The sequence below is a fragment of the Rana temporaria genome, chromosome 5 (assembly GCF_905171775.1).
Source record: "Rana temporaria chromosome 5, aRanTem1.1, whole genome shotgun sequence".
NCBI lineage: Eukaryota > Metazoa > Chordata > Amphibia > Anura > Ranidae > Rana > Rana temporaria.
This window is the reverse complement of record NC_053493.1, coordinates 262,504,247-262,576,335: the sequence shown is the minus strand read 5'-3', so window position 1 is coordinate 262,576,335 and position 72,089 is coordinate 262,504,247. Positions and strand designations below refer to the sequence as shown.

At 43.6% G+C, this 72,089-nt stretch overlaps 1 protein-coding gene across 1 annotated transcript; it reads right to left on the bottom strand.

The window, feature by feature from the left end:
• Nucleotides 1-39,374: 39,374 nt before the first annotated feature.
• SOX4 (SRY-box transcription factor 4) lies at nt 39,375-43,538 on the bottom strand. Its single transcript, XM_040353787.1, has one exon. The coding sequence runs from the start codon at nt 43,303-43,305 to the stop codon at nt 42,172-42,174; it is 1,134 nt and encodes a 377-aa protein (XP_040209721.1). The 5' UTR covers nt 43,306-43,538; the 3' UTR covers nt 39,375-42,171.
• Between the last annotated feature and the right edge of the window lie 28,551 nt (nt 43,539-72,089).

Below are 72,089 nucleotides of genomic sequence, written 5' to 3'. Positions count from 1 at the left end.
TTTTTTACAACCCCAAAAACTCTTTATGTGATGATGCCACCCACCATGCAGTGCACATTTACATGAACTTTAACAGAAACTGATCATGAGTTCTGTTCAGTTTCTTGAACTGTTAAAGTTCATGTAAATGTGCACTGCATGGTGGGTGGCATCATCACGCAAAGAGTTTTTGGGGTTTTTAGATCACAGCAAAACATTACAGCAGCTACAAGCACACAGCACACTGTCATAATAAACCAATAGTCGAAGGTAATGGTTATTTCTACAATAAGAATCGGTCTACTGTCAGTTTATTATTTCAACAGTTCTAATTCTCAGATATATTTAAAGAAATACTACACAGTCTACAATAATGCCATTTGTGTGTGGATTATAGCAGTCACCACTTTTTATCAACTCCCCTCTCTCTCTCAGCATTCGCAATGACAATAGAGGTAAATATCTCACTAAAAAGACTACATGGGGCAGGACCCCAACGTAAGGCTGCCCTTTTTGACAGTTACTGATCAATTTTTATTTTTCATTAGTGTGATATTTACCTCTATTGTCAAATGTGTCAATGCTAAGAGAGAGAGGAGCTGATAAAAAGTGGTGGTTGTTATAGTTCCACATACTAATGGCATTTGTTGTTGTAGTCTGCACATTTTTCCTAAGAATTTAAATTGACAATAAATACTGTTGTTGAAAATATTGATTCTTCCTATTGCAATAAACACAACCCCCAAGTATTAGGTATGCTTTTTATGTTAGAAATAGAAATACCTGGAGAATAAAACACTTCTATTTTTTTTTACTCATTTTAACCACTTAAGAACCGCCGCATGTACATATACGTCGGCAGAATGGCACGTACAGGCACATTGGCGTACCTGTACGTCCCTTCCTAGACGTGGGTCGGGGGTCCGATCGGGACCCCCCCCCGGTACCTGCGGCGGTCCCCGTGGCTGTCCGAGCGATCCGGATGAGGGGGCGGACAAAAACGAACAGCCGCCCCCTCATCCCGGATCGCTCGGACAGCCACGGGGACCGCCGCAGGTACCGGGGGGGGTCCCGATCGGACCCCCGACCCACGTCTAGGCAGGGACGTACAGGTACGCCAATGTGCCTGTACGTGCCATTCTGCCGACGTATATGTACATGTGGTTAAAATGAATCAAAACAAATAGAAGTGTTTTATCGCTCCCAGCCAATCCTCGCACTCGGGGAAGGGGGAAGTGATGTATTATCTCCTCTCGGCGGTATTTTCAACCGCCGCTGAGGAGAGAAGACATCACACAGTGAGTCTGCACAACACTACACTGACACCAGTACACGCAGGCACATTTAACCCCCCCCCCCCATCACCCCCCCTACCCCCCTGTCACAGTGTCACTGAATGCAGTGATCATATATGTACTGATCACTGCATTTAGTGTCAGTGTGACAGGCAGTGTGATAGGCAGTTAGTGTTAGGTTCAGGGTAGCCCCTGTACCCCCCCTAATAAAGTTTTAACCCCTTGATCACCGCTCTAGTTAACCCTTTCACTCCCTATTGCCAGTGTCACTAAGCGATCATTTTTCTGATCGCTGTATTAGTGTCACTGTTGCCGCTAGGTAGCTATTTTTTTTTATTGCGATTTTTTTTTACTAAAGACATGTGGCTGAATAAATTTTGGCCTAAATGTTTGATTAAATTTAGTTTATTCGATTTTTCTTATAACAAAAAGTAAAAAATATTGATTTTTTTTCAAAAATGTTGCTCTATTTTTGTATATAGCTCAAAAAATAAAAATCGCAGAGGCGATCAAATACCATCAAAAGAAAGCTCTATTTGTGGGAAGAAAAGGACGCAAATTTTGTTTGGGAGCCACGTCGCACGACCGCGCAATTGTCTGTTAAAGCGACGCAGTGCCGAATTGTAAAAACGCCTCTGGGCTTTTAGCAGCATATTGGTCCGGTCCTTAAGTGGTTAAGGAAAGCACTTTGTGCCAACATGACCAATGCTCTATTCCGCGGCCTCTAGAGAGATCACCTGTGACACTGAATACCATCTGTGTGTGTGGGGTAATGTGGATTTATTATATTTTTTACGGCATACTCCTCTGCCTTTTTTTTAAGCAGTTCCTGAATATTCTCATTCGCCACATCAACAAGGGTTTTACAAACAGTAGGGTTGACAAAACAAGCAGCTGCTGCAAGTGGGAGAACACATCAGTTGGATCTAAGAATGAAGCAAAATCTTGGTTTACATTCCCTTTCATTTTCTGGGAAATTGTGACAAGGTCTTGGTAGCTAGTGTTCTGTTTGAAGTCCTCAAGGCAGCTCAAAGAGGGCAGGGGCAGCCAGGGATATGGACATGGTGTCACTCTGGAGGGTTTTAGTATGTTCCGCAAATGGCAGCTGTAGGTCATGCAACGATATGAGCTTTTGCCATTCACTTTAATGCTGCACAGTGCTCTGGACAGTGGTATGATGATGCCAGTAATGTTGCACAGTGCTCTGGATGGTGTCTGTAATGCTACACAGTGCTCTGGACAGTGGTTTGAGGAAGTCTGTAATGATGCACAGTGCTCTGGACAGTGGTCTGAAAAGGCCTGTAATGTTGCACAGTGCTCTGGACGATGACTGTAATGCTACACTATGCTTTGGATGGTGGTCTGAGGAGGCCTGTAATGCTGCACAGTGCTCTGAATGGTAGTATACGGAGGCCTGTAATGTTGCACAATTCTCTGGATGGTGGTCTGTAATGCTGCACATTGGTCTGGGATGGTGGTCTGCTTCTGAGAGGTCTTTAATGCTGCACAGTGGTCTGAGGAGGCCTGTAATGCTCCATAGTGCTCTGGACAGTGCTCTGAGGAGGCCTGTATGTAATGCTGCCCAGTGCTCTGGACGGTGGCTGTAATGCTACACAGTGCTCTGGATGGTGGTCTGAGGAGGTCTGTAATGCTGCACAGTGCTCTGGACTGAGGCTGTAATGCTACACAGTGCTCGGGATGGTGGTCTGAGGATGCCTGTAATGCTGCACAGTGCTCTTGATGGTAGTATGCAGAGGCCTGTAATGTTGCACAGTTCTCTGGATGGTGGTCTGAGAGGAGGCCTGTAATGCTGCACAGTGCTCTGGGATGGTGGTCTGATTTTAAGAGGCCTGTAATGCTGCACAGTGCTTGATGGTGGTCTCAGGTCTGAGGGATGGCCTGTAATGCACAGTGCTCTGGATGTCGGTGGACTGGTCACTGGTCAGAGAAGGCCTGTAATACTGCACAGTGCTGAATGGTGGTCTCAGGTCTGACTTGGATGGCCTTTAATGTACAGTGCTCTGGATGTCGGTGGTCAGAGGAGGCCTGTAATGTTGCACAGTGCCGGACAGTGGTCTCAGGTCTGAGGGGTGGCCTGTAATGCACAGTGCCCTGGATGCTGGTGGTCAGAGGAGACCTGTAATGCTACACAGTGCTGGATGGTGCTCTCGGGACTGAAGTATGGCCTGTAATGCACAGTGCTCTGGATGGCGGTGCTCTGAGGAGGCCTGTAATGCTTTACAGTGCTCTGGACGGTGGTTTAAGGAGGTCTGTAATGCTTTGTAAATGCTTAAGGGTCATAATATATGTTGTCTGCATATGTGGGCAATCTCCTTGTAATGGCCTTTTTTCAAAAGTAGCACAATCTGCAGTTTGCTACTATTTTCAAATAAGCTACAGGCAGTCCCTGAGTTACATACATCCAACTTACATATGACTTATACTTACAAACAGAGGGAGACAACAAGAAGTGAGAGGAAACCTAACCCTAGGAAGGGAAATTCACTCTTGTAAGAGTTATCATTGGAAAAAGGCGTCTCCACTGATGCTTTATCACCAATCCTTGTTTCCACAACAACACAAAATTTTCAAAATCTGATTGTCACAGGGACAGAAAGTGAGGGGAAATCTTCTGAGCGGGAGCACAGACAGCAAAATTAGCATTACAGGGGTGTTCCCTTCCCTATGCTATACAAAAATGTAAAAATGATTACACTTAAAAAAATGTACCTGTTCCAACTCACATACTAATTCAATTTAAGAACAAACCTATCTTGTTTGTAACCCGGGGACTGTCTGTATCACAATGAGATTAAAAGAGTGGGGATTCACCATTAATCCGGTGCTGCATCTGTCCCCCCGTCGGCTCTACAGTAAGAACTGAGAGATCAAAGATTGCTGATCGCTCAGACCCCCCCCCCCTTCTGTTCTGAGCAGAGTCACCGGCTCCCTTCCCTGTCCTTCCACCACTCAATGGAATGCTGGGCTGTGGAGGGGGCAGGAGGGGCTGGCTTAAGCTCTCAGCAGCATGCTGAGAGGCTGAGCCAGCTGCCAGTCCAGGCATCTGGCTGGATCCTGACCCTATGGTCTGGATCTTTTCAGAGCCTGGATCGGCTGAGTCATGTCAGCAAACAGCGGACTTTAGCCTGCTGCCGGCTTAAAATGGGTCACATTTGTGTAGAATGAACTGCACTCCTGTGACCTACATGAAGAAATATAGTCAAAATAGCTTTGGCTATACTTTTCCTTTAAGTGGTTCATTTTCTGGCAGGGTGAAAAGTCCATGCTTTTCATGATTTCTGTATCAATTTATATTTTCTCTATCAAGTGCACTTTAGTACTCTCAAATCCAAGGAAACTGGACCCCTTAGACATTGGTATGTTATTTACTAATAAATACAATTTTTGTAACCTATATTAGTTCAGAAGAATACTACACTGACTAGTTGATCCTCTCACTGTTACATACCCTTGCCCTTAATGCCTTGTCCATCTAATACTATGTTTTGTAAAACAAGAAGCAGGAAGAGTGATAATCTCATGAAAGTGTTACTAAACCCACAACAGTAAAAATCAGTCTGTATATGCAGTAAAGCATGCTTGTTATACTCACTGTAGAGGGGGTATTTCACTGCATTGTGTAAAAAGACTGTTGATCCTGTCTTCTCTAAACCTCCTCTTCTTTTACTGTCCCCAATCCATCTCATGATAAGACAGAGTCTTTGGACTCATTCTGCACATGCTCAGTTTAATGTGTTTTACTAGAGAGTTTTTTTTTTCTCTTGGAAGGGTGCATGTGATCAGGACAAAGCCAATCAGCACTGTCCAGACAGAGGATCAGGGGTACTGCAGCCTCATAGGACAGTCAGAGTGAAATTAAAACTCCTCCAACAAGTTTTAATCAGACACTGATAGAAGTCACAAGACTGCTATATGCTGCTGATGAGAAAAGGGAATTAGCAGTTTATATTTACTAAAATAATTGCATTTCCACATTCTGTGTACTGTGAATGACCAGATATAGTGAATACAGAGTCCTGGGTTTAGTAACACTTAGGCCTTGTACACACGGCCGAACATGTCCGATGAAAACGGTCCGCGGACCGTTTTTTTAATCGGACATGTCTGCTGGGAGGTTTTGGTCTGATGTGTGTACCATCAGACCAAAATCCCCGCGGACAGAGAACACGGTGACGTAGAAGACACCGACGTTCTCTGGCACGGAAGTTCAATGCTAACCATTGGACATGTCCGACGGACAGCTTTCCAGCGGACAAGTTTCTTAGCATGCTAAGAAACTTTTGTCCGCTGGAAACCTGTCCGCTCGGCCGGAAAACTGTCCGCTAGGCCCTACACACGGTCGGACATGTCTGCGGAAACTGGTCCGCGGACCAGTTTCAGCGGACATGTTCGGTCGTGTGTACGAGGCCTTAAAGCGGAGGTTCCGCCAATTTTTTTATTTTTTGAGTCAGCAGCTACAAATACTGCAGCTGCTGACTTTTAAAATATGGACACTTACCTGTCTAGCGCGCCCGTGATGTCGGCAGCCGAGGGACGAGCAATCATTCGTCCCTCTGCTGCACCCGCCGCCATCCTCGGTGAGGGAATCGGGAAGTGAAGCGTTTTGGCTTCACTGCCCGGTTCTCTACTGCACATACGCAAGTAGCGCGGCGCGCGGCCACTGGTCCCCGCTCTCTCCTGGAAACAGTGTGTTTCCCAGAAGACAGCGAGGGTGCGGGTAGGGGCGGGGCCTGCCGCACAAGAGTATTCCCAGGAGTGGGTGAAAATACCTGTCTTAGACAGGTATCTGCACCCCCTCCCCCCTGAAAGGTGCCAAATGTGACACCGGAGGGGGGGAGGGTTCCAAAAAGCGGAAGTTCCATTTTTGGGTGGAACTCCGCTTTAAGGGTACTGCTGCTTCTTCAATGTCCAGTCACAGAGGTTGTAGAAGCTGTACTCCTCATCCATACCTCCCAACTTTCTGAGATGGGAATGAGGGATACCTATTAGAAAAAGTATGTAGGCATAGGACACACCCCCTGTCCCGATTAGTTAAACCCATAAGTGCTTTTTTACTACTACTTTTACTTTATAATGGCTTTCTAGAATTTACAAATGCAGCCATTTAGAAATTGGATGAAAGGTTTATCATTGTACAACACTTTGGGGGTTGTTTATTAAAGGCAAATCTACTTTGCACTACAATTTCACTGCAAGTGCACTTAAAAGTGCAGTTGGAAATGCAGTCGCTGTAGATCTGAGGGGAAGATCTGAAATCAGGGGAAGCTCTGCTAATTATATCATCCAATCATGTGCAAGCTAAAAGGCTGTTTCTTATTTTCCTTGCATGCCCCCCTCTGATCTACAGTGACTGAACTTCCAAGTGCACTTTCAGTGCACTTGCAGTGCAAAGTGTATTTGCCTTTGGTAAATAACCCCCTTTGTGATAGAAAAGTAGTGCATTTTATATACAACTATATAGATGAGACCAAAATAAGGGACAAATGAGGAGGAAAGAGGGACAGAGGGTCTTTGTTTCAAATCAGGGACAGTCCTTTGAAATCAGGGACAGTTGGGAGCTATGCTCATCTGCACTGTGATCTGTTAAGAGGTCAGAGGATAAAACAGGAACTAAATTTGCTTTCTGAATGCACAGGCTGCACCAAATATATTTTTTTATTTTTTATTTTTTGACCTCTGTATCGCCATTTAGCTTGCCTGGAGTCCAGCATTAATTAAGAAAAAAAAAAAGCTTTTAAATATCCTATTTATTATATGTTTCTTATTTGTTCTGTACAATGTCCCACATTGGATTGAACATATAAACTAAAATGCTGCCAAATAAAAGGCTTACTTTTTCCAAACAGAAATAAAATGAATGCTATTAATTATCTAAAAAAAAAAAAAAACACTACCGTTCCTTTCAACAAAGTGCTTAAAATTCTTTCCGGTAAACTGGTAACCGAAAACATAATATTTACAGACTTACAAGTCTAAAAATAATAAAACAGAGTACACTTGTACCAAAAATCTGTATTAATTTAGACAGAAAACGGTTATTTTCAAGAAAAAAAGAAAAAAAGCTTTGTAGGTTTAAAAATAGCATGAAGGGGCCAGTTTCCATGTGTGTGGTCTATACCATAAAAACAGAAGCTGAGTGAATTAAACTGCCACTAACAAAGTTCTTTCACCTCGTCTTTTGTCTGTTTGTGATGTACTTGTTATTTTACCTTCCATTTCTGAAATAGTAAGCATTCTTACTTATGAGCAGCACTGGGCTCCCATGGATTCCTTCCATATCCTTCTTTAACCACTAATGTGTACTTTTGGATTCTATATTATCAGGTTGAATGTGTTGGTAACCAATTTTTTATATTTATTCCTGTTCACAAAGTTCTGTATTTATAATCTGAATATTTATAATGATCAACTATTAAAGTATATGTCAAGCCAAAAACATTTTATTAGGTTTGGATGTAGTGGGGAAGGATTAGAACACTGTCAGTCCCCCCATACAGACGTTCACTGGGAAGGCCAGTGTGCTGCTGTCTTTCCTCCCTTAGCTTTTCAAGCTCCTTAACCCCTTTCCTACCACCCACCATCGTTATATAGTGATCCCGTGATCAAGTCTCTCTCGGACGAAACGTCGGGAGGTGACGTTCTGACGTCACCGCACGCTGAGGACGAATCCTTGTTCTGACACGCCGGCCGGCTGTTTGTTATTTCCATGCTGTTTTTATCTTCTAAAATTGTAAGTGCATCCGCTTATGCTTTCATTAAATTTATTGCGGTAACACACTATGTGAGTCTCTTCTTGTTTATGGATACTCTGCCATTCCCTTGGTGACCTCGAGGACCATAACATTAGGACGCTCTGGCTTTCCATGCTGAATGTACCTTCCCTGCTCTGTCTGATCCTTGAGGATCTTATGTTCTGGTAAGGGTCAGTGTGCTCTAGTGGTGGTGGTCATCTTCTCTACTTCACACTGTCTGTCCATCAATCACTGGGTGTTGTCCAGGGCTCAAGTCCTGCGGGAACGCGTGGGAACAGAGTTCCTGCACTTTTTTCACAGCAGGAACGCAGTTCCCTTTGCAGGACTAGAGCAGCCGAGCCACCCAAGCCAATCCTTCACTAAGCGGCGATGCTCAGCTCGAGTCACTGTCAGGGACAGGCGAACCTTAGTAATACTTTATGTTACTGGTCGATTCCTGTATACGGATTCATCGGGTAGTGTGCGGATATTTTGTCACTTTCTCGATGCCGCAATGTCTCCTGGGAGCTTTTGTCATTGTTCCCAGAAGACATTGCGGAGGTCTACCGCGAGTTATCGCGGGATTTAGAAAGAACTTAAATAAAATGGATCGAAAAAACAAACAAAAAACATGCGGTTTAGTAATTATGCATATGAGCTTATCATTTTTTTTTTTTAGTGGGGGAGTGAATCTTGTGTGGGAGTTCCCACACTTTTTTCCCCAGGACTTGACCCCTGGTGTTGTCCTATGTGTTTGATGATTATTTACGGATTTACACTATGTTAATATCTTTCCTTTGGACGCTCCGTTGGGTTTATCGGTAATCATTGAGGAGCCTGCCAGGAGATACGTTACGGTCTATCCAACTGATTGGGACATTTTCTGCACTATCGGATCCGTCAGGATCTTAGACTCTGGTAAGGGTCAGTTTTTTCGTTTGGTGGTGGTCTCTACAGTACGATTATTATCTACAGTATTCATTTACTACAGATGTTTTGATTATTCAGTATCACACAGATTGAACACATCAATTCTCTGGGGACTTGTTTTCCACAACAAAGACTTTATTTGAAAGTTTTTATTTGGTCAAACAGTTTTTTTTGGTTTATTGAATTTATATTCTTTGCACGGTACTTTTTCACTAAGGCACTTTGGGCCAAATTCTCAAAAAGTCTGCCTAACTTAAATTTCAGCAGTTAAGTTACACTGAAATTTCTACCTAAGTGCCCGATCGTCAAAGCACTTAGGTAGAAATTTCAGGCCGTGTAACTTAAGTGCCGCCGTCGTAAGGCGGTCCTCCTCTCCTGGGGGCGTTTAAAATTTAAATGAGGCGCGCTCCCGCGCCGGCCGTACTGCGCATGCGTGTGACGTAATTTTCCCGACGTGCAGCGCGCGAACGTAATTAACGCCGGGCGGCTTTGAGAATTTCGACGGGACACTAAAGTTGCGACGGGTGAAAAAAAAAGACGCGCCGGGAAAACAAATAATTATAAAAAAAAATGACAGCGTCGCTCAGCATGCATTCCTGAGAGGGAGAACTCCATGCCAATTTTCAAAGAAAAAAACGGCATGGGTTCCCCCCCAGGAGCATACCAGGCCCTTAGGTCTGGTATGGGTTGTAAGGAGACCCCCCCACGCCGAAAAATTGACGTCGGGGGTCCCCCTACAATCCATACCAGACCCGTATCCAAAGCACGCTACCCGGCCGGTCAGGAATGGGAGTGGGGACGAGTGAGCGTCCCCCCCCCTCCTGAGCCGTGCCAGGCCGCATGCCCTCAACATGGGGGGGTTGGGTGCTCTGGGGCAGGGGGGCGCACTGCGGGCCCCCCCACCCCAGAGCACCCTGTCCCCATGTTGATGAGGACAGGACCTCTTCCCGACAACCCTTGCCATTGGTTGTCGGGGTCTGCGGGCGGGGGCTTATCGGAATCTGGGAGTCCCCTTTAATAAGGGGGCCCCCAGATACCGGCCCCCCACCCTAAGTGAATGGATATGGGGTACATCGTACCCCTATCCATTCACCTGGAGGCAAAAAGTAAAAGTTAGTAAACACACAACACAAGGCTTTTTAAAATAATTTATTATTCTGCTCCGGATGCCCCCCCTGTCTTCGTTATTAGCTCAATTACCAGGGGGGGCTTCTTCTTCCACTCTCCGGGGGTCTTCTCCGCTCTCCGGGGGGGGGTTTCTTCTTCCGCTCTCCGGGGGGGGCTTCTCCGGACTCCGGGGGGCTTCTTCCATCTTCTCCCCTCTTCCGCTGTTGACTCGGCGAACCCCGGTTCTTCTGCAGCTCTCCGGTGCCTTCTTCTTCAGCGCTGGCTGCCTGCTATGTTTGTGTGTTAGCTCAATTAGTAACAGGCAGCCGGCGCGGTCTTCTGTGACGTCAGGGTCTTCTGTTCTTCTCCCCTCTTCCGATGTTGACTCGTCGCCTGTTGTCGCTGTAATGATGGAAGCGCGCCTTGCATCACATTTATATAGGCATCACCGTCCCATCATGCTCCGGTAGGTACCCACGTACCCCAGAGCACCCAACCCCCCCCATGTTGAGGGCATGCGGCCTGGCACGGCTCAGGAGGGGGGGGCGCTCGCTCGTCCCCACTCCCATTCCTGACCGGCCGGGTAGCGTGCTTTGGATACGGGTCTGGTATGGATTGTAGGGGGACCCCCTACGTCAATTTTTCGGCGTGGGGGGGTCTCCTTACAACCCATACCAGACCTAAGGGCCTGGTATGCTCCTGGGGGGGAACCCATGGCGGTTTTGAATTTAAAAATTGCCGTGGAGTTCTCCCTCAGGAATGCATACCAAATGCCGTCGCTGGAATGGGCCTTTACAATGTGTGACTAACTTTCCACATTATAAAACCAGCCCTAGTTTTGCGCAGGCAAATTCGGAACTTACGCAGAAATCACAGTGCTGAAATGCTTTGAAAATCTGCTTAAGTCCTCATTTGCATACGTAAAGCTGCATTTCAATGAGAAATGCCCCCAGTGGCGGATGCGGTACTGCATCCTAAAATCTGACCGTGTAAGTGTCTTACACATGTCAGATTTTCTGCCTAACTTTGGAAAAAGCCTTTTGAGAATCGTTTCCAAAGTTAGGCACAGGGATACGCAGGCTGAACAGCAGTTAAGTCTGCGTATCTCTTTTGAGAATCAGGCCCTTTATTCTTGTTTAGCGCGATTCCATTTTTTTTATTTGTAGTATTTATGTTGTATAACATTTTTGAGTCGCTGCTTCAGTTTTTTTATAATTTTATGTGGTATGCGCACCATTTCTCCTTTTTTCCATCGTTATATATTTGTAGTATTTATGTTGTATAACATTTTTGAGTCGCTGCTTCAGTTTTTTTATAATTTTATGTGGTATGCGCACCATTTCTCCTTTTTTCCATCGTTATATAGTGACAGTATGACACTCCTGTGTGAATTGCTGTAGCTGTACGGTGGTTCGCGAAGGCGCTGTTGCGGGCGTGCGCCGCCGGTGGCAATCACTCACCCGTTAGGCGCTGCGGTAGCATGCCCATGCGCCGGGCGAATTCGATCTCCGCCGGCCAACCATGATTGCCTTGAAAACAGGCGAAACAGGGAACTGCCTATGTAAACAAGGCAATTCCCTGTTCTGCCTAGTGACATGTCAGAGATCTATTGTTCCCAGTGATCGGGAACAGTGATTTTGGTCATGTCACTGGTAGCCCATCCCCCTACAATTAGAACACACTCAGGGAACACACTTAACCCCTTGATCGCCCCCTAGTGTTAACCCCTTCCCTGCCGGTGTCATTTTTACATTGACAGGGCAGCGCACGCCCATTAGCGCTCTGGGAAGCCTGCTGTTGCCCGTGTTGCTCTACTAGTTCTCTTACAGTGTGGGACAATTCCCGCACATCTCTAAGCCCTAGTGCGGGAAATGCAAATCATAGAACTGTATTGACCTTATACAGTAAATACACTTATGAGTAAAGCTTTATCTTTTATAAACTTTCACTGAAAGTAAAATCTTCTGTCACAGATACATGCACCAGCACTATTTTATGAGTGGTATGCTTGCTACACCACTCCTAAAATAGACTACCAGTAGACCAACACACCATCACTTTGAGAAAACCAAAACAAGTCTGGACTCTGATTCTCCAACTGGGTACAACCCCTGTCAATACTATAGTAAGGTGGGTTGCCAAAGATGGACCAGAAACACACCCTTAGTGCACTTTTTTGTATGCCCACATGCACTTTTTTGGTTCACTTAAGCCTCGTACACACGATCAGATTTTCAGACAACCCTTTGTCCATTTTTTGTTGTATGCTAGTCTCATGTCGAAAGTGAAGAGGTTACTCGCCATACGAAAATTCTCATATGACAGAATAGAATGTCAGAAGTGATATAATGTGTTGACTAGTTTTGTATGTTTTCCTTCGTTTCTGAACATGCGTAGTCTTGCTCTTACGATTTTTATTCGTATGAAAACCGTACTAATTAACCTCCCGGTGGTATTCCCAAGTGTGGCTTGGGGTTAAATCAGTTTTATTAGCGGTAACCCCCGAGCCACACTCGGGATTGCATTGCAGGATCCTGGTGCAGGTTGCTTACCTTGTCCCAAGGATCCTACGATGTCCCCCTGCTGTGTCCGGGGGGTGTGTCCTCCGCCCAATGCCTCTGTGTGCCAGGCACCATTCCCTGCGAGCGTCGCGATGCTCCGGGGCAGAGCCTGGCGACAAATTCAAAAAGTACTATATTCATTACACATACAGTACACTGTAATCTTACAGATTACATTACTGCATGAAATCATTTCACCTCCCTTTTGTCCCTAGTGGTTTGTCCAGTGCCCTGCATACAGTTTTATATTATTTATACTATTCTTTCTGCTTGGAAACTTGAGATTGTCCATAGCAACCAAAAAGTGTCCGTTTACATCAAAAGTGGTTTTAGAACAGCTAGAAAACAGTGATAGTAAATTGGAACACTTGCAGAATTGAGCAATAGTAAATACATGAGTAAATACATTTTATTATTATTATATTATTATTTTTTTATAATTATTTATAGTTATTTATTATATTATAATTTATGATTTAGTGTTTCAAACGTTATCATACCCGAGATATTTACTAGACTGTTGTTGGACAGATTTAAGTGCGTTATGAATAAAAATTACAGGCCTACAATTTAAAACGCCAAATTTCTATGAAAAACAATTGTAACACTTTGAGTCGCAAAAATCTGACATAATCATACCGTCAGGTTGACTACACAAAAATCGGACGTTAAGTTCACGTACGTAAAACAAAAACTATAGTCTGCACATCCTGCTTTTATCGGACGAAAAACTGGAATCGGCCGTCAAAAGCACCATACTAACGATCCAAAAATCGTCAGAACGTTCGTCTGGCGAATTTTTTTTTCTTATTTTCGTATAGTGTGTATAGGGCTTTACTGGTGTTTAGTTTTTGCATAGCTACCACGGGTTAAAGAAAATATCTGAGCCTGTTCCTTCAATGATGACAGAGTAAACCCAGACTAAACTACTTAATGCTAAAATTGTAGCACCAGAAAAACCTAATAGAAGAATACCACACTAATACCCTTTTAACTAATTATCTAAAATCTCTTGAACAGTGGTTCATAATTTAGTTTTCACTTATTTAGATGCCAGAAGCCATTATTGACAACAGAGGCCATAAAAGTATTTGGTTAAGTGAACCCGTTCTTGGAGACAAGCATTACATTTCATGTATAACTGCACGGAGAAGGCAATTGCTTTCTCACTTTATTGCATTTGTTTCCTGATGTGCACTGTTGATATGGCATATTATCATATTATTGTAGATGTTGCTTCTGTTCCTAAGAAGAATTTGATAGTCTACCTATGTCAAACAATTAGTTAATTAGAATTCTTGCCAGGTTAAAAAAATAAATCAATTTTCTCTCTCCGGTCACTGAGTTATCTAAAACAAGCAAGACATCAGGCACTGATAGGTTCAAAGTTTGTTTGCTACATTGGCACTGTGTGACACATTCCCTTGTGTGAATGAAAATTGATTCAGAGGAGACAGGCAGCGTAAACATGTTTTCTACAGCGTCTGCAAGCACATATTTCAAGTTTTACCTGTGGACATTATAGTCAATTATCATAGGTGCGTAGTAAATGCTTATCAGACGTAATGTTAATATTATTATACTTATTATTATTAGCCTTAAAATATATAATGACAAAATCCCAGAGAAAATAAAAAAAAAGTCTTTTTTTTTACAAGAAAATCATATTTACACTAAAACATATATTGTACATTCCCATCAGGCCCTGCCCTCAACGAGCTTACAATCTAAGATTTTCATCTCACATGCTTACATACACATACTGGGGCCAATTAACCTACCAGCATGTCTTTAACCACTTCCTGACGGGCCTACGACTTTATACGGCCGCAGTGTGGATCTAAATTTCCGGGAGGCCGTCTATATACGGCCTCCAGCCACTGGAATCGGAATTTCCGACAACAAATGTTTGAGAGCTGGTTCTCCAATTTTCCGACAACAAAATAACTTTTGTTGTTTGAAATTCTTATCGTCTGTAGCCACAAAAATCCTACACCTGCTCAGAATCAATTCAACGCATTCTCGGAATCATTGAACTTAATTTTTCTCGGCTCGTCATAGTGTTGTACATGACCGCGTTCTTGATGTTTGGAATTTCCGACAACATTTGTGTGACCGTGTGTATGCAAGAAAAGTTTGAACGAACAATCCGTCGGAAAAAAATCCACAGTTTTGATGTCTGAATGTCCGATCGTGTGTACGCGGCAATAGACTAAGGCCGGGTACTCACAAGCAAACATGTACGGTGAAACCGGTCCGTCGGACCGTTTTCACCGTACATGCCTGCCAGAGGGCTTCTGTACGATGGTTGTACTAACCATCGTACAGAAGTCCGCGCGTAAACACTACGCGGGGCGTGTCCGCGTCGTCGCCGCGACGATGACGAGGCAATGACGCGGCGATGTGGGCGGGCCTGCCATTTAAAGGCTTCGACGCATGCGAGGGACGGCGGGCGCTCGGACATGTACGGTAGGTCTGTACTGACGACCGTACATGTCCGAGCGGGCAGGATTCCAGCGGACGGTTTTAAAACACGTCCAGGAATATTTGCCCGCTGGGAAAAGGCCCGGCGGGCAAATGTTTACTGGAATTCGGCCCGCTCGCGCCTACACACGACCGAACATGTATGCTGAAACTGGCCCGCGGACCAGTTTCAGCATACATGTTTGGTCGTGTGTACGGGGCCTAAGACTAATGCTGCGTACACACGCTCGGAATTTCCTACAACAAATGTTCGATGGGAGCTTGTTGTCGGAAATTTCGACCGTGTGTAGGCTCCATCGGACATTTTCTGTCGGAATTTCCGACAACAAAAATTTGAGAGCTGGTTCTCAAATTTTCCGACAACAAAATCTGGAGATAGCACATTCGTCACGCTGTAACGGATTGAAAAGCACGAGGCTGAAAAGCGCGATTCGTCTCTCAACAAACTTCTACTAACATGAATGGTATTGAACTTCCTTTTAAAGGGGAGTTCCAGACGTTTTTTATGTTTATTAAAAGTCAGCAGCTACAAAAAGTGTAGCTGCTAGCTTTTAATAAACATGCACTTACCTGTTCCACGGTCCAGCGACACGCCGCCTGGAGCTTCGCTCCTCTCCCCCCCTTCTCTGCAGGAAGTCCCACTCCTACTGAAGCCCCCATTCCCCCCCCCCCAAAAAAAAATGACATGCCAAATGTGGCATGTAAGGGGGTGAGGAGTGGATTAAGCGGAAGTTCCACTTTTGGGTGGAATTCCGCTTTAATAGTGCAGTCGTACATGTTGTACGTGACCGCATTCTTGGTGTTCGGAATTTCCGACAACATTTGTGTGACCGTGTGTATGCAAGACAAGTTTGAGCCAACATCCGTCAGAAAAAAAATCCACGGTTTTGTTGTTGGAATGTCCGATCATCTGTACGCAGCATAAAACTAAATCGAAATTTGCTGCCAAAAGTACGAAATTAACACTGGAACGAATCCACATAAGCACAGGGAGAACATGCAAACTCCATGATTTCTGGGGAATTGCGTGTTTCCCTCTCTACCCCTGAAAGTGCAGGGGATAATTTTTCCATCCTGGGGCATCCTAAAGCTAATAATATGAATGTTACATTGGGACAAATATTAGTTCATGGTTCTGATGAACAGCCTAATAGGAATTCATTTACATACCAATCAATTCCAGTTTATATATTTACAATATACACTGTATGTGATTGCATCAGACAGTCAGACCGTTAGCCTTAAGATGGGAATCAGGGTCTTCCTTGGCCCCTAATCTCCCCCCTTCTCCCCTATCACTGGGGAGAACGGGAGAAGAGCCGGGAATGCAAGGACGTCATATGACGTCCACTCTGATGGACGAAAGGTTCCCGCCGACGTCATTTTACTATGACTCGGTAGGGAAGTGGTTAATACAACATAGGGGCATTTTTGTATCACATTAAAGATAATAGTTGATCCTACAGACATAATCCTATGGTTTTAAGATCTTTAATGCATAAAACATAGTTCCAGAAGCATTCATTTTTTAATAAGGCAAACTAAACTAACATAGTTAGACTTAGGGAGGAGGGAGAAAGTCAAAGCTGTCAAATTCTTCCTCCCCAAAAAGGCTCCGCCAGAGGATGTCTGGCAAGGTAAAGACCTAAAACCATTAGCTGAATCAACTGCAGCTGGTTGGATCAAGCAAAGTTGACCTTTTTGTCTTGTTTCTTATCAGTCATTTCAGACTGGGGAGAGGTTGATAACAGTGTTTTCAGCTGATTTAATCCACAGGAAGCTACCTGTAAACATTCCAATAGCCCCTATAACAACCATTTTGCATCTTCACGTCTGATAACTCCTAAATGTTAACAACACTTTTCAGGCGGTAGTTTCCATTAGAAGTACCTGCACCTAATTCAGGCAATCATTTGCTCCATTTTCGTTAACATTAACGCCACTTTAAGAACTTTAAGAATATGTCACTATGAAAGTGACTTACGGAATTACTGCCATTGCTCAGGAAACTGGCCGTATTTAAGACCAGATAAAGCAAGATAAAAATCTGCATTGAAGCAGCAGCATATGCTAGGATAAAGCAGCCACTATACAATTGTGATACAGAAAATGAACAGAAAATGTCAAAAAACAGTGCTAAATCCCAAGATAATACTGTGAAACAATATATAAATAAGTAAATGCCATACACAAAAAACAATTGAGTGTAGTGCAACCATGCAATTCATAAAAATGTAAATGTAAAACAAAAAATATTAAATGTTCAATCGATCAAAAAATAGTCCATGATTAATAATAGTGTTGAATCGCTAGCTATATAAGTGCAAAACTATATAAAGTGAAAAGAAAAAAAGTCCAATATACAATCCCTGATAGATAATAACTTATGTGACAGCCGATATGCTGTTGGAACTACTACTACTTCCTGTTGAAAAACATTTAACGGTACATCCACCACCAGGTAACCCAGTTTAAAGGAGCCTCTTACCAGACAGTGTGGACCATAGGGTTGCCACCTCATCCCTTTAAAATCGAACACATTACCGTAATTACACAGGTTTTGAGGCTAATTTAATGCATGAAAGGCACTACGTGAGTTAAATTACCACCTTAATCAGCAACAGAACCTGTGTAATTAATATTTGTTTGGGTTTAAAGGAGTGATATAAATTATAAATGGTCAGATAGCGCTCAAACATCTCATAATGCACTGTCCTCCAGGCATAAGATGCATTTTCTTGTACAAAGAGTTTTATTGAAAAGGTACATCAATAAACAAAAAAGAATACAAAGAGAAAAAAAAACAGTGGTGGACACACCATAAGCTATCAGACATCAGAACAGATAGTCCGTAAACCTGAGATTAATCCGGCTTCTAGGGATCCAAAGTGAATCCAGAAGACCGGCAATAGAATGTTCTTCAGACAGGTGGCCTGCTAAATTAACCTAATGTTGGCTTAGGTAACATACCGGCTAACACGCCGGAGTAAATATAGAACTTAAAAGCAAAGTTGCTATACAATACGCAACATTACAAAAAGAAAATTAAAAATAAAAAAATTCAGATAATATATAAAATAAAAATAAATAAAAAAAAAAAAAAAACTTAAAATTCAAGCAGGCAGATAGCAGAGGACATCTGTTTTTCCAAATATAAAACGAATAATGCATCCCGTGTCCAGGAACGACAGGACCAAGCCTGAGGGCCCAAGCCACAAAGAAAGGGAGGATGAAAAGAAAGAGAGACAACTAGATAAGGAGTATGAGCAAATGGCAATAAAGAGAAAGAGGAAAAGAAATAGAGAAAAGAAAATAGAAAAAAGAAAGAAAGAAAAATAGAAAGAAAGAGAGAAGGGGGTCCACGGGGCGGGGGGAACAGAGACCTATCAAAGAGAAAGTAGTGTTGGGTTAAATCGTGAAGGGTGGTTGTTGGCCACCCAGGGTTGCCATACCCTGAGAAATTTATCGTGGGTATCTGCTAACACAGCAGTGAGTTTCTCGTTAACCATAATATCATTAATGCAGTTTTTAACTGCTTCGAAACTGAGAACCGGGGTCTTCCAGGCCCTTGCAATGATCAATTTAGTTGCAGTAAAAACATGCGCCGCCAGTTGGCGTTCAGGGCGGAGAAGCTCCGTGATCGGTTTCCATAAAAGGGCCTCAAAAGGGTCCTTCTTTAGGTTGGAATCAAAGAGGTTGCGGAGCAACGCATAGACTCTAACCCACAATCTGCATACCCTGGGACAGGTCCACCAGATGTGTACCCTCCTGAGAGCATCCACGGAAACACAAGGGAGAATAAGAAGGTATAAAACTCGCCAGTCTGGACGGGGTATAGTACCACCTATAGAACACTTTATAAGCGTTCTCCTGAAAGAGAACATTGGTAGAGCATTTAGACAATGCCACGGTCATAGCCTGCCAATCTTCCGGATCGAGTTGCCTCCCAAGTTCAGCCTCCCACTGAAGGTGGTAAGGTCTCAAGGGCAAAGATGCATTTTCTATTCGGATCTCCCTGCCAACATTAGATGTTTGCCAAAAAACAGTGCTCATAGTGAAGTTTATAAAAACAAAATGTATTTAAAAACTCGACTTGAACAAACTAATTCATAAAGAATATATATAAATGGGCCCGACTGCTATGAAATATTGCCTATAGCAAGCTGGAAAACAAGCTCAAAAGCCTCGCAAATACCCATCTAGTGTAGCAGGCTGCATTAGCCCCGCCAGGCTCCAGGCTTCGGTTGGTGAGTATGCATGGTGACAACACATTGCAGCCACGCCCAACATGTTTCCTCTGCATTTAAGACCTGCTCTGAGTACTCAGAGTGAGACATGACAGCTTTCCACACAGTAATGTATCCTTGGCCACGTTCAGCTGTCAGACAAGAGATCACCTGGCCAAAAGCTAAATGTAAACAAAGGGATCATGGATAGTGGTGATGTCATTACCCAGATATGGCAATATACATGTTTGCGAAATTACTTGTGGCAGCACATGAAAGTGGGCAGAAATGAAAGGCACTGTTGGACTGAATAGTGACTATGAATTAGCCCATTGTTGTGTGCTATGAATCGTCACCCAAGAAGACCTGATGGGGGACTAGTTCTCAGTTCCCCACCAGGCTTCAACCACCCTACTACTAAACTCATAGGCCATGCACCTGTCAGTGTGATGGGCGCAGTGGCCTGGGAGGGATGGGGCACACTGAAGAAGGAGTTTCCATTCTACACACTCTGACCCCAGTGTCTAGCATTGACAGTTACAGGTACATGAATCAGCTGCAAGTACAGACTGTTTCGGTGTGGCAGCCTAAATTCGAAAGGGTCTACACCAACTTTTATAAATTCTCCAACTATGTATTTTCTGCAATAAAAACTTCTTGCCTTCATGTTTGCAAATGTCTTTAGAATGTGCACTGTGCCGCTGTCCATGTCTTGGTGGCAGCATAGAATAACTCCCATGTGCATACACAGGAGTTATGTCATCAGGGGCCGGCCAATCAAGTAAGGTGAATCCAGATAGCTGTGTAGAGAGACAAGCTCAGCATTGATGTTGCAGGAATCTGGACTGAAGAAAAAAAAAATACAAAGACAAAATACATCCATTGTTCTGTGTAACTGACCCTGTCATGAGAGAAGTATGGGGCTGCCAATTTGTATCTTATAAAGATAATGCTAGTTTCCTGGCTGTGACTGATATGAACACTTTTAAATTGCAGACTCAGAAAAAGCATGCTGTAAATGAGTCAAAAGTCCTTTTCTCTACTCATTCCAGGGCAGGGTCACTCATAACAAAGCACCATACCCATTCATGGTCGCTAGATTTCTGGCGTTTTTTATTTACTTTCCACTTGCTACTATGATGCCATGTTCACCCACCAGAGCCCAGAAAATCTCAGTACAATTCCTGGGTTGCAGAACCACCATTTATGGCAGCATTCAGCCTAGTGATCTGACACTTAGCATTGCATTGTTGGAGGCAGGGGAGAGATTCATTGTTCTGCCAGTCTTCCAAGCCTCTTTTCCAAGCCCTTTTTCCAAGCCCTACCAAACTTTTAATACAATTGAACATGCTTACTGGAGTTGTTTAATGTCACAGACAAAAAAGCCAAAGCCGGGTAACAAATCAAAGCTATGAACAAAAACCACCATGTTCTTCTAAGTATCCCCCTGAAAATAAAATGTGAAATATCCTATTAACTTGAATAAAATGCATAAAAGAAATGGCTTAGGAAAATACATTTCTGAAACATGTAAGTGGAACTGCATCTACAACACAGAGAGCTTTGAGAGCCCTTTATCATGAAGCTGGCCTAGGTTTTAATACACATTCTGCTCCTCTTGAAATGTAACTATCTAGACTAAGTAGTGTTATGAGCAGCCAGGAAAGTTTTTTCCTCTGTTTCACCTAAGCATATTCTACCAGCAATTACACTGCTTACTTTAAAGTAGCCCATCTAAAAAAGATTATTCTGTGTTAAACCAATGTCAATTTATATGCAATCCTGCACAATCTATATTTAGCGGGTACTATCTAATATCATGAGGATAAAAATGGCATCGAAAATTAAGCTGAGTTTGAATAAGTACAAGTCTTTTATTGCTACCAGAGTAGAACTATTCAAAAGTTTCTTGTTTTATCTGTAGAATGGAGTTAAGTTCAATAACAAAAAAAAGTTAAAAGTCAATTTTAGAAATCTAAAAATAGGTCCATGGTTACAATATAGAAACCTTCTAACCACCCTCACAACTAAATGGAAACAAGGAACAAATTATTCCGCGCTATCAATGGTGAGCAGCTCACACTACCAATAGACAATGGTGGAAAACAGAACAAACATAGAAAGTGTAGCGCATGTATAAATGAGAATCACCCAGATGAATAAATGAATAAAAAATACATCAATGAAAGTAATCATAATAAGCGACAATGAAGTTCAATCACAAGAAATTAGAACACTATATAGCATGGGAGCTCAACCTGTGGCTCTCCAGCTGTTGCAGAACTTCAAGTCCCATCATGCCTCTGCCTTTGGGAGTCATGCTTGTAACAGTCAGTAGCTTGCAATGCCTTATGGGAATTGTAGTTCTGAAACAGCTGGAGAGCCACAGGTTGAGCACCCATGCTATATAGTGTATATAAAGTCCTCAGTGCAAAGCGATCATACAGAGAGGAAGGAAGGCTAACTATGAGTTAGGTGATAAATGTAGCAAACTACTTGCAGGGAAACTCAAGGAAAAAAGCAGGTCGGTATATGTTCCGCAAATTAAAGGGAAAGAGGGACAGCTTATAAAAAAAAACAGAGAGATTGCCCAAACATTTGGGGAATATTACTCGGTATTATATAATTTACCATCAGAAGTAGATACAAAGTCGGAGATGGAAGAATATTTATCCGCTGCAGGAATATCTAGATTGCCATCCCCAGCCCGAAAGAAGTTAGAGAGCCCTATAACTATTGAAGAGGTAGGGGAAACCCTAAAGAAAGTGAAGTTAGGGAAATCTCCAGGTCCAGATGGATTCTCGGTAAGTTACTATAGGGAATTTTCCATGATATTAAATGAGCAGATGTCAAAGTTTTTTAATGCAGTGGGAGGTACTGCGGCTTTTCCCCCGGAGGCACTTTTGGCCCATATTACTGTCATTCCTAAAGAGGGGAAGGACCCGGCTGAATGTGGTAGTTATAGGCCTATATCATTGTTAAACGCAGACCTCAAACTATTCTCCAAAATAATAGCGTCTAGGCTTCAACCATGGATAGCACAGTTAGTGGATATGGACCAGGTGGGATTTGTTCCAGGGAGGGAGGCTAAAGATAATACGATTAAAATCCTTAACCTGGTGCATTATGTTGGAGAGAAAAAAATCCCCTGTGTATTTGTGAACACAGACGCAGAAAAAGTGTTTGACAGGGTGAGCTGGCGTTTTTTGGAGGAAGTGCTGAGACAAGTGGGCCTGGGTGAACGAATGGTCAGAATGGTCAGATGGATCATGAGTATGTACACATGCCCACGTGACTCAGTAAGGGTCAATGGAGTAATATCACCCCCTTTCAAAATTACGAATGGAACAAGACAGGGATGTCCTCCATCGCCCCTGTTGTTTGCTCTTACACTAGAGCCCCTGTTAAATAGAATCCGACAAAATGTGGATATCCAGGGAATTCAGATGGGAGATCAGGCACACAAAGTAGCTGCATATGCGGACGACCTGCTCTTTTCAGTGACGGGGAGAATTTTCACCCCAATTCAGCATAAACAAATAATATACCTGGCATTCAACTCTTCGGTATGTTCAAAAATGCAAGAAGCTAATTACAAGCTCCTTATACAATGGTATTACACCCCAGAAAGATTACATCAATTTGATAAAGAAGCAGACGAAAGGTGTTGGAGGTGTGGCAGAGAGCAAGGAACCCTGTTCCATATCTTTTGGTCCTGCCAAAAGATGAGACATTATTGGGAGGAGGTGAGAAGAATTTCACAAAAATTTGCGGAAGACTTGATCCCGGATGACCCTGCCCTTTTTCTGTTACACAGCTCACAGATACCGGTGCAGAAGTATAGGAGGTCGGTAGTGTGCCACATGATTAATGCGGCAAGGGTAGGAGTAACGTTGAGGTGGAGGGACTCGTGCCCCCCCTCTATTGCAGGCTGGCTTAAAAGGATTCAAGAGGTAGGTGCAATGGAAGATTTGGTGCATTCAGCGCAGAATAGGAGGACACAGTATGAAGAAATATGGTCAGGATGGAATGTATTTATTAGATCAGAGGAAGGGAAGAAGTTATTAGAGGAGAACTAAGAACCCTAGTGAGATGGAATTATGGCACAGGTGGAGGGGAAAAAATTTAAGAGCATTAGTCCTACATCTCGGGGGAGGAGAGAGGGGGGGGTTTCGATAGAATTTTTTTTTTTTTTTGGGGGGAGGGGAGGAGGGTGGGGTTTGGGGGTATAAGATAATATGGCAAGAGTGATGATTGTTAAGGGAAAAAGTACTGATGGAGAAGGTATGGAACATGTATTTACATTTTGTCAGTTGTAGCATTTTGTGTTATTTGTTGGAGAAAACATAAATAAAAGATATGTAAAAAAATAATGATATTCCAAAAAGTCCAATGTGAATTTTTTTTATATTTTTTTTATATAAGTGATGATATTCCCAGTGCTCCAAATTAGAGTGCAATGATGATAATCCCAGTGCTCCAAATTAAAGTGCAATAAAGGAATCCACCACCGATCATTGAAGGGGAAGCTTACCAGAAATACTGTACCCTAATGGACATACGCCTAGAGGGTCAGTAGGGCAGAAAAGTAAGCCACTGGCAGGCCTGGATCGTCAGCTGCAATCTCTACTGAGATGACTCGTACGGGAAACCAGGAGAGCGATTCAGAAAAATAGGTGCTTCCAGGGGGTACCCGGTCAAGGCCAGAAATTTAGACCAATAAATAGAAATGTTGGAAAAAAAGGAGAAGAGCACATAGCGTATTACTGAATCGGTAACAGTGTTTAAAGTGATACTAAACCCAGTAATATGAAAATAATTCACCCCCACAGTGCCCACAGCTTATACAGTGGGGATCGAAAGTTTGGGCACCCCAGGTAAAAATGTGTATTAATGTGCATAACGAAGCCAAGGAAAGATGGAAAAATCTCCAAAAGGCATCAAATTACAGATTAGACATTCTTATAATATGTAAAAAAAAGTTAGATTTTATTTCCATCATTTACACTTTCAAAATTACAGTAAACAAAAAAATGGCGTCTGCAAAAGTTTGGGCACCCTGCAGAATTTAAAGCATGCACTGCCCCTTTGCAAAGCTGAGACCTGCCAGTGTAATGGATTGTTCTCAATCATCGTCTGGGAAGACCAGGTGATATCAATCTCAAAGGTTTTAAATGCCCTGACTCATCTGACCTTGCCCCAACAATCAGCACCATGGGTTCTTCTAAGCAGTTGTCTAGAAAACTGAAACTGAAAATAGTTGACACTCACAAAGCTGGAGAAGGCTATAAGAAGATAGCAAAGCGTTTGGAGAAGAAAGGGCACAGAATTTAATGAAAATAACCTCTGTCCAACTGTTAAGCATGGGGGTGGATCAATCATGCTTTGGGGTTGTATTGCAGCCAGTGGCACAGGGAAAATTTCACGAGTAGAAGGAAAAATGGATTCAATAAAATTTCAGCAAAATTTGGATGGTAACTTGATGCCATCTGTGAAAAAGCTGAAGTTAAAGAGAGGATGGCTTCTACAAATGGATAATGATCCTAAACACACCTCAAAATCCACGGGGGATTACATCAAGGGGCGTAAACTGAAGGTTTTGCCATGGCCTTCACAATCTCCTGACCTCAAATCTATGGATAGACCTTAAAAGAGCAGTGCGTGACAGACAGCCCAGAAATCTCAAAGAACTGGAAGACTTTTGTAAGGAAGAATGGGCAAAGATACCTCAAACAAGAATTGAAAGACTCTTGGCTGGCTACAAAAAGTGTTTACAAGCCGTGATACTTGCCAAAGGGGGCAGTACAAGATATTAACTCTGCAGGGTGCCCAAACGTTTGCAGACATAATTTTTTTTGTTTTCTGTAATTTTGAAAGTGTAAATGATGGAAATAAAATCTAACTTTTTTGACATATTATAAGAATGTCTAATCTGTAATTTGATGCCTTTTGGAGATTTTTCCATCTTTCCTTGGCTTTGTTATGCACATTAATACAAATTTTTACCTGTTTCTGCCCAAACTTTCGATCCCCACTGTAAATATTCTTTTAAATTAAAATACTGCCACTATATTCCTTTTTGGATGATCTGTATACCACAGTTACTCGTTAAACTGCACAGTTTCTCCAGTGTTGAGATTTCAGGAAGGAGGAGATTTCCACTTCAGCCTGTATACACGGCCACGTGTGTGATGTCAATATCATGTAACCTGGCTATCTCTGAAAACAAGTAACTGTTCTCTCCAGTATAAAAGACACAACTGGGCATGTGCAGGTCAGCTACTCTGCCTGTGTTAGCTTGCCTTCCCCAGATAGGCCATGCAGGAGGGGGAGGATCTGTGCATACAGGGTAAAACAGCCTTTTTACACAATGCAGAGGATTAACCCCTTAAGTTCCACAGTGAGTATAACAAGCATGCTATGCTGCATATACAGACTGATTTTATTGTTGTGGGTTTAGTAACACTTTAAATCAGGGGTCTCAAACTGGCGGCCCTCCAGCTGTTGCGAAACTACAAGTCCCATCATGCCTCTGCCTGTGGGAGTCATGCTGGTAACTGTCAGCATTGCAACGCCTCATGGGACTTGTAGTTTCCCAACAGTTTGAGACCCCTGCTTTAAATAGTTCAAATTTTAAAATAGTAAAAAGTTATTTTACATTTACATTAATATGTTAAAGCTTATATGGGAGTTTAGTGAATTGGATTACATCTACTATAAAAACAAATACAGTATTTCAGGTTTAAAAAGAAACCTGTCATGAAAAATACACGAGCTGCCATTCTGTGCTGACATATCCTTCTGAAAATGCTAATCGTTTGTCATGCTGTGTAGTGACTATAGTATTTTCTGAGGCATTGGGGTGATTTACTACAGGTAAATAGGTTGTTCACTTTGCAGGGAGATTTTCACTATTTAAGGTCATTTACCTTAGCTTATTGAAAGTGGTGAACATTTACTTTGCAAAGAATATCGGATCATGTGCAAGAAAAAAAATGCATTTTTGTTTCCACATGATTGGATGATGGAAGTCAGCAGAGCTTCACCTCATTCACAAAGCTAATTTACCTTTAGTAAATCAACCCTAATGGAGCAGAATAAATATTATAACTTCATGCTTGTTTCAGGACTGTGACTGAGAATGCACTAATGCTAGATATAGTCGGGCATCCATCATTTTCAGAATGAGGTCAACAATGGCAACTCACATATTTAATTAATGGATATTTAAAGTGGATGTTTAGGAAATCTATTAGCGTATATCCCTTGGAAATTTTCTTGGTAAGATTTCTGCATCTGAACTGATAGGTCCAATCACATGCAATGGACCTTCAAACATGGATTAACCTTTCCAATTATATTTCTAATGTATGTAGCAATACAAAAATAAAAGGCAGAGCCTGGACTCTAATGGAGAATGACTAGTACGATAACTTGTGTCATAGATCTACAGCAGTTAATCTAAACCAGGGTTTTATGGTAGCCTAGGGTCTTTCCGGAAGTTGCTACGGTAGTGATTCTTGAGCTGTGGCTGATTGACCTCCCAACTGATGGTTCCTGCATCTTTTTGGTCAAACACCGCTTGGAAAAGCAATGACACCAATGATCTTTTTAGCTTTCTGTAAGTGGGGCATTCTTCCCACTGACCACCAATGTAAGGGGGACCATTCTTCCCACTGACCACCAATGTAAGGCTGACCATTCTTCCCACTGACCACAATGTAAGGAGGGCATTCTTCCCACTGACCACAATGTAAGGAGGGCATTCTTCCCAGTGACCACAATGTAATGAGGGAATTCTTCCCACTAACCGCCAATGTAAGGGGCATTCTTCCAATTGACCGACAATGTAAGGGGCAATCATCCCAATGATCCCCAATTAATTCATTTTATTAGGAGTTACCAGAGATTTGAAAATTATTCTAATGCCTTGTACACGCAATCAGAATTTCGGATGAAAAAATTCAGACAGAATTTTTTCATTGGATATTCCGAACATGTGTGGGCCCCATCAGACTTTTTCCCATCGGAGTTTAGAAATAGAACATGTCGACGCATGCTCGGAAGCATTGAACTTAATTTTTCTCGGCTTGTCGTAGTGTTTTACGTCACCACGTTTTTGGACAGTCGGAATTTGGTCAGACAGTGTGTATGCAAGACAGCTTGAACAGAATGCTGGCAGAAAATTCCATCGGATTTTATCCCATCGGAAATTTTGATCGTGTGTACAGGACATGAGAGTTCCTTTGGGGTAAAAAAAAGTTGAAAAAAGCTGGCCTACAGCATCAGTTTTATTTGAAACATCTTCACAATAACTATTACACAGATGTATTGCCAGCTGTGTCAAATTCCATTTGCTCTGTATTATATGCTATCCAAATTCTGTATGTTTTCTTCTGCATAACTATACAACTGGAAAAAAATCTATAATTTACCATTGTTCATCCAGCAGTAGTTCCCAACCTTTCTTTCGCTTTATTACTGCGGAAATTTCAAGTGCTACATGCTTTCTTCCAACACTTACTACACCAGCAAAACATTTTGTTTGTGCTCTGTGCAGTAATTAAATATTTACCACTTATTTTTCTAGACTGCCAGTAAATTTTCTGTGTCACTATGTTAAGATAATTTTAGCGAATTATCTTACAGTTTAGGACTTTTCTACAAAGCAAGCTATTATTTAGAAAAGTGTAAGGACTTCTAGTTTTGTGATGTTTATATAATGCCTTGTACACACGATCGGAATTAAAGATGGGTTAAAATCCGATGGAACTTTCCGTCGGAATACCGTTCAAGCTGTCTTGCATACACACTGTCAGACGAAATTCCGACCGTTCAAAACGCGGTGACGTAAAACACTACGACGAGCCGAAAAAAATGAAGTTTGATGCTTCCGAGCATGCATCGACTTGATTCTGAGCATGCATGTTTTTTTCTCCGTCAAAGTTCCACACAGACGATCGGAACTTCGAATGTTCTATTTCTAAACTCCGACAGAAAAAAAGTCCGATGGTGCCCACACAGTCGGAATATCCAATGAAAAAATTCCATCTGACTTTTTTTATTGGAAATTCCGATCGTGTGTTCAAGGCATTAGCAAAGTGAATTCCTTTCTTGTCATAGGCTAGGATGCTGCACTTTTTATTTTGTTTTACATTGTAATGTATGCAGAAGTTTTTATTTAATTTTACTCCAAATTCCAGTATAGTGTTCTTTATGAGCCATGTTCTATTCGCTGCAATTTTAAAGGAACTCATAGCACACTACACAAACTCAGTCTATCCAAAATGAGGCTCATAATATTTCCACCCCCAGGTGCCCCTTCCCCTGATCTCTTTGTCAAGATCAATGGCACAACTATCAGTCCGTCCCCATATGTCAGGGTGCTAGGGGTAACCTTGGACTCTGAACTGTCCTTCCAGGGTCACATCTAATCCCTGTCTAAATCATACCACCTCAACCTACGCAACATCTCTAGAATATGCCCTTTTTCTATTTACACCACAAAGCTTATAATTCACTCCCTGGTTATCTCTAGCCTCAACTACTGAGGCTATCCCCTATTCAGTCCATCATAAAATTTGCACCTGCCAGACTCATCCACCTTACCAACCACTCAGTGTCTAGTACCACTCTCTGCCATAGGCTTCAGATCACCCAACAAATAAAAAGTACTAACAACAACTTCCAAAGCCTGTCCGCAGCTACATCACTAATCTGGTCTCAAAATATCAACAAAATCACTATTTTCAGGCTTCCCAAGACCTCCTGCTCTATAGCTCCCTTCTCACCTCCTCCCATGCTCACCTCCAGGACTTCACCCGAGCTTCTCTCATCCTTCCCCAATCTGTCCGACTATTTCCTAGTCTATCCATCTTTAGAAGATCCCTGAAAACCCTACTCTTTAAAGAAGCCTATCCTGCTTCTAACTAATATACTGTGTGTTCACTTTCCCTATCAGCTCATCCCCCCACAGTTATTACTTTTTGTATCACTTGACCCTCCCTCGTATGTCTTGTACACACGATTGGAATTTCCGATGAAAAAAGTCAGACAGAATTTTTTTGTAGCACTGGGGTGGAAGTTCACCTTCCAGCAGGACAACAACCCTAAACCTACAGCCAGAGCTACAATGGAATGGTTTAGATCAAAGCATATTCATGTGTTAGAATGGCCCAGTCAAAGTCCAGACCTAAATAAAATTGGGAATCTGTGGCAAGATTTGAAAATTGTTGTTCACAGATTCTCTCCATCCAATCTGATGGAGCATGAGCTATTTTGCAGAGGAGAATGGGCAAAAATTTCACTCTCTAGATGTGCAGAGCTGGTAGAGACATCACCCAAAAGACTTACAGCTGTAATTGCAGCAAAATATGGTTCTACAAAGTATTGACTCAGATATTTTTTTGTAAAAGATTTTGAAAACCATTTAGCATTTTCCTTCCACTTCACAATTATGTGCCACTTTGTGTTGGTCTATCATATAAAATCCCAATAAAATACATTTATGTTTTTGGTTGTAACATGACAAAATGTGGAAAATTTCAAGGAGTATGGATACTTTTTCAAGGCACCTTTGGGATGAATTAGAGCAGAGACTGTGAGCTAGGCCTTCTTGTGCACATCAGTGCCTGACCTCACAAATTTGCTTTTGGAAGAAGGGTCAAACATTCCCATAGACACACTCCTAAACATTGTGGACAGCCTTCCCAGAAGAGTTGAAGCTGTTATAGCTGCAAAGGGTGGGCCAACTCAATATTGAACCCTACAGACTAAGACTGGGGTGCCATGAAGGTTCATGTGCGTGTAATACTTTTGGAAATATAGTATATGTGGGTGCTTTTATTATTTTGTGTAAAAGGTTGACTGAGCCCTTAGGCATAGATAGAGGAATATATTAGATATCACTTGTTTAGCCCACAAAGAAACCTATATGTGTATGGCTAGCCTGTCAGTACAAAGAATGCGAGCAGTAGCAGCAACAAAATAAATGCTGGGAAGTAGATCTAGCATACATGGTCACCCTAACCCATTTCCAGGGTGTCAAGAACCCGGCCTTATGCTGCATACACACGACCGTTTTTCGGGTTCTAAAAAATTTAGTTTCTTTTTTTTATGTCATAAAAACTATTGTGTGTGGGCTTCAGAGCATTTTTCGGGTTCTAAAAAATGGGCAAATTTTTTTTCGAACATGCTGTATTTTTTCATGACGTTTTTAACGTTGTCGTTTTTAAGGTTGTAAAAAATGGTCGTGTGTGGGCTTTAACGACGTGAAAAAAACGTGCATGCTCGGAAGCAAGTTATGAGATGGGAGCGCTCGTTCTGGTAAAACTACAGTTCATAATGGAGTAAGCACATTTATCACGCAGTAACAGACAGAAAAGCGTGAATCGTCTTTTACTAACACAAAATCAGCTAAATCAACCCAAAGGGTGGCACCAATCAAATTCAACTTCTCCTTTATAGTGCCGTCGTACGTGTTGTACGTCACCGCGCTTTGCTAGAGCATTTTTTTTCGCGATCGTGTGTAGGCAAGGCCGTATTAATGATCAGGTTGAAAAAAACGTTGTTTTTTCTAGACCCTTAAAAACTTTGTTTTTTTAGAACCTGAAAAACGGTTGTGTGTACTTGGCATATGGGGGAGGATCATCAGGCAGCCCTGGATTTAGGAGAAACTATACCAAATATGCAGCATTCGGGATCTGCCCACCTCCAGAGGATGAAGATGTGGAAGAGGACCTGTGACATCATGCAAACAAACTGATGACACCTGGAAGAAAGGTATGTATGAAGATTAATAAAGGGTGTGGTAATGCTTCAAAGGGGGACAGGAGACAGCTGGAATAGCTCTTTACATAATATTTAGGGATCCGTAACATAGAAAGTTAAAATAATGCACTGCATCCACTGCAATATGTTGTGTATTTAATATAGTACTATATAGTATATTTAAAATGAATAAAACATACGCATACTGTAAATTTGACAATAACGATGTAAATGAATCTCAAGCAGGAGTGTTCTTATCTCTGTAGTTACTAATTCCTGAGTAATATGTGAAAATTCCCTGTGATAATATTACAAGCATTTGCTGAATATAAACAGCTTGTTATATGACTTGACATAAACAATGTTTTTGCTTATAATGCCACAAGTGTAATGAGTCTGAACACTAAGGCCTCGTACACACGGTCGGTCCAAACCGATGAAAACGGACTGAAGTTCAGTTTCATCGGTCCAAACCGACCGTGTGTACGCCCCATCGGTCTGTAGTCCTTCAGTCCAGAAACAGAGAACTTGCTTTAAAATTGGACCGATGGACGCCTGACCGATAGGTCAAAACCGATGGTTAGTACGCAAAAGCATCGGTTCCAAACCCGAGCATGCTCAGAATCAAGTCGACGCATCCTTGGAAGCATTGAACTTCATTTTTTTCAGCACGTCGTTGTGTTTTACGTCACCGCGTTGGACTCGATTGGTTTTTGAACTGATGGTGTGTAGGCACATCAGACTATCAGTCTGCTTCATCGGTGAACCAATGAAACTGAACTTCAGTCCGTTTTCATCGGTTTGGACTGATCGTGTGTACAGGGCCTAAGACGACAACAAATCATGTATACTCTGTATGATACTGTGTGCTTTACACAAAAATAAATTCATTTCTATATAACGGGGACTATGGGATTTGTGTTGTCGATTATCAGTGACTACAGGTGATTGTTATTTTTATGAGCCAGAAATAGGTGTGTGTATACCTACTGAGTATCCCTAAAGTATGTTCAAAGGTCATTTTTTCAATTTTGGATAGAGTGGGGAAGGTTTAGACACTTTATAAAGTTTGTATTGTTTTTTGTCCCTGCTGGGCAGATTTGTCCTTTCATCCCCTTCCTGTTCAGGCAGAAATTTTCATCTTTCAGCGTTGTTGTGCTCTGATTGACATTGTTTTTTTTTTTTTTCACACAACTAGAGTTGTCTTTTGGTGGTATTTAATCACCACTGTGGTTTTTAGTTTTTGCTAAACAAACGGAAAAAAAAATTGTAGTTATTGTTATAAAATTTTGCAAATAAGTAATTTTCCTTCTTTACTGATGTGTGCTGATGAGACTGCACTGATGGGCACTGATGAGGTGGTTACTGATGGGCACTGATAGGCAGCACTTACTGTATAAGCTGCACTAATGGCCACTGATGAGGTGGTGACTGATGGTCACTGATAAGCTGCATTGATGGGGCTGCTCTGGTAATCAGGGCACTGATGATTAATGTAAACAATGTACTCACTGGGCCCTGTCAGACTTGCCGGTTATTGGCTTTCCTCACACAGACACAACATGTGAGGAAAGGAATACGATAACCGGCAAGTCTTTTTACATGTGATCAGCCGTAATTGGACACATCTGATTACATGGCAAATGGCTCCTGTGATTGGGCCATTACCACGATCTGTGATCAGCTGAGTCCAAAGGACACAGCAGTGACAAAGCATGCCCAATGGTGGCATCCATGGACATCCTCCCAGAACCATGCTATAAAGTTACATAGTTGGTGAGGTTGGAAAAATACACCAGTCCATGCAGTCTAACCTGTGTGTGTGCTTATATGTTAAAAGTACACTGTATACCCCTCTATGTTGTGGTCGTTAAGGGGCCCATCTAATAGTTTTTTGAAATTATTGATGCTTCCCGCTGAAACCACTGCTTGTAGAAGAGAATTCCACATCCTTACCACTCTTATGCCGCGTACACACAACTGTTTTTCATGACGAGAAAACTGCCATTTTTTAGATTGGTCGTGAAAACCGGTCGTGTGTATGCTCCATAGCAGTTTTCTCTACAAGAAAACTGCACGCAGAAAAATTTGAACCAGCTCTATTTTTTCTCGTCTTTTTTTTTCTTGTCGCGAAAACCGCTCGTGTGTATGATTTTCTGAGGGGAAAAAAATGTGCATGCTCAGAAATGAGCAAAAGCGTCCCAAAGGGTGGCGCTATTCAAATGGAACTTCCCCCTTATAGTGCAGTTGTACATGTTGTACATCACTGCGCTTTGCTCGAGCATTTTTTTTTCATGAACGTGTGTATGCAAGGCAGGCTTGAGAGGAATCACGTTGAGAAAAACGTTGTTTTTTTGCATGACAGGAAAAACGGTCGTGTGTACGCGGCATTACAGTAAAGAACCCTCTGCACAGTTTAAGGTTAAATCGCTTTTCTTCTAATTTAGGTAAATGGCCACGTGTCTTTTTAAATTCCCTTCCTCCGAAAAGTTTTTTCCCTATTGTGAGGTCACCAGTATGGTATTTGTACATTGAAATCATATCTCCTCTCAAGTGTCTCTTCTACAGAGAGAATATGTTCAATGCTTGCAGTATGTCCCCATAGCTAAGATCCTCCAGTCCCTTTATTAGCTTTGTTGCACTTCTCTTGACGATCTCCAGTTCCAGCACATCCCTCCTAAGGACCGGTGCCGAGAACTGGATGGCATACTCCAGGTGCGACCGGACCAGAGTCTTGTAGAGTGGAAGAATTCTTGTTTTATCCCTGGAGTCAATACCCTTTTTAATGTATGACAATATTATGTTGGCTTTGCTTGGAGCAGCTTGGCATTGCATGCCATTGCTGAGCCTGTCATCTACTAGGACCCCCAGGTCCTTTTCCATCCTAGATTCCCCCAGAGGTTCTCCCCCTAGCGAGTAAATTGTATTCATATTCTTGGCACCCATTATTTAATTTTTTTTTGCCATGTAGTTGCCCACCCCATTAATTTGTTTAGATCTTTTTGCAAGGTTTCCACGTCCTGCGTGTATCGTCCGCAAACACTGAGGCCCCGTACACATGACCGACTTTCTCGGCAGAATTCAGCCAGAAACTCGATCGGAGCTGGATTCTGCCGAGAAACTCGGCCGTGTGTACACTTTTCAGCGAGGAAGCCGACGAGGAACTCGTCGGGCCAAATAGAGAACATGTTCTCTATTTCCTCGTTGTTCAATGAGGAAAGTCGGCCCGCCGAGATCCTCGGCGGCTTCAACACTGAACTCGACGAGGAACTCGATGTGTTTGGCACGTCAAGTTCCTCGGACGTGTGTGCGGGGCCTCAGATTGAGCTGTTTATCCCATACTCCAGATTGTTTAAGTTGTGGCTAACTTTCGGCTAAAGTGCTGTAGGGAAGCAATTAAAGTTTCGCACTGAGACAGAAAGCGAAGAGAAATCCTTCATTTTGGAGCTGTCATTAGTTGAAGGTAAATCTTCCAATGTGCACCCTTTTTCCAGTAACAACTGTCTAGGAAGGAGAATACTCCTCCTTTTAGAAAGAGTTCCTCTGACTTCTTGTTGGGTGTCTAGGACAGGACATTAAGGGAGGTCTCCCTAAATGGAGACAGAGAACATGAACTACAGGGGTTTTAACCTTCCTTATTCTATCCAAAACTGAAAAAGTTTCAGTGTTACCTACACTTTAACACAAACCGGTCATAAGAAAGTAATTCAGGGAGCAACATTGCAGAGCTCTTTCTGATAATGCTAGCTTATTGGCTGTGTTGCTGGGACTATGACGTAATTGCTTTTCCAAGTCACTGTCCTGTATCAAGTATACATATTCTGTGAATGAGACAAATTTTGAGCTGTTGGTGACCCTACGATGAAAAAAAGTAAGCCGAACAGTGACTGCAACCAATCAACTGCAGTCACTGTTCAGTTATACAGACAGCCGTGGGAAATTTGTCCATCTACACAGTTTAGAGTAGATGGGGAAATTTATGAATTTCCCCAGCAGGCAGAACAAGAGAAATCTTTACATGTTTTTCCAGCTTAAGAGATTCTTTGATGCATACTTGTTCCGGTTGATAGTTAACAGGGATAAAGCATGAGGGTCAGCTTGCCAACCTGCTAGCAAGCACTTGTGAAGTCCACAATGGAGCATCCCACATCTCTATAAACTGGTACTAAACCCACAACAGTAAAATCAGTCTTCATATGCAGAATAGCATGCTTGTTATACTCACTGCGGAACTTAAGGGGTTAATTTGTGTAAAAAGGCTCTTTGACACTATATGGACATAACTTCCCTCCTGCACTGTCTATTTTGGCAAGGCCATATAATACAATGAGGGTAGCCGTCTTGCACATGCTCAGTTTAGTCTCTATAGCTGGAGAGAACATTTCCTGTTTCAGTTGAACTGTTCAGGTCACATGATATTGAAATCACACATGTGGGTGTGTATACAGGCTGTAGTGGAAATCTCCTCCTACCTGGAAACTCAGCACTGGACAAACTTGTCAGTTTATCATGTGACTATGGTATACAGATCAGCAAAAAAGGTATAGAATGGCAGTATTTTAATGTAAAAAGAAGATTTATAAGCTGTGGGCACTGTGGGGGGCAGAGGTACTATTTTCATATTATTTGGTTTAGTAACACTTAAGTATAACTAAATGCACTTTTTTGGTTCATTTTTATTTCATTGTGCAGCGCACCATGGGCTCCAAAAAAAAAGGCAACGCAGGGGTTGATTTGCTAAAACTGGTACAAAATCTGGTGCAGCTGTGCATAGAAATAAATCACCTTCCAGGTTTTCTGATCAAAGCTTAAGCCAACCATACATAGGTCAAATTCCAAAATAATTTTCTTTTAAAAATGGTTACTAAGAATTTTCTTTAGAATTTCGCACCATTAGTGGGCTGCAACAATGGCCGATTTTCATGCGGCCATTATATTTGAGTGATCAGGATCGTTGGAAATTTTTTTAAAACAAATGAATTTCTAATTAATGATGGGAGAATCGTGCAATAAATATAATCAAAAAATAAATGCACATGAACTGTGAGCTGGAAAGAAAAGAAGATTCCCAGCCACAACATTTTTTTCTGTGGCAAAATGAGGTGAAATTGAAGGCTGGGTTTCAAAATCAATGGTGCATCAGCCCACAAACAACACTAAATTTCAAATTTTTGAAAGAAAATTTGTTTGGAATTCGACTCATGTATGGCCTGCATTAATTGAACAAGCTGAAGTTAGAAGCCGATTGGCTACCATGCACAGCTGCACCAAATGTTGCACTCTTCAGTTTTAGTAAATCAGCCCCAGTGTATTTTAGTTTTGTATAGAGTGAAGAGAGACTAGAACACCAGTTACTACTGAGAGTAAAAGTGAAAAAAAAAAAATCCAAAATTTTGGGTTGTCACCAGAACAGGAATAAAGGGACTATCTTCCAGTTGATGACACTAATTCGGGTAACAACCAGGAGTTCCCTCACTTTGGTAGAGATTTCCTCTCACTTGCTGTTTTGGGAAATCTCCCCCAATGGGACACAGATGGTAAGAACAGACAGAAGTTACAAATCTCCCTCAGTCTTTCAAAAATGAAGAAAAAAAAAGTTTTGGCTTTAGTACAATATATCCATATATAAATCTCGGAGAAAAAAAGGAAAGTGATCCATACAAATTCTTTGTTTACCTCCTACCACCTTCTTTCACTTTATGGAAATGCTGCCATCCACATAAACTCACTAATAATCATCCTTTTGTCCTGTAAATTACTTTCAAATTGCTGAAATCAAAACAACCCACAGTCATTCTTTCCTGAAATAGCATTTTCTTTTTTTTTTTTGTAAATTTATAAAAATTTAAATAAATTTAGAAATACACATACAGTAATCTTGTAATGTAGTTTTGATATTTGATACCCCGAAGGATGTTAGGCTGAAGCCTAGATCAAGCAGTCTTTGAAACAAACTGCTACAATTCTATTTCAAGCTGCTGCAAAGGGACTATACAAATGAGATCTTGCAGCAGGGACTTTCCAGGAAACCGGAGCCTGATGGCGCTGAACTGTATCTGCAGCCGCCAAGGTCAGCCTGGGATGACAAATGGCTTATGTAGCTTCTCTTGAGGCGAAGAGGTGGAGCTTTCTGCAGTTATCTGAATGGTGTGTCCTGTACCATACATGTTATGAAACTCTCCTGCCAGACCTCTTCATAGAAACTGAACAGAAGCTGAGATTTCCAGATAGTGCCTGCAGTCGTAGCAGAGGGTGCTTTCCATTCCAAGACTTTAGAATCTGCAACATCATTCACCTAAACACCTTTACTTACCTCTTTAGATTCTTTCACTTTGAACTGGTCCCCTCTTAAGATGTGACATTTTATATGTTTGCCCCCCCCCCCCCCAAAAAAAAAAACACATCTGGTTTGCTATTTAAGATTACAAAACCACATTGCTTTTGATAACGTGGGGTTGATTTACTAAAACTGGAGAGTGCAAAATTTGGTGCAGCTCTACATAGAAACCAATCAGCTTTCAGGTTTTATTGTCAAAGCTTAATTGAACAATCTGAAGTTAGAAGCTGATTGGCTACCATGCACAGCTGCACCAGATTTTGCACTCTCCAGTTTTAGTAAATCATCCCCAGTGTTCTATAGAAAGCCATGTAAGATTGCAGGCAGGGTTTAAAGTGTCATTCCACCTTTGCAGTCGAATTTGAGAAACCCCCACTATGTCTGTTTTGGGTTCCTATTCACAAATCATATTTGTTTTTTAACAAGAAATCACACATCATATTTAAAAAAAAAAGAGAGAGAGAAGTGTGTGTTCCCTTTTTAGAGTTTTATGTATAAATTTCTCCCAAAGAAACAACTATGTGACAATAACAGACAATGAGGGAGGTTTTATTTTAACGTGTATTAACCTATAGAGGGGGATTTACTAAAACTGGTGCACACAGAATCTGATGCAGCTGTGCATGGTAGCCAATCAGCTTCAAACTTTAGCTTGTTCAGTTAAGCTTTGACAACAAAACCTAGAAACCGATTGGTTACCATACACAGCTGTACCAGATTTTGCACTTGCCAGTTTTAGTAAACCTCCCCCATAATGTACCACTCAAGACTAGGGGGCATTATTTACTAAAGCTGGTGAGTTCAAAGTCTGGTGTGACTCTGCATAGAAACCAATCAGCTTATGTTTTTTTTTGCCAAGGCTTAATTGAAAAAGCCGATTGGCTACCATGCACCAGATTTTGCACTCTCCAGTTTTAGTAAATCTCCCTCATCATGTACCAGTCAAAAATAGGGGGCGTTTTTACTAAAGCTGGAGAGTGCAAAATCTGGTGCAGCTCTGCATAGAAACCAATCAGCTTCCAGTTTTTTTTTTTTTTTTTGTCAAAGCCTTATTGAACAAGCTGATGTTAGAAGCTGCACCATATTTTGTACTCTCCAGTTTTAGTAAAATCAATGCCAATGGGTACACATCTAGTTTTTTAACTAATAATGGAGATCTGCCAGCATGGTAAAGGCATTATTATTATTATTATTATGGCATATATATTAGGCCTTACACCCACACCTTAACTTTACATAGGAATGCCAAACAAGATTCTTCAGCAAGTTAAAATCTATGCAGCAATTTGCATTTTTTTTATTATTATTATTATTATGCTATGTGCATGAAATTTTAGGAAGAATAAAAAAAAAAAAGTCAGCAATTAAAAGAAATGTATAAATAAAATATATATATATATATTATATAATGCTAATAACTATAAAGTTGGTGCTATCCCAATTTATCAAACATGGAAATACACTTTAGAATTTGCATATACCTCTGTATTTTACTATTATCATGGCTAATACACATTGAAAAAAAGTATGTTAAATTATTAATAAACAGCGCCATCTATTCCTAAATGTATGGGCAAGCCAAAGTAAGCTATTTCCTATGCAACCATTCTGATACTGTGAGACTATCATTCTGTATACTGAATTCTTAGAAATTTCCTAGACAGCAGAACAAGCTCTGACAGTCGCTCATTACTTGGAGGAATGGCCTGCCAAGATTTTATTTTCCTACTTTCACTGTACGTGTTCAGAATAGGAGCTATGCTGTTAACATTTTGGATACTTTTTTTTTTTTTTTTTTATCTCTCTCTGACTACAAGGACCAATACTGTTCGTTTCACTCCATAGCTCCTCCTCTGCAACAGTCACAGCACTAGGAAGACTCAGCAGCTCAAAAAAAACACATGCATGCACAATAATAAAGACAAAAACCAATCAAAATTTAAGGGTTCAGTTCCAGCTGATTTTATTTCCTTTAAAAAAAAGTTTATTTACAGAAGTATATCAACAATCTGACAGGCAGTGAAATAAAACATGGTTAGCTGGCATGAAGATATTGCCTCAAATCTTTTTGTTTTGTGGCTTTTGATGGTTAAGACAAAAATTATTTCATACGGCATATTGCACAGGATGGATTACAAAAAAGTTGTTTTAAAAAAATTATGTTAAAAACAGAAGCTACCTCATTCGGCAGAAGTTCTAGTGCCTGTCGTTTAATACATACATAAACACACAATCTTTTTTTTTTTTTTGTCTTTTTTTTTTTTCTTATTATAATAGACTTAAATGTACAAAGATGTTTCACTTTCTTTTTTTTTCTTAAAACACAATAGCTAGAAACCTGAATACATATGCTATCATCATGCCAAAAGAGACTAAAACAATCATAGTTTAGCGACAAGTATAAAGGATTAAATAGTCAAATACGAGAATGAAAAACGCAGTACATAGTGTCGCGAACTCAAATCGGCATTTAGATAGGTCCAGTGGTTTAAACGGCACGGTTTTTTTTTTTTGTAATATAAAAAAGTGCAAAAAACGTGGTCTAGAAGTTAAAGCTACAGGATCCCTTTTTTTTTTTTTTTTTTTTGCTTACAATGTGCACTGGTTGCTTTTAAAGCATCTGAATACAGACTAGCTTAGTTAACCCATTGGAGCTAAAAAGGGACATCTACAATATGTACTCCCCAGCAGTAAAAGGGCTACAAAAAGCAAGCATCTGATAATAATACAGGAGATTGGCGTAGCATTAGAATAAAAAAAAAATAAAGTGGGTGGCCCAATGTTCTACCCCTGCGTTTACCTACTGGAAACAGGCAAATAACATTGCTCCTTTCTTCTCCTCCAAGTTTTAACAGTGCCCAACGAAACGTGCTGCCAATATTCCACTATGGAGGTGGCTGCACAATACCATAAAGTAAAAAATAAAAAGTACAGATATAAAGAGCTATATAAATACTACACATGATCATTAATACCGAGGATTTTTTTTTTTAGTTTTCAACCGACATACAGTGTATTAGCAATACTCTGGAGGTGCAAGTGCACTAGGCTGGAAGGGATGCTGTGACTTTAAGAAGCCTGCAGATTGAAGTGTGTAAACATGGAGTAAATAGGCTGGTTTCACTGTTTTTATTTTTATTATTATTATTTTTTTTTTTGAGATATCAACCAGCCTCCCTGTTTGTAGTTGTGTCAGGAAAAAGTCAGAACTGCAATTGACACCGGTTAAAACACCCCCTTTATATATTTTTTACAAAAATACACTGAGAAAATAATCAAACGTTTTCATCTCTCTTCTTTCTTTTTTGTTTTTTTTAAAAGTGTCAAAAGTCTACATTTAAATATAAAAAATTAAAAGTTAAAACTCTAGCCCTTCAGTGAAGGAGACATAAAAAACGGTGTGGATTTAGGGAAATGGGAGGGGGAGATCTACTAAAAAAAAAATATATATATATATATATATCTAAAATAAAAAGGTAAAAAAAAAAAAGGTTTGGCCAGTATAAATATGTCCACATATAAAATGATATCTGATTACATTTACAAAAGGGGGTGAAGGGGTAGAGGGGGGGGGCTTTATGGATCACCAATGAGAAAGGGAACCCAAAAAAAAACAAAAACAGTCTTTCCATTTACATCTATTGAGTAAATAAAACATACATACTCTGAGAAAAAATTTGGTCCTGAATTATTTTGTTTAGTCCAGCACAGATTTGAGTTGCGTTTGAATCCTTGAAGAGTTAAAAAAAAAAAAAGGAAAGGAAAAAAAAAAAAAAAAAGCTGGTGATTTTCTTAGGAATCAAACATAGCGCCATCTATCTGCTTTATATTATCCTAACACTAAAAACTGTTCAACAGTCTTACAGAAACCTTAAAAAAGATAAGACAGAATAACATGCTATATTAACCCACCAGTGAAAGAATCCAACACCACCGCCATTCTGAGCGAAAGAAAATCGCCCTATTTTTACCACCCCCCCGCCCCCAGGTACCACATAAATATGTAACTTGGTGAAGTTAAAAAAAAAAAAAAAAGAGCTGTCTTACTTCCCAAAGTAGTGTCCTTAAGAAAAAAAAGTCAATTTTCTTCTTGGATGATCAAAAAAAAAAAAACACAGAAAAAAAAACCCCCAAAGGGGTGGCATATCCTTCTCCGAACGTGCAAATCCATTACAGTCTCGTAACGACTACAAAAAAAAAGAATAAAAAGGTACAACGCTTCCCGCATCCAAGGAAAGTGATCTGTGGGGGTCTGGTGGCCCCCCCTTTATAATAAAAAGGTATCAGTTTTTTTTTTCTCTTTGTGCTCCTTCCTTCTCCTCTCCTTTTTGGAAGGTAAAAAAAGCTGCACTGGCTTTTGGAAATAAAAGGGGGGGTGAGCTCTCTCTCTCACACCCCCCACCATCTCTGAGAACTTGTCGCTGTGTGCAGCCCCCCATAAGTGCCTTCTTCACTGTTTTTAAAAAAGGAGCATCTTTTTGAATTTTCATTTTTCAGTTGCCCCAGCGGGGATTTGAACCCATGAGCCCCCTCAAAGCTTTTCTAAGTCTTTCTCTACCGACTGAGCTATCCGGGCTGCAGGAATGGAGAGTGAGGCAGAGCGGGGCACACGTCCCTCCAGAGGAGCCCGTGACCTGTGTGCTGTGCGGGCTGACAGGCTGGCGGGCGGACAGGCGGGAAAACCACCCCCTCCTCCTATTAGATTCTATATATAAGAAACAGAGTGTCGGCTCAGTAGGTGAACACCAGGTTGGAGATGCTGGACTCCAGCCAATCCCCGGAGATCATCTCGCTCACCTCCGGGGTACAGTAGTCCGGGAAGTCGAAGTGAGAGCCCGAGCCGGCCTCCAGGTTAAAGTCCAGGTCCCTGTCCAGGGCCGAGGTGCTGAAGCCGCCCAGGGCCATGCTGTCGAAGCCGGGGCTAGGGTTGAGCTCCAGGAACTCGTCTTCCAGCTCTTCGTCTGAGGAGGAAGCCGGGGAAGATGAAGATGAGGAGGAGGCTGAGGAGGAGGAAGAGGCGGGAGAGGAGGAGGCTGAGGAGGAGTGAGGGGATCCCGGGGAAGTATTGAGGGAGCCGGCTCCGTCCTCATACAGGCTCAGGGGGTCAGTGGCCTCAGTGCTTAGTGTAGGACTGGCGGGGACGGCCATAGGTGAGGAGAAGATATACAAGCGAGGTTTGGGCTTCTTATTAGTGGCGGGAGTCCGAGACTTGTATAGGGAATGATGGTCCAGGACACACGGTTGCTCGGGCACAGCTTTCCCCCCTAAGAGAAGCTTGGGCTTGCTGCACAGCTTGGTGCCCCCAGCACCACCTCCTGCTCCGCTCTTCTTCACCGCAGGCTTCGGGCTCCCGCAGCCCTTGTCCCCCCCACCTCCGCCGGCCTTGGAGCCGCTGCTGCCCCCTCCGCTGCCGCTCCCCCCGCCGCCGCCGCTGGCCTTCACCTTTTTCCGGGGTCGGTACTTGTAGTCCGGGTAGTCGGCCATGTGCTTGAGGCGCAGCCGCTCGGCCTCCCTGATGAAAGGGATCTTATCAGTGTCTTTTAGCTGCTTCCATCTCTTCCCCAGCCGCTTAGAGATCTCAGCATTGTGCATGTCCGGGGATTGCTCCATGATCTTCCTCCGCTCGATCTGTGACCACACCATGAAGGCGTTCATCGGCCGCTTGATGTGCCCGCTCGGGGTCTTACACCAGCTCGGGTCGTCAGCTTTCCCCCCGGTAGAAGCGGTGGAGCCCGGGGTAGGGGACGAAGCCATGTCCAGCTCCAGGCCGGCGCCGGACTCCGAGCTCTCTCCGGCCAATAATGCCTCGGTGTTCTCGGCGGTACCGCTCTGCTGAACCATGCTGGCTGAGGGTGCTGGGGGCATCCAAGAACGGGACTCTTACTGGCCCCTCCGGCCACGGCCAGCCATGGTGTGTCTCTGGGACTTTATTAGAGAGGAGGACTGGGAGGAGAAGAGAAGAGAGAAGGCTCCGCTCATATAGATCCGGCCAGGAGCAGTCCTGAGTGTACACTGCTATGTATAGACGGCATGTATGTGCACAACACTGAGCCTCCTCACACTGCTAACAGCTCGCCTCTATACCGCCTCGCGTCCCTTTATCCCTTCCCCGAGCACCTTTCCGCCAATCCCCGACTGTTTCCAACGCTCCCTCGTGCCAAGCTCCGCCCGCCCGACCCTTATTGGCTGGGAACGCGATGCAATAATAATCACCGCGTGCAATGAGAAGCTCCAGAGCTGACCTCATTCCGATTCACACAGCAAACTTTCCTGCGAGGCCGGGGGAGAGAGAGGGAGATGTGTGTGTAATATATATATATATAGATCTATAGGTGTGTGTGTGTACATCTGTATAGATACTACACCGTGCTCACCTACCCATCTCACTCTATCGCCTGTCTATAGACACACACACACCTACCTACCATCTCACTCGATAGGCACATACCTCATCCTATGTATATATACACGGTGCTCACCTACCGATCTCACTCTATACAACATCATAGACACACACCTACCTACCTATCTCACTCTATAGGTACATACCTCATCCTATGTATATATACACGGTGCTCACCTACCGATCTCACTCTATACACTATCATCGCCTGCCTATAGGCACACACACCTACCTATACACATCTATGGTTGCTTACCTCATGCTCACCTACCGATCTCACTGTATCTATGGATATAGATGTGTATGTGTACACTACAGATCGTGGTCTATCTACACATACATACATACATGCACCTATGTATGTATCTCTGTGTATAGACCTCATCATCTCTTTATGTACACGGTGCTTACCTACTGATCTGAGTGGACGTGTGTGTGTATGTCTCATTTGTCTGTATATAGATACATCCCTGTATATGACTTATGATTGTACATGTGTGTATATATATATGAGAGATCTCTATGTGTGCATACACCTCATGTTCTGTATATATACACATTACTTACCTCCCATATATGTACCTGTGTTAATAGATCTGTAATTACCCGCTTATCTGAGTGTACCTATGTGTGTGTATACACCTCTCTATCTGAGTGTACCTTTGTATAGCTATCCACGTGTGTCTAAGCCTATCCGAATGTACCTATGTGTGTGTGTATACACCTCTCTATCTGAGTGTACCTTTGTATAGCCTATCTGAATGTACCTATGTATGTATAGATGTCTATGTCTGTGTCTAGTCTTCCTATGATGTCAGTATAGCCCAGCCTGCAGTGGTCCCCAGTACAGGTCATACACGGTGCTCTCTCTCTCTCCCACCCAGGCAGGATCTTGTCTACACGTCTCTGCCATGAGATGAGAGCAGGCTGCTGTACATGGAGCGGATGTCAGTAATGAGCCCTCCTGGCAGTCCAGACACATTTGCAGTATATATGTGTAGCGTGAGAGATGCAGACAGTACTCTGTGTACACACCTCATGTCTCCCATTCCTCATGTGTAGTGAAGGGGTGTGTGATCAGTCACATAGTGCTGTTTTCTGTATCGGGCTCCTCGGTCTATATGACATATGTTCTCTCTCTCTCTCCTGTGTACAAACCTCATGTGGGATAGGGGTGTGTGTTCTGTATTGGGGTCCTCTCCTCTGTCTATAGGATGACAGTTCCCTGCGCTCTCTCTCCTGTGGGTGTGTGATCAGTCGCCTGGCACCGTTCTCCTGTCTATAGGATGGCAGTTCCCTGTGCTCTCTCCTGTGGGTGTGTGATCAGTCACCTAGGACTGGTCTCATCTGTATATATCATGACAGTTCCCTGTGCTCTCTCTCCCCTGTATACACACACCTCATGTGTAGGGTAGGGGATGTATGATCAGACAGCTAGGACCGTTCTTCTGTATGACAGTCCCTGTGTAGATGAGGTGTGATCAGACACTTAGTCTCCCATCTATAGGATGGCAGTCCCTGTGGGTGTGTGATCAGACACCTAGGACCGTTCTCCTGTATGTAGATGTCCCTGTGTAGATGAGGGTGGGCGTGTGATCAGTCACCTAGGGCCGATCTCCTGTATGACAGTCCCTGTGTAGATGAGGATGGGTGTGTGATCAGTCTACCATCTATAGGATGACAGTCCCTGCTGTATAGATGAAGATGATTGTGGGTGTGTGATCAGTCTCACCTAGGACCAGTCTCCTATCTATAAGATGACAGTCCCTGCTGTATAGATGAGGGTGATTGTGGGTGTGTGATCAGTCTCCTATCTATAAGATGACAGTCCCTGCTGTGTAGATGAGGTGTGATCAGACACCTAGTCTCCCATCTATAGGATGGCAGTCCCTGTATACATGAGGGTGATTGTGACATCTAGGGCCGTTCTCCTGTATATAGATGAGGGTGGGTGTGTGATCAGATACCTAGGACCAGTCTCCCATCTATAGGATGACAGTCCCCGCTGTATAGATAAGGGGGGATCGGTCACCTAGGACCAGTCTCCCATCTATAGGATGACAGTCCCGCTGTATAGATTGGTGTGTGATCGGTCACCTAGGACCAGTCTCCCATCTATAGGATGACAGTCCCTTCTGTATAGATGAGGTGTGATCAGATACCTAGGACCAGTCTCCCATCTATAGGATGACAGTCCCCGCTGTATAGATAAGGTGTGATCAGTCACCTAGTCTCCCATCTATAGGATGACAGTCCCCGCTGTATAGATAAGGGGGGATCGGTCACCTAGTCTCCCATCTATACTATCACAGTCCCCGCTGTATAGATGAGGATGACGGTAGGTGATCAGACAGGACCGCAGTGTGTGATGGAGCAGCATTGAGCGGTGCTGGGTGTCACGCCCCCTTCTACATTCACACACACGGCTGCAGCCGCTCTCAATGAACGGCGGTGTGGAGTAGGGGGGGGCGGTGAGACGAGGCCGTGGCGTCAATGGACTCGCCGTACGTGTCTCTCGTAGCGGGAGAAGCCGTGTCTGTCCGCGGCGTTCATTCTTCCCTCAGCCTGCAGCCCACGTGCTCCTCTCTGGAAGTCCCCCTAGGCCAGGAGAGTGAGAGCACTGAGCAGGAAGGAGGAAAGGGAAGGCGGCGAGGAATTGCAGCTGCAGAAGGGGGGCGTGCCGCGAAGAACTGCATGGCGAGAAGGGGCGGCCCCGACCGCCTCCCCGCCCTGTCTGCAGCTAGAGGCCAATGAGCGTCCTAAACCCGCCTTGTTTACACAATAAGGTCCCGCCCCCTCCTGGAAGAGCGAGGGGGTGTGTGTGCGCCGTCTGGCTGACTGTCTGAGGTGGGGGAGGGGGCGGTGAACCTGAGGCGGCTGAGGTCATGTGCGGAGTGTGCTGGGATGGCGGAGGGCTCCTTGTCACTATTATTCATAGCACGGTGTGTGTGTGTGTGTGCCGGGGGGGAGGGGCCATACATTAACCCCTAAAGCTCCGCCGCCTGTCACTGCACGGTCTACCCCGCAACAAGACTGCCGTCACCGAACGTGTCTGAGGAGGGGGGAGGGGTGTCACTAGCATGGTAACAAGACTCACACACCCACCGCCAGGCTGAGGAGAGGAAAGGAGGGGATGGTGGCACTGCATGGAGACAAGCCTGGGCTGCTCGGAGACAGAGCCCTGATTTGCTGCTCCTGTCACCGGGCAAGCCGCCACCAACACGGCGGGGCTCACCTACCTCCCCCTCAGGAGGATCCGTGTATGTCCTCACACTTCGTGTATGAAGACTCCCATCCACAGTATCTCTATGTATCGCTCTCTGTGTCCTCCTTCCATAGAGGAGCGCTGTCTGTCCTGGCGGAGGGGAGAGTTCAGCCGAGGTTGTGTCCTGAGTCAGACTGCACTGGGGGGGAGAGCCGCTTGGTGGCAGTAGTGAGCCTGAGACAGGCGGCCACGTGTAGACTGACATCTGGGAGCTGTACACTGTAACATCACATCATGGAACCTTCATCTAACATGAATACAGGGTTAGATCCCCCTTCTAGTGACATCTAATGTGCAATAAAGGCGTATTAAACCCTCTACTGGAGTAACACTGAATTCCAGGTATGGATTTATTTGCATGGTATGGTCCAACGTGTGTGTGTGTGTGTATGTATGTATGTATATATATATATATATATATACACATACATACATACACACACACACACCATACCTGTGTGATCCCTGTGGATCTATAGCAGTCACTGCTAATGCAATTATCACCGCTGTCATCCTGGTCCTGTGCCGAGCATCCCGCTGCATAGCAACCGCAGGACCAGGACGTGTATTTTCTCAATGAATGCAAAGCATTCTCCCATTGGATAAGATGGAGATCATAATCACCACCCCCACCTCTACACCTTACAAGGTGTTCTGTGAATGGCACCCATGCCAAGTAAGCAACCCCCTGTGTTCACTGTGCAGAATTAACCATGTAAAGAGCGCCAGGCTGCTTCAGAAAAAAAATAATAGTGTACAAATACTGTAACTGCTGACTTTTAATATTAGGACACATATCTGTCCAGGGATCCAGCGGCATCTTCACCACAGCTGATTGATCGGCTTTCTGGGGGCTGTCACCACAATTTCTTGTAAAGGAAACCGGCAGTTAAAGCAGCGTTCCACTCGGTTTTGTGTTTAGTAAAAGTCAGCAGCTACAAAAAGCGTATCCGCTGACTTTTAATAAACACACTCGCCTGTCCCACGATCCAGCAATGCGGCCACCTGAACCCTCAGTTATCTCCGGCGCCATCATTACAAGTGTGGGCACCCGGTTGTGACATCTTGCGGCTTCACCCTTAGGCTCCATTCACACCTAGGCGTATAAACGCCTGAAGCGCAACGCCGCAGCAGCCCCTAATACGCTGGAGGGGTGATTTTACATGGTTGGCTATGGAGATGGTTCACATCTCCACGCCGAAACGCCTGAAGCTCAAAACAAGTCCCGGACCCTTTTTTTCGGGCGGCTTCGGGCATAGCCGACCATGTAAAAAATCACCCCTCCAGCAAAAAACAATGTTTAAAACGCGGGACAAAATGCATATTCCATGTCGCCGCAATGCACCGCATATTGCCGACGCAAAGGTGTGAATGCAGCCTTAGCATTATAGGATCACTGGTAACTGATGATGTAACTAGTTAGTCAGTTCCCCCAGTGTCAATTATTGTCAGATTGAGCGCCACAATATTGCAGTCCCATTATAAGTCTCTGATCGCCACCATTAGTAGTTTAAAAAAAAAAAATCCAGTAAATATAGCATAGTTTGTAGACACAACATTTTTCACACAAACCAATCAATGTACACTTACTGGGATCAGTAAAAACTAGTGCTGTCAAGCGATTACAATTTCTAATCGCGATTAATCGCATTAATGTCATAGTTAACTCACGATTAATTGCCAGTGTTTTTTTTTTTGTCAGCACGTACCTCTTAATCCCGATTTTCACCTGACAGTGATCCCGCGGGATTGGGCGTTCCCAAGCACTGCCTGTGATTGACAGGCTTCCGAACGGCGCATACTGCGCGTCACAGGTTGCCGACAGAACCCGAACGTCGGTGCGCATGCGCCGTATAGAGCCGCACCGACGTTCGGGTTTTTCCGGCAACCTGTGATGCGCAGTATGCGCCGTTCGGAAGCCTGTCAATCACAGGCAGTGCTTGGGAATGCCCACTCCCGCGGGATTGCCGTCAGGTGAAAATCGGGATTAAGAGGTACGTGCTGATAAAAAAAAAATGTTTTAAAGGGTGAACCTCCTTAATCGCGCGATAAAAAAATTGACGGCGTTAAAATGGGTTTGTGTTAACGCCGTTAATAACGCGTTTAACTGACAGCACTAGTAAAAACCCAATGATTATCAAATACTACCAAATGAAAGCTCTATTTATGTGACAAAAAAAGATATAACATTTGTTTGGGTACAGCATTGCATGATTGCGCAATTACTAGTTAAATTGTCGCAGTGCTGAATAGCAAAAAATGGCCTGGTCATGAAGGGGTGAAATCTGGTGGTAAAACAAAAAAAAAACTTTGTGCAGGTTGGCCAGTAGGCCAAATGCAGAAGCTTCTCTGAAGTCTTGGCCAAAAACTATCATTTATCTGCCACATCCTATACGTTAGGACATGTGGTCCTTCAAGCATTATAGGATCAAGCACTTCCCTTCTTTTACATATCTGCACATGCGCAGTGTGCTCCCCTCCCCTTGTCAGCAGAGTTAGAGGGGGTAGCAGCAAGCCTCAAAGGATATCCTGTAATTTGTGATCATTTTCCATATTTTGCTCCAGTCTTCTGGACATCTGGTGCTGAATTCAGTAAGCGTGTTGTATGGGAGGGAGAAGGAGGGGATTTTGAAAGGAGTCAGAATGTTCTTTATTTTTCAGGAAAGAGGAAGGAGTTTTTCCTTTCTTCTCTCTGGTGGTCTGTACTATAAAAAGTAGCTGTGCATATAAAGCAGGCACACACTGACACTGATTGTATATTCATATATACAATATCTCACAAAAGTGAGTCTGCATGGCTGTCATCCCAGAAGGAAGCATCTTTTAACCACTTGCCTACAGGGCACTTTCACCCTCTTCCTGCCCATGCCATTTTTCAGCTTTCAGCGCTGTCACACTTTGAATGAGAATTGCGCAGTCATGCAGCACTGTACCCAAATACAAATTTTCCCCACAAATAGAGCTTTCGTTTGGTGGTATCTGATCACCTCTGCGTTTTTTATTTATTGCGCTATAAACAAAAGAAGAGGGACAAGTTTGAAAAAAAAAACACAATATTTTTAACTTTTTGCTATAATAAATATAATTTTATTTTTTTTGTTAACAATTTTTTTCTCAGTTTAGGCCGATATGTATTCTTCTACATATTTTTGGTAAGTAAAATCGCAATAAGCGTATATTGATTGGTTTGTGCAAAAGTTATAGGCTCAGATTCTCGTATATGGGCGTAAAACTGTGCGGGCGTAACATATCTGATTTACGTTACGCCGCCGCAAGTTTTACAGGCAAGTGCTTTATTCACAAAGAACTTGCCTGTAAAGTTGCGGCGGCGTAGCGTAAATCACCCGGCGCAAGCCCGCCTTAATCAAATTAGCCGGGTAGGGGGCGTGTAGCATTTAAATTAGGCGCGTTCCCGCGCCGAACGTACTGCGCATGCGCCGTCCGGAAAATATCCCAGGGTGCATTACTCGAAATGACGTCGCAAGGACGTCATTTGTTTCGACGTGAACGTAAATGGCGTCCAGCCCCATTCACGGACGACTTACGCAAACAACGTAAATTTTAAAATTTCGACGTGGGAACGACGGCCATACTTAACATTGGTTGCCCCTCATATAGCAGGGGCAACTTTACGCCGCGCAAATCTAACGTAAACGTCGTAACTTCACTGCGTCGACCGCGCGTACGTTCTGGAATTCGCGTATTTTGCTAATTTGCATACTCGATGAGGGAAAATGACGAAGGCGACACCTAGCGGCAAAAAAAATAATTGCATTTAAGACCCGACAGCGTAAGAGCCTTACGCCTGTCGGATCTAATGGATATCTATGCGTAACTGATTCTAAGAATCAGTCGCATAGATACGACGGCACAGATTAGGACTTACGACGGCGTACATTGCGTTGCGCCGTCGTAAGCCCTTTGAGAATCTGGGCCTAAGGGTCTACAAAATAGGGAATAGATTTATAGCATCTTTATTATTAATTTTTTTTTACTAGTAATGGCGGCGATTAGTGATTTTTATCGTAACTGCGATACTGCGGCGGACACATCGGACACTTTTGACACGTTTTTGGGGCCATTCACATTTACACAGCGATCCCTGCAATAAAAATGGATTGATTACTGTATAAATGTGACTGGCAGGGAAGGGGTTAATACTAGGGGGCGATCAAGGGGTTAATGTATTCCCTAGGGAGTGATTCTTACTGTGGGGGGAGGGGAGTGACTGGGGGAGGTGACCGATGGTTGTCCCTATGTACAAGGGACACACCATCGGTCCCCTCTCCCTGACAGGACGTGGATTTGTGTGTTTACACACACAGATCCACGGTCCTGCTCAGTTACTGGGCAATCACGGGTCCCCGGCTGCCATCGCGGCCGCCGGACACGCGCATCGGGTCCCCAGTGACACGGCGGGTGCACGCAAGCGCGCCCCCTAGTGGCTTTTAAAGGTGCAACGTCATATAACGTCCACCCAGAACAATAGGGTCTGCCTCCTGCCGTTATTTGACGGCGGGCGGTGGAAAAGTGGTTAAAGATGATGCACAAGAAAGCTTGCAAACAGTTTGCTGAAGACAAGCAGACTAAGGACATGGATTACTGGAACCATGTCCTGTGGTCTGATGGGACCAAGATAAACGTATTTGGTTTAGATGTGTCAAGCGTGTGTGGCGGTACAAGGTGAGGAGTACAAAGACAAGTGTGTGCCTACAGTCAAGCATGGTGGTGGGAGTGTCATGATCTGGGGCTGCACGAGTGCTGCCGACACTGGGGAGCTACAGTTCATTGAGGGAACCATTAATGCCAACATGTACTGTGACATACTGAAGCAGAGCATGATCCCCTCTCTTCGGAGACTGGGCCGCAGGGCAGTATTCCAACATGATAATGGCCCCAAACACACTTCCAAGACGACCACTTCCTTGCTAAAGAAGCTGAGGGTAAAGGTGCATGTCTCCAGACCTAAACCCTATTAAGAATCTGTGGGGCATTCTCAAACGGAAGGTGGAGGAGTGCAAGGTCTCTAACATTTACCAGCTCCGTGATATCGTCATGAAGTAAAAGAGGACTCCAGTGGCAATCTGTGAAGCTCTGGTGAACTCCATGCCCAAGAGGCTTAAGGCAGTGTTGAAAAATAATGGTGGCCACACAAAATATTGACTTTGGGCCCTATTTGAAAATGTTCACTTTGGCGTGTACTCACTTTTGTTCCTAGCGGGTTAGACATTAATGGCTGTGTGTTGAGTTATTTTGAGTTATTTTGAGGGGACAGCACATTTACACTGTTATACAAGCTGTACAATCCCTACTTTACATTGTAGCGAAGTGTCATTTCTTCAGTGTTGTCACATGAAAAGATATAATAAAATATTTACAAAAATGTGAGGGGTGTACTCACTTTTGTGAGATAATTTGCAGGGTCATTATATACTCAATCCCGATGATAGGTCAGATGACAGGAGGTCTCACCCAGGGGTCAGAGGAGCCCCAGCCAAGAGACAGGAGGTCTCACACAGGGGTCAGACAAACTACAGTAAGGAGACAGAGGGTCTCACCCTGGGTTAGATGTGCCCTGCCAGGAGATAGGAGGTCTCGTTCCAGGAGTAAGGTGGGCCCCTATTGGGGTGTCAGGAGAACCCCTATCCAGATGCCAGAATTGGGCTGTGCAGCAGGACGCCGAGACTAAAGGCTATTAGAGCCAAGTGAACGAGTAGAGCTGGGCAACACAGTCAGAGGGACTGGTAAGAAGAGCAGTGGTGCTGCCAACAAGGGAACTGGGGGCTCAGTATTCTTTTTCGTTTGTCTGTTCATATTGATGTGGAAAAACCCCTGCGTGGGCAACTGTTGTCTATGTGAAATTTCTGTTGTATTTAATAAAAGTGGGCTGCCATGCCCTTAAATACAGTCTTGACTACAGTTTTTGGCCTGTTCTGAGTGGAACCTGTCCTGTTAAACCACTGTATGGTCTTGGCCACCGTGCTGCAACTCAGTTTCAGGGTCTTGGAAATCTTGTTATAGCCGAGGCCATCTTTATGTAGATCAACAATTTTTTTTTTTTTAAGCTCCACAGAGATTTATTTTCCATGAGGTGTCATGTTAAACTTCCAGTGACCAGTATGAGAGAGTGAGAGTGATAACACCAAATTTAACACACCCACTCCCTATTTACACCTGAGACCTTGTAACACTAACCAGTCACATGACACCAGGGGGGGGGGTGGTTAATTGGGCCCAATTTGGACATTTTCCCTTAGGAGTGTACTCACTTTTGTTCCCAGCGGTTTAGACATTAATGGCTGTGTGTTGAGTTATTTTGAGTGGACAGCAAATTTACACAAGCTGTACACTCACTACTTTACATTGTAGCAAAGTGTCATTTCTTCAGTGTTACAAAAATGTGAGGGGTGTACTCACTTTTGTGAGATACTGTATATATATCTTTACGTATAATATATATATATATATATATATATATATATATATATATATATATATATACTGTATATATGTAGGAAATTCCCCTGCTTTTCTCTGGGACTTGGCCCAGTAGATATTTGTTTGTTGATAATATTAATTGTTGGTATAGTTTTCTCCACTGATAGTTTATTGGTCGGTCCATCACTTTGCTGTTTGAGGCCCATACTCCCTTATGTAGAAAATTTTACCCATGATTATCTGTCCTTGTCTGGAGAACCAAATGTATTCTCTGTACCCTCCCCTTGGCTTTGGCAATTTTCATATTGGTTGACCTTTTCTTTAACAAGCCTTCATTCAGGAGTTGATTCCATCAGATCATATTTATAGTATGATCTCTAGATTTGTTGTATGCCTAGTCACTACTGCCCACCTCTCAGTTGGACTGCTTTTGGATGTCCCGACTGCTTAAGAATTCCTATGATTCCTGTGTCTACAAAAAAGAAAATAAGATTTTTACACTTGGGGTAAAGTCTTTTTCTTGAAGTCCATTGGTTTCACCTCTCTGTGTTATTGGCTTTTGTAGTGCTTGCTCACAAACAGAAGCATGACAGTTGGAAGTGGGGTTATAGCAGGGGTCAGCAACCTTTTTCCACTAAAGGGTTGGATTCAATGTATGTGAATGCATTGAGGGCCACATTCACCTGCTAATTAATTAAGATAATAATCTGGACCCCTTTACATTACACAGCCCCCCTGCACATCAAACAGCACCCCCCTGCATAATCACACTGCCCCACCACTTCCACCACCACCACCACCATGTTACGGTGGTGGAATAGCAACAAACTTCAGTACTTAAAAATCTCCATAGGTTATGTTTTCAAAATTTCGACAGGTTACCTGTTTAGGGTCCTTTCACACGGGGCTGTCCGTGTGAGGGCTCTGCTTTAGCTCAGTGGAGATCGCTGAGTCGATCCCCGCTGAGCAGGCAGATGACAGGTCGGTCTCTGCACACTGTGCAGGGACCAACCTGTCTGAGCGCCGCTCTCCCCTATGGGGCATTGGATGCTAATGGACCGTAGAGTCCGATCCGATAGATGGATAGAAAAGTAGGGTTTTTCTCCTTCACACTTTGGCGGGTCGGATGTCAGCGGGCATGTCACCGCTGACACCCCTGGCTCCATAGAGGAGCACAGAGCATCTGTTCAGGTCCGCCTAAAAAACTGACAGGCGGACCTAAATGGTCCGTCCCTGCGAAAGGGGCCTAAGGCCCCATACTCACGACCAAACATGTTTGCTGAAACTGGCCCGCGGACCAGTTTCAGCATACATGTTTGGTCGTGTGTAGTTACGAGCGTACAGAATTTCACCGTACATTTGCCCGCCGGGCCGTTTTTCAGCAGACATTTATTTCCAAACTTGTTTTAAAACCGTCCGCTCAAATCCTGTCCGAACGTACATGTTTGGTGGTGAGTACACAAAACCAACGTACAAAAACCCCGCGCATGCTCAGACTAAATGAGGCCACGGGAGCGCTCGTTCAGGTAAAACTCACGTTTGTTTGGGATATGGCACATTCGTCAATAGAAAGATTAATTCTAGCAATAGAACACTGAAGCAAAACACACAATAACCAATGCTTGATGCCGTCGTTTTATTCATTCTTCTCTTGCTATAACTAATCAGTTATTTAGCTCATGTTATTTCAACTGAGTTGTTCCATACTGAAAAGTGACATTTGTTAGCTGTGATGTAGTAAGATTTTTGCAAACTTTTATTGGCCCGACGTATCATATTTTTAGTGGTCCTCCACATTTCAAATTTTTTGCTTTTAATGTTTAATGGTTATCTTTCCCACTTTCTTTAGGTGTTTATAGTTATGTCACCATTTAGAATATTTTAATAGGAAATAGTTTTGATTTAGCTTTTGTTTGTATATTTAACATGATTTTTTTGAAGGTTGTTTAAATTGTCTACCATGTTGGCACACCAAATGACCCCCCCCCCACATGAGTTAGTGAATAGTTTAGATTAAACATTTTATTTGTTTGTAATGTTTGATGCCTAAAATAATACCCACAGTATTACAAACAATAGGCACGTTTTTCAAATCAACAAAAAGGCTTTTATTTGAGCAAATTATAAAAAGGATCAAAAACAGAATGGCAGCACTTGAACAGCTAGCAACATACATGCAAACTTGCATTTCAAACATGGTGAAGGATAAACTAGCCAACCTCAGGAAGCACACAAAATAAAATCTGAAGCAGCAGCACATAACCAAAGGAACCCAAGCTGTGGTAGTCCAAACAAGATGCCATTTGTGGGGGATCAAATGGAAGGCAGGGCATCAACGTCTCCTCTTCCTTGCAACCTTCCTTCCAGGCTGCCTTCCAGCGGGTCTTCCCTGGGCCCTTGCAGGTGGGGATGATGTGGCAGCAGGAGAATGGTGTTCAGCAAGCCGGGCCGGGTCACATAGCCCAGTGTCTGGGGTCAGCAGCTCCCTCTGCATCCACCAAAGGGCCTGGTTGATGATGCCCTTGGCCAATTGCCTCTGCTCCTCCGTGCCTTTATTGAGGTCATGTGCCACGGAGGCACTGTAGGCCTCAGTGGGGTTGAGGGGGGCCCTCATGATGGCACTCGCCTCCTGAATCATTTTCAGGCTGGCTTCCTCCACTGCCCCCAATTTCTTCTTACGGCCTGGTGGCCTAATATAAAGGGGAGGAGCCTGGCTGGTGGTGCTTGTCCTGGGGAGCTGCTGAACGCCACTGGGCCCGGCCTCCTCCTGGCTGCCACTGACCCCTTCGTCCTGGCTGACAGTGAGGAGAGGATCTGCCACCTCCTGGCTGGTCTCTTCTTCCTGTGTAAAAAAAAGGGACATGTTGTAATATATTTAGGAATATACTCACTCACATTTTCATGCTTGAATCTTATTTTTTGCCTTGAATTTAAACTTGAAAACAGACTCACCCTCTGACCCCTGCAGTTGTCATCCCTGACACCTATTTGTTTGCCCACGATTTTAGATTTTTACTTCCCAGCTTGTATTTTATTAACCAATATCAAGTCAAGAATCAAACAATAATTAAGATTATTACATAACTAGTTATGAAACTACTATACCTCATCATCGTAGAGGCGCAGATCTGCCTCTCTGTCAGCCAGGCCCTCTTCATCCGACTCTGCAGGGCTGTGGTGATCTGGGGAAGTCCCGCTGGGAGGTAGCGTGGAGGAAAGGTTGGGATTCAGACTTGACATTGATGCCCTGCCTTCCAGTTGATCCCGCAAAAATGACATCTGGTTGTAATACCACAGCTTGGGTTCCTTTGGTGGTCTTGCTGCTGCTCCAGATCTTAGCTGCTTTTGGTGAGCTTTGTACGCTCTCCTATATGTGCCCCTGAGGTTGGCAAGTTTATCCTTCACCATGTTGGCACTGCATTCTGGCACCCATGTCCTCATGTATGCTGCTAGCTGTTCAAGTGCTGCCGCTCGTACGTCCTTGTTATGATAATGGTCCTGCTTTGAATCCCACAGGATGGGCATTTCCCTGAATTTATCCAGCAAATGCTGGATAATGTCTTGGCTCTGCAGGAGATCCATTGTGAAATTAGGATTTACTCTTTTTTTTTCTAGATTGAAAAAATAAAAAGAAACCAAAAACACAATTAAAAAAAGCCTCAGCATTTACATTGATAGAATATGTTGTTTAAAAAGTAGTACCTATATAGAAATACAAACACAGTGTCTCTTGTTTAGAAAATGCTGGCCAGCTCTGCCCCATTGGTTGGTTTTAGATAACATTTTTTTTATACATGCCGCCCCTTTGGTTACATTGCAGGAAATAATATAAATCTACAACCATACACAATTATTACAAATGACAGCATTCATCAAGCCACTATTGCATGTGTAGATATCCTGCCCCTCAGCATTGATTACATGAAAGAAACTTCCTAATGACCTCTGTCCAACCAACACAGAACAATACTTGGCCTGATCTGAATACACCCTACATAATTGATAATGAGTCACAGCATTTTTGATCTCTCTATTTTGTGATGTCTACAAAAGCATTTGGGTATGAAAATCACATTCTGGTATCCAAGAGACATAATAGCTTAATAAAACTGTGCAACCAACAGACCAAACCCCCATCCCATTGCTCTACATTTTAGAGCCCGCTGCTGATCCCATGTTTAAATTTCTTACCTGCCTCTCTCACAATCCTCGTTTCTTCCGCTCGCTGAATTAACACGTAACCTACGTAATCACGTCAAGCGCCTTTTATACACTCCGCGTATGTATGAAACGCCGCCCTCGTCACCTTTGCCATGCCCCTAATCAATTGAAAAAGTAAATATGGCGTTAACTGTGTAGGTTCTGGAATCGCGCGAATATTCTCCGCGTAACGTACGTCAATACGTTGTTGGCATTCGCGACACTCCGCATATGCAATAATCCCCGCCCTCATCTCCGCCCCTGACGGGACATTTCCTCGTTTCCACGCCCCTAATCTCTGTGGGAAGGAAAGATGGCGATGTCACACGAGCGGGCACGGAGCTCTCATGGCGCAAGTGAAGGGACAGAGGCTGGACCGTCCCGATCCAGGCCTAAAAGATATAAAGCCACTAATATGGCGTTCGAAGAAATGGTGGAGTTGGTTTACATCATGAGGAGGAAGGATTATGATGGTGAATGTGGGCCCTACAAAACACCGAACCGTAGGAAGTCACACATAATGGACAAGGTGGCAAGGAGAATGAGGAGAATGTTTGGTGTCACCAGGTCAAAGGAGCAACTACGGAAGCGTTGGTCCGATTTAAAATTGAGGGAGCCACATCACATGAAGAAGATACTAAAAATTCTGCGTAAAAGTAAGTCCATATTATTTAAGGGGGGGGGGGGAAATGTCTGCAATAATGTGTTGACATGTATTTTTTCACATCTGCCTCCTTGGCCTGCTTGTACTTTTGAACACGTGTAGATACTGTATTGTGTTTATGTCAAATAACAACCTTAAACAAATTTGGTGAAATAGTAAACACGCGTAATATGACATTGTTTAGCAAAAATGTGACGTTACTCCAGGAACAACACACCTGGACATGGCTGACTGGCCCCAAACTTGGTTTTCCAACATTGTTGACTAGCAAAATCACAGAAATTAAATTGAGTGAATGTGACAGGCAAACAAGATTCATTCTCCAAAATGCTAATAAAGCTGATGTTTTAACATCTTGAAATGCAAAGCACCTGTGTCTCAAAAATCTAAGTATATTTATTTGGAGGGTCGACGAGAATTAATGTTTTGGGGTGACATCCATTTGTGTCACTTCTTTGCAAAAAAGGGGCAGGATCAGAGCTTGGCCTAGAACTACGCCAAAAATGGAGGATTGCTGAAAGAATAAACAACCAAAAATCATCATAAATGTATCGTCTATGCAATGTGTGCGATTTATGATATCCAATATCTGTGTGCTGATGAGTATACCTTTTGTTTTTTATTATTTCTTATAGGGGAAAGAAGACGCCAGCAATTGGAGGAGGCAGAGAGGGCCAGACACCCGGAAAATCAAACACCTCCACATGTTGAGCAGGAGGAGGCTGGGGAAGGAAGAGAGGAGGATGTGGAAGGAGAAGAGGATGTGGAAGGAGAAGAGGATGTGGAAGGAGAAGAGGATGTGGAAGGAGAAGAGGATGTGGAAGGAGAAGAGGAAGGAAGAAAGGAGGAAGGAAGAGAGGAGGAAGAAGTTATTTTGGACTTAGAATTTATATCAGATGAAGGGCAAGTGGCGGAAGAACAATTTGGCGAATTGCAAGAAGGTGGATTGATGGATGAAGGAGGAGTCGAAGATGATGGGGAGGTGGTGGAAGAAGGAGGAGTGATAGAAGATGATGGGGAGGTGGTGGAAGAAGGAGGAGTGATAGAAGATGAAGAAATTGGGGATGTGGAAATTATCAGGCCATCAGGTCAGTGTCACCCCTATATTAATAGGGCCAAACATATGCAGATAGGCTGGAAATTATTTACATATTTTGAATGCCAATTTGTTTCTTTTTAGGGGATCAAGATGGAGTAGCACATTTTTCACGCGCAAGTGCTTCTATCATTATACAGCAACTAATGGAGTGCAGCACGGAAATGGACATTATGCAGGAAAGGATGCTAGTCATGGAGCAGAATGTGCGAAATGTCATTTCAGAGTGTAGCACGGAAATGGAGAACATGCGACAAAGGATGCTAGTCATCAACCAAAATTACAAAAATATCATGGACATGATGGGCCGTGTCAAAGACTGAACCACAGAAGCCCATCCCCCGCCCATCCCCCGCCCACAAAACCCTTTTTAATTTTTGTACTTTAGAATACGCCAAAATTTCTAAATGCACACACAGTGTGCCAATATGTGCTAGCTGCCATCACAGACTATCTATTGTCTGTGCTTTGTGGGTACAAACCCCTCCTCGATCCTCAAGTAGTTGAGAGGAAGGGTTTGCTCCCACAAAACACAGACATTGATCACCCATGATGTCAGATAGCACATGTGGCCATTTGTCTGTTTAACCAATGACATTTGGCGAGTTTGCACTGAATGTGTGCATTTAGAAATTTTGGCGTGTTCCAGTGTGAAAGCACACCATCCATATGACTGACTGCTGTTATTGTTTTTAATTTTTGTTTGGTGTTGATCTTTTTTGGTTTGTAAATGTTTCCAGTTTCAGATCACAAAACGAACAATAAATCTCACCTAAAGAAAGAAGTTAACTAATTTTGGTAAAAAATCCTAAAATTTTTGTGTTGTGTTAAAATCTTGTTGAAAAAATTAGACACAAACAAATGACAAGCCCAAAAATTCTTGCGTATAGTTTTAGTGAAATTATTCTTACATTGTGTTTCGATCATTATTATTGATAATCACTGTCAATAAAGACAAAAAAATAAATAATTAAAAGCCAATATTTTGTCTCAAGAATTTGCAGGAAATGTTTTCTGCCTAAAAATACACATTTCTTGTTAAAAAATGAATAAACTAAAAAAATAAATATGAGACATCAAAAGCAGAAAAATGAGTGGCTTCTTATTTCTAGACTGAATACCCAGTTAGTAGATGAGTGAATAATGTGCAAATGTGGTTAGTTTATACATCTGAGTAAGTAAATCTGGCACTAGAAGTGCACTATTTTTGGAGATAACCTGGAAGACAGAAAAATAGAGAAAAAGCAGTAATGACAAACAACTGTATAAAGTCCAATGGTCTAATTATTTATTAGTTGTGAGAATATTCCTTTCTTTGGGGGCCGAATTAGAAAGAAATATGATCTGGCATAGCAATGGCCCCCCGACCCATGAAGTACTCAACATATTTGTCGCGTACCTCACGAGCAGATTGGGGGGCCAAGCCAGCGCGACCAGTGTCCAGGCCAGGAATGTTCTCTGAGGGTAGTCCTGCCTCAGAGCCCATGGAGGCTAGGTACGTCTGGGAGTGCCTGCGTAGAAAATTGTGCAAAATGCAGCAGGCAAATATAACGGTGTTCAATTTATATTCCGCCAAATGTATCGATGTCAGGAACAGGCGGAACCGGTTGCTGAGGATCCCAAAGGCATTCTCGACTACCCTCCGAGCCCTGGACAACCGAAAATTGAACACACTCCTCTCTAAGGTGAGGGTCCTCTGGGGAAAAGGCCGCATTAGGTGAGGTCCAAGGCCGAAAGCCTCGTCCGCTAGGAACACAAACGGAAGTCCTTCCACATTATCTTCATCTGGTGGCAATGCCAGACCACCAGTTTGGAGACGATCATAGAAATCAGTCCGTGCGAACACTCCCCCATCTGACATCCGGCCGTTCTTCCCCACGTCCACATATAGAAACTCATACTGTGCCGATACCACCGCCATCAACACAATACTATGATAACCCTTGTAGTTATAATAGTAGGACCCCGAGTGGGGTGGGGGCACAATGCGGACGTGTTTCCCATCTATTGCTCCACCGCAGTTAGGAAAATCCCACCGCTCGGCAAATTGGGAAGCCACAGACTGCCATTCCTGTGGTGTGGAGGGTAGCTGTGGGGACAAACAAAAAAAGAGATTTAGTACTTTGGCACATAAACATTGCAAACAGAATCCTACAAGCATCCTTGTGCAACTTTACATTTTTAAAATAGCATTTGCAAATTATGAAGGGAGAATTTCGGGGCACAAATATATAGGCCCACTTAATTAAGAAGAGACTCCACAGCCCTCTGATGGGGACAAAAACACTTTGAAGGGGGGGTGGGGGGTGTTAAAACTGTTTTTAGAAAAAAAAAAAAAAAAGTGGCATGGTGGGGGTTGGCCCGAAGATAGCATGCTGGACAGGTTAATATTGGGTAAGATCAAAATATGCAGGTAGGCCAAAATAAAAAGAACATGTAAAAGCTGATATCAACATGCATAGTGAGAAAAGGGAACGTTAGTTAAACACACAGCATATCTGGGAAATAAAATAAAAAGTTAGTTTGCCACATTATTAAAGACACATTGTGAGGTTAAAATGAGGAAACTTACCTTCATATACTCCTCGTGCATAACTTTAATGATGGCAGCACACGTGTCCGGTATGATGACCCCAAGCGCCTGCGGAGAGATGCCTGTCGAGAACTTGAGGTCCTGCAGGCTCCTCCCAGTCGCCAGGTACCGCAACGTGGCAATAAGCCTCTGCTCGGCCGTGATGGCTTGGCGCATCACAGTGTCCTGCCTCATGATATAGGGGGACAGAAGATCCAGCAGACTGTTGAATACGGGGTCCGTCATGCGGAGAAAATTCCTATAATCATTAGGATTATTCTCCTGGATTTCCCTAAGCAGAGGCATATGTGAGAACTGGTCACGCTGGCGCAACCAATTCTTGGTCCAGAAACGCCTCCGCCCCCTGTTTCTGGCCAAAGTACTGGAATAATGAACATATCCAGCAGCCATCCCATAAACAGCACCAACTTGCGAAAATTGACGCTGCTGCTCCATCATGGCTTCAAACCGGCCGGCTGGTCAGTCAAGAACACACTCCAACAGAAAGCACAATCAAATCCAGCGGTACCTGCAAAGAACGCACGACACACAGATACGAACGCACAGTACGAATCTGCTAAGCAGAACGAACTGCACGCCTGTACCCGAATGCCAACTACGTACCCACAAGCACACGCACTGAACGAGAAAATACTACCTGCTAAAGCCTGGAGACCGAGAAGCGCGAATCAGCTCTAACCAAACCTTCACTAACACGAGCAAAGCCGTAACTAGCAAAAGCGGAACAGAGGGCGTCGCCATTGACTTTGGCCTTTCCCTTTATAGTGACGTCAAACGTGGATTACGTGCACGCGTTCAGGTCCGCAGGGAAATATCGTCCGCTGGTGTGTACAAGCCAGCGGGCCAAATGAAAAAACAGCCTTGTACGCCGGAAACAGCCCGTCGGACATTTCGAACGGACATGTTTGCTCGTGAGTACTCGGCCTTAGAGTTACAGAGGAGGACTTGTGCTAGAATTATTGTGAGGTTTGAACAATGTTTACATTTGCAGGCGTGACTTACGTATGCGTTCACTTCTACGCACAAGCACGGATGGATGGGGCACTTTAACTTTTTTTTACATTGTCCCTTTAAAAGAAAAAAAATCTGACCATTTTTTTTTGCTGTCACAAAGAATGTAAACATCCCTTGTGACAGTAATAGGCAGTGACAGGTACTCTTTATGGAGGGATCTGGGGTCTATAAGACCCCCAATCCCCCGCTGCTCAAGATTACAGTCAAGTGGCTTCTTAGCCGCACTGGGGTTAGCTGACTGGGGTTAAAATGTTCGTGGGATGAGTACATTTGAATTCATCATGTGCACCAATGGGCCATACATTTAGCGGCAGGCCGTAGGTTGCTGACCCCTGGGTTATAGGGAGGCTGACCTAGCATGTTTTGTTTGCTAGGGCCCCACCTCCTGTAGGTGGCAGTATATCTTGACTGTTTAAGAATTTCTAGGTTTTCTGTGTCCCTCAGTGGACGTTAAGAAAAATATTTTACAGTACAATATCTTATTATCTGACTTATTTAGGGTTAATGAACAGTTCTTGTCATTTATAATTTTTGCGTCTTTTTGGCTGGAATGTTTCTTGGCAGGTGTTGAAGCATATGGTTCGATTTGACTGTGGCCAGGATGGGATGTGTATCTTTGATATGACATTGTTGACCAAAGTTCCTAATGAGATGTACACTACAAAAAGCAGTATATATCAATGTGATGTGTGCTTTGTGTCTGTTTTATGTGTCATAAATTGCACACTATATCATTTCAAATGACAAGCAGCTCACATCGGACTTTTGCTGGCGTTTGCCGAACGTGTGTATGGGGCATAAGTCAGGAATTTACTACTTTTTTTCTGTCTCTATTAGTAAATTTTTCTTTTCACACTCAGTCTCTTGCAAGTATTTATAATCAGAAGGTCCTGTACTCCCCTGATGGGTTAGCAGACAGGACAGATTTTATTGGGATAGGCAATGTGGTAAATACTGCATTTGCTGGCTACCTTTTACACTTAAAAAAAATGGCCAAAAAGCAGGGGCCGTCTTATACGCCGGGTCAGCTGCTTGGATGCCTGCTGGATGTGCGGTAATACTGTATGTATCTTTGGCTACATAAAGTATATACCGCTTAGCCAATCCTGTTGAGCGACGTATTCAAATGAATACAGAGCCTGCTCGATTGGAGTAACAACCTCTGCCAATCTGAGCAGGCTACATACAGTAGCCTGCTCGGATTGGCTTTGAGAGTCAGAGAGACGTGGGCTGATGATGTTACAGCCTCTGCCAATCCAAGCAGGCTTTGTATTCATTAATAGAATACATCGCTCACTGTGATTGGCTCCAGCTCCAGCAAGAAGGAAGAAGAATATGGCTCCAACTTCAGCATGAATGAAGAAGAATATGGCTCCAGAAGGAAGAAATATGAAGCGTTGGAAGCCTCGGAAGGGGGGGTCGCCTTATACAGTGAGTACAGGCAAAAAATCGTAAAAAAATGTAAAATTAGGGGGTCGTCTTATACGCCCAGTGCCTTATACACCGGCAAATACGGTAGTCTCAAACAGGAATACAGTCAGCCAGGAAAACTTGATAGAGACCCTTACCCCTTTCCACTTTTGCAAGGTCAGTTTTGTCACCAGCTCTCTGTTTAAAAGAGTTCTTGTTAAATTCCACATTTCCCCTCTTAACACCTATGCTGGCTAAGAAAGATGTATGGTTCAGTCACATGATCTCCCCTGTGTCAGTCACCGGTGGCTGCAGGGGAGAGCACCAACAACAGATGGGTGGCAGGAAATGCCTGGGAGCTATGATTCCACCCATTGGCTCCTATCTGTTGTTGGCGCTCCTTCCTTGCCCCTGCAGCCACCACTGGCTGACACACGGGAGGCAGATCACGTGACCAGATTGGAGCTTCCTTAAAACAGGTAAGTTATACATCTTGCTTACTTAAGTTAGTCAGCATAGATGTTAGGAGGGGGTGGAAGCATATTTAAGACTTGTTAGGTATAACCTGAAATTTCACTTTAAGTCCAGTTTTAATAATGTTTTGTACACTTCAAAATGGCAGGGGAGGTGTGACCATCCCACAGGACAGATACAATGGAAGTGTAAGGGTGAAAGTAGAATAGCCTTTTTGGGCATGCTAGGGAGTTTTCTGAACATTCATTAACAGGTTATATAGGGCCAGATTCACAAACAGCGGCACAAATTAAGTTACTCAAAACGTATGTCATTTAAGTTACGGCGCCTTAATTTTGTGTCGTAAGTGCCGTATTTACAGCGCATTTGCGCCCCAAATTGCGCAAGCGTAACTTAAATCCCGAGGCGTAAGGCGGGGTTATTGCAAGTGGGAAGGAAGTGGGCGTGCTCCATTGTAATGAGCCGTGACCCCATGCAAATGAAGGGCCGGCCGTACTGCGCATGCGCGCACGAATCTGCACCTCACTGGGCATGTGCAGAACTTGGCTCGACGCAATCAGTGAGATAGGAAAAAGGCCAAGCGTACTTAGTTTGAGAATCGCCCTGTGTATAAATAGCCCCAGACAAACACACTTCCCTTGCAAAAGTACATCCCTGTGTTCCCCTTCCTAGAGCAAGGTGCTTTTGCTCTGTCGTCTGTTGGTGTGTGTTGGTGAGTTTAGTGTTAGTTAAAAGATTTGGAGGAGTAGTAGAGTGTAGTAGTTGTGTGTTTTTTTTTATTGTATTTTCTGTTTGTTCGGAGTTTGTTTTAGAATTTGTATTAGCTGTCTGCTTGTGTGGTTTGATTTTTGTGTTTGTTTGTTGTGTATTTTTGTTTGTTTGTTGTGTGAGTATTTTTGTTTGTTTGTTGTGTGAGTATTTGTGTTTGTTTGTTTGTTGTGTTTGTTTTTTGTTGTTGCTGAGTGGTGGGTGTTATGGCACCGAAGCGCAGGAAGCTTAATTTTCTAACACAGAGAAGCAGATACTTGCTCGGGCCATCACCCGATGTCGTTATTTGCATGGCCCTGAGAGCCGGAACACCTCCCCGGCCAAGTGGAAGGAGATCATCCAGAAAATCACGGATCAGATTAATGCGGCGGGGAGACGAGGACCCCCAGTGGGATACAAAAGAAGATAAACGATCTTAAGAGCCTGGTCCGTGACAAGATGACCAAGATCAATGCCCATGCCACGGGCACTGGAGGAGGCCCAGCCTGCCCCGTCAGGCTGAGTGAGGAGGAATGGGCAGTGGCCCGGTGTTTCCACCCACAGCAGGTGGTGGGCCTGCCTGGCTATCAATCTGATTCTCCTGTGAGGACAGGTACGTTTTGGGTTTTTCTATCTGGTGATTAGCATGTGTGGGTGGGGGAAGGGAAGATGTGCCAAGTGTGTGGATCCTCCAACCTGTGATTGTTTTGTGTCCTCCACAGATGGCCAGGAGGTTGCTGGGCCATCAGGCCAGGCTGCTGCACCATCCCCTGGACAACAGGCTGCAGAAGAGTCCCAAGAAGGGCAGGAGTCCCCAGGGGAGGGGAGTGGCCACACCTCCCCTCATGAGGAGGTTGAGGGGGAGGAGGATGAGGGGGTGGAGGCTGAGGATGAAGATATGGACATTGCCAGGCAAGTCCTTTTGGCCTCGGATTTGTTGACCCTTGAGGCTACCCCTGAGGCTGGCAGCAGTCAGGCCACCATCAGGGGTAGCTCCTCCCCCAACAGGCCTCAACCCACAAGGGTCTCCCTCTCCCCTCCTCCCAGGCCACAAGCCTCAACTGCAGGCAGGATGGCGACCCATGAGACCAGGGGGGTGGCCGAGCGTCTGCCGGCCAATCTGCAGAGGGACAATGCCCGGCAGACCCGCAATCTGGGTCAGATCAAACAGACTCTGACTCAGATGGAGGACAGCCTGGGTTCAATTAAGGAGTCACTCACTGATGTGGCCACAAACTCCTTGGCGGTCATCACATGCCTTTGTGACCTGCAGACCGCCACAACAGGCGTGGCCCAGGAGGTGAGTGCCCTGACCCAGGCTGTCCAGGACAATACCCGGGCTGTCCAGGCCAATACGGCTGCCCTCACTCTCAGTCTGACCAGGATAGCAGTGGCTTTGGAGGGCAGGCCAGCAAGAGGACAGTCACCAGGGGAGGCTTCTCCTTCCCCTGCTCAGCCACCCCCCCAGGATGATCCTCCTTCCCCTGCTCACCCACCCCCCCCAGGATGATCCTCCTTCCCCTGCTCACCCCCCCCCCAGGAGGCTCCTCTGGTTGGCCGTGGCCGTGGGCGGCCCAGGCGTAGCTCACGCCGCCACCGTTAATTTTGCGGGGTACTTTTGATTTTTTATTTTTATTATTTTTTTTAGTATACTGTACTTATGATTTGTTTAATGTGTGTGAATGATGTATGAATGTGGGGGTGGCATTCCTGATTAAATAAGGGTGTCACCCTCAGTTTTGGTGGAGTAGGGATCCCCAGGAATAGGGAGAAGTGATCCCAGGTCCATGTGAATGGTGTATGAATGCACAGTGACATAATTGGAGCCGTGGCGTGGCGTTACTGCTCCCAAGTACCATTGGGGTACTTGGATCTAATCCAATTAGATGTGCATGTGATGTGTCTGTGCTAGGGACCACAGTGGGTGTGCATTCATGCATTCTCATTGTGACATGATTAATGTGTGTGTTTACTGTGCAAAGATGCATTCTGCGAGGCGTCTCCTGACTGCTGTTCCCTCAGAAGAGGGGGTACCCTCGGTTACTAAAGTCACTAGTATAGTTATGAGCATGGATGCCCCTGGCATGTTGGCATACAGATTGTTGTCCTGCAAGTATGTGTGCTCAGCTCTTCCTTAATGGTGTTGCTTTAGCTGACCTTTACACGGCTTGTGTAAAATTAGGGCACCTTTTATAAAGTGTAATTTTACACCATGAAACTAACAGAAGCGCACAGGGCGTAATCTACGCCACACACACTTAATTTTGTGGATCGCCTTATCTCCCTCATTTGCATCTTTGCCTATCAAAACAGCGGCGTGTCTAGCGTATTTTGCGTGCGAAGAAGCGCCGGTGTAATTCTTTTAGGTAGGACGGAAAAACCTGGATTTCAGGCGTATCTCGTTTTGAGGATCAGGCGCAAAGATACGCACGACGCTAATTTCAATTACCCCGCGCATCTCGAGTTAAGTCGGCGCATCTGCTTTGTGAATCTGGCCCATTGTATCTAGAGATAGCAGAGTTTGATGAATTCTTCTGAAGAGAGCCTGCTAAGTGGAACGAGACAGTCTGGAAGAGACACAGCTGCTTGGAAGGAAAGTGCTTTAGGAAAGCCTGTTATTGGTAGAGCCAGGTAGAGAAAAAAGCTGTTATTTTGCCTGCTGACTTCGGGAAATGCTAGTTTTCTATTATGCTGCTCCTCTGGCTCCAATATGCTCTCATTTACTGACCTGAAAATGTGTGCAGATCAAGTGAGTCATAGTAAAATCTGAGCTTCTTGCATACTTGTTCTGGGTCAGCGACTCAAAGTATTGAAACCAAGAGGGTTAGCATGACACAACTGGCATTTTCAGAATGAAAAGTCAGTGTTTTTTTAGGCAGACCTGACCGGAAGCTTTATGCATGTCTATAGACATGCGTCTATTTATATATGCCCACCTCTCTAGTCCATCTAGGTCCAAAAAAAAAGAAAGAAAAAAAGACCTAAATGTGATGGATGAGAGGTAGCTTAATGTAAAGGGACGCATGTCTGTTTACAGCCTTGAATAGAGCCATCATGGGTCCGCCAACATCTGCTGTCAAAATGGGGACAAAAAAATGAATGGGCACGGATGTCACAAAAGTGACATCAGTCCAGCTCAGCTCCAGTTTGGTAGGGGATCTGTAGACAGATCTCCTGCTTAATGGAGTAGACACAGCCATGTGAAAGGACCTTGGAATGGTTGGTTTAACCACTTGCTGACCACCGCACGACTATGTACGTCGACAGAATGGCACTGGCAGGCAGATTGGCGTACAGGTACGTCCCTTTAAATCCGTTCCTCGCGAGTGCGGCCGTGGGTCCCAGGAACATCAAGTTCCCAGGAGGCCCGCGATTGCGATCGGCAAGGGCAGAACAGGGTAATGCCTTTGTAAACAAGGCATTCCCCTATTCTGCCTAGTGAAACTGTCACTGATGACCGTTCCCCGTCATCGGGAATGGTCATCAGCGACGTGTCACATGTAGCCACGCCCCCTAACAGTAAGAATCACCCCCCAGGGAACACTTAACCCCTGCAGTGCCACTTAGTGGTTAACCCCTTCACTGCCAGTGTAATTTTTACAGTAATCAGTGCATTTTTATAGCACTGATCGCTGTAAAATTTACAATGGTCCCAAATTGGTGTCAAAAGTGTCCGATGTGTCTGCTATAATGTCGCAGTCATGATAAAAATCCCTGCTCGCCGCCATAACTAGTTAAAAATATATATATATTAATAAAAATGCTATAAAACAGTCCCCTATTTTGTAGAAGCTATAACTTTTGCACAAACCAATCAATATTGGGGATATTTATTATAGCAAAAAGTAAAAAATATAGCATTTTTTTCAAAATTGTCGCTCTTTTTTTGTTTATAGCGCAAAAAAATTGCAGAGGTGATCAAATACCACCAAAAGTAAGCTCTATTTGTGGGAAAAAAGGGACGTCAATTTTGTTTGGGAGCCACGTCGCACAGCCACGCAATTGTCAGTTAAAGCAACGCAGTGCCGAATTGCAAAATGTGGCCCGGTCATTGACCACCAAAATGGTCCGGGGCTGAAGCGGTTAAACAAATACTGTATATACAATTTTTGGATGGAAAAAGTGTTAACCTCTAGTATAGTCACCTCTTCGTATTCCAGTCAAAAATCTGGTGTTCTAGTTAGTTCAGGCATACGTTTTACACACTGTACCATGGAAAAAGGCACACAGTGGGGTTGATTTACTAAAACTGAAAAGTGCAAAATCTACTGCAGCTGTGCATGATAGCCAATCAGCTTCTGATTTCAGTTTGCTCAATTAAGCCATCCCTCCTGGGAGAACACAGTGATTATTGCTGACTGCTGTAGCTTCCGGCAATAATCACATGTACAAATCAAAAATGCTGGTGTACCGAAGTTGTTCAATGGATCAGCCTGCCCATAGATAGTTTGAATCTTGGCCATTCAGTGCTGAACCAGCCGAAATTCGAAACCATCTATGACTGGCTTAACCTGCCTGGCGGTATTCCCGAGTCTGATTCGGGGTTAGATTTTCATGCTGCGAGCGGTAACCCCGAGTCAGACTCGGGCTCGCCTCGCTGGATCCACAGGGAGTGTTTACTTACCTTGTTCCAGGATCCAGAGATGCCACCGCGATGTGTGAGCGAGCGGGACCTCGCTCGATTCACACAGCGTCCTCCTGTGCCGCCGAACTCCGTTCCCTGTGACGTTACGACGCACGGGAGCGGAGAACGGCGCCAAATTCAAAAACGTAAACAAACACATTACACACAGTATACTGTAATCTTATAGATTACAGTACTGTATGTAAAAAATACACACACCCCTTGTCCCTAGTGGTCTGCCCAGTGCCCTACATGTACTTTTATATAATAAAAACTTTTCTTTCTGCCTGCAAACTGTAGATTGTCCATAGCAACCAAAAGTGTCCCTTTATGTCAAAAATAGTTTTAGAGCAGCTAAAAAACAGAGATAATAAATTATAATCACTTGCAGAATTGTGCGATAGCGATTTGTGGGGAAATTCGTCATAAAAGAAAAAAATAAATGACAGCGACAATTCTGCAACTGAGCAAATTTCAGTGATTTTGATTTGATTACATTATTGAATAATTTTTATTATAATTATATTATTTGTTATAATTATTTATTATATTATAATTTTGTTTTAAAAAAAATGTCATACCCGGGATGCCTATTAGAATCTTGTTTGATCAGATTTAAGTGAGTTATTTCTAAAAATTACAGGCCTACAATATAAAACGCCAAATTTCCTTGCAAATAATGGTACCGCTTTCAGCACCTTTTTTCTGAAAGAATCATACCGCCAGGGAGGTTAAAGCACTATGGTGTTTTCTTTTGTATCTTTCTGAGCGGATTATATGGATTGATCATAATTACCTAGGTGGATTCAGCATCAGTTCGATGCTGCATCTGTCCCCTGGCACCTCTGCACTGAGAACCGAGCCATCGAACATTGCAGATGGCCTGGTTTTCACAGCTCCCCGAGCAGAGAGCTGCTAACTGTCAATCAGCAGCTCTTCGCTCTGTCCCCCCCCTGCACTCACTGGAGCGCTGAGCTGTGGAGGGGCGGAGAGCGGCCATCTCAGGTTTTCAGCGGCTCTCTGAGAGGCTGAGATGGGCATCAGTCAAGGCACCTGGCAGATCCAGACTTTATTGTCGGGATGAAGCGGTGCCTGGACTGATTTCTCAATCGAGCGGCAAATGGTTCCTCTCCAGGCATGGAGGCACAAATATGCAGTACAGATACTGTTGTTCTAAGCGATGTGGATTTCTGAGTATCACAGGCACTTCCCACTTAATGGCACATTATATACCCCAGCACACAATGCGTATTGGAAGAGGCTGGAAACACGTTACCCTAAGCAGCTGGGAGTCTTTCATCCGACCAAGGTTACCACTGCAGGACTCCGTAGGACCCCTGAACTATCCCTCACAGGCCGGAACACTCTCCCTGACTTCTCCTATCTCTCCCTCACAAGCAGGGAGCTTTCCTATATAAAGAAACCAACCCAAAATGACCATCCAAATCTCTTGAGATCTCGTGCAGCCTATCAGGACACAGGGCTCCTCCATAATGGTGTTGGAGACACTCTAGAGGTCCATGTGTTAAACATAAGTACATACATAAACATAACAACACAACTGCAGTGTGAATGCATATGATTACTAAACTACTTGCTCTTGCAGCCAGCTAGGCTGCCCTATCACTGACAGCTGCCTACAAGCAGAGAGCGGACTTCAGTCCACTCTCTGCTGAAATTGGGTCACAGGAGTGCAAAACGAATTGCACTCTTGTGACTCT

What these genes read in the sequence shown, in the direction of transcription:
- SOX4 (XM_040353787.1), bottom strand. Translation starts at nt 43,305, where the DNA reads ATGCCCCCAGCACCCTCAGCCAGCATGGTTCAGCAGAGCGGTACCGCC.